Raw genomic sequence first — 71,892 nt, 5'->3', positions numbered from 1 at the left:
CTTGGCAACTGTTTCCGCATTACGAAGGAACGTTTTAGGAATATAGTCAAGCCGAGACGACATTCTAGTTTTCCAAGTTCAGGAGGATTGAAAACACAGCTTTGTACGTAATCAAATTCAGTTCAGAGGGGTAGGGAGGGAGAGCGCGCAACGTACATGACCCTGACACACAGATAATGATATTTTGGAAACAGGTTTCTTTGCGTCGCTTATAAATCGCCAAAACTTTCGGGGGTCATTTTTTATAAAGTTTGCCTGAAATATTTCGAAATAATGGTTTATTTATCGGCGTGCTGAGCTTGCAGGTGTCCCTCTTAGTTTGGAGATCAGGTCTCGTTGCTCGCGTTTCTTCAACAGCCGCTTTATTAATGCGAAATCATTATATGGCTCATGAGGAGAAAAATCAGGCATTGTCATAGCTGTCCACGCCAAACGGTCTGAAAAACCCATGTGGCCTTAAGAAGTCATCGACAGTGCCTATACATCATCAGGAAATCAAGAAAAAATTTCTCCCGAACTGGGTTTAGAACGCAGGCCGGCACAAACATATCAGCTTCTCTGGTCACTGCATTAGAGTAGTACGCCATCACCATAGCACAACAACCCGCGCGCTAAACTGCAAGTCTGATGGTGGTTATGATGATCTCCTCAGGCCGAATGGCACGCACCTACGGCGGGGGATTGACCAGGGTGCGCATTGCTGATGCAAACGCATGCACACATGGGTAACGAGTGGAGTAATTGGATAATTTTGTGAAGACTCGAATTTGTATTATAAAGGTGATAAAAAACGTAAATGAAAAAGCTGTGAATCACATTCTACCATAAAAATCTACCTGATGCAATATTATATCCGTGAATAAAATTGCACACTGGTTTCAAGGCATATCCCTCGGCGCTCGTCCCAAAGGAGAGGAGGATCGGAATAGACAGAGGTAGCCCCTGTCGTGCGAGGGGGATCTCCAAGTATGTTCTACGGAGAGAAGCGAACCGCCGGCAAAAGAGAAAAAAGTGATCTTTTGACTCAATTTCGGCACAAGACTCGCAGAGGTTGGTCAGCGTTAACCCAGATCGACATAAAGATTTAGTCGCGGTATTCTGCAGTGCAGGAGTGTCATGGACACCTCACATTTCGTTGAACTGCACATCCGCACACTCCAAAGAAGTACCAGTTGTTGAAAATTAACTACTGCAAGTCTATCTCACTGGGTTCGGCTATCATCGTCTTCATCGACTTCCGTTCGGGTGGCGCGAACAGTTCAGCTTTGCGGGCCACTGCATCGCCGCAGCCGTACACCCAGCGTGCATGATTTCGCATTCTCGGCACGTAAGTCGTCTTAAATGCCCTTCGGAATGTTTCGCGCTTACGGTGAATAGCGTTCCATCTTATCGAAGCCGTCGGTTTACGGCTCTTGTTTAGTTCGCACAAAATTAAGATCCAACACCGTCCATGGCACTCGTGACGCTTCTGATAGGAACTGTGTCGTTCTTTCAAAGCGTCGAAAATCTACGCCGGCAGAAAGCGTGCTGTTTTCCAGTTGAAACTCTTTCTTTTCAATTTTATCCTTCCGCTGCAAATTGAGTGGTTGAAATTTAACTGGCCTCTGACTTTATTCAGTGCTAGCTTTACCAAACGGTAAATCGCTCTATGTCAAATTTGCTGTATCCAAGCGTTTTTTTTAATTATCTTCTTAGTAATGGTGCGTGCTGGCTTTACCAAACGGTAAATCGCTCTATGTCAAATTTGCTGTATCCAAGCGTTTTTTTAATTATCTTCTTAGTAATGGTGCGTGCTGGCTTTACCAAACGGTAAATCGCTCTATGTCAAATTTGCTGTATCCAAGCGTTTTTTTAATTACCTTCTTATTAATGGTGCGGTCCAGGAATTTTCTAGTCTTTTCCTGCTCTTCTGGACGGCTACACACGATTAAGTTCGATCTCCTGTTCTTTTTAATCTAAGTTCTAAATACTATTATCTCAGGCCTGAACTAGGCGATTCATTGAAGCAAGCTTGTCAGGACAGGAGGCGACTTTACACTCTAGCGCTGATATGGCGTCTAATTTGTCGTCCATGTCAGGGAGTCTATTCTCTTTTATATATTTAATGTCTGTCTATGTATTTACATTTCTCAGCTGTTTTGTAAATTGTGACAGCTCGGGGCGCGGATTTAGTTCAATATCTCCGAACGGTAACAACAGCTTTTTGATGAACGGGACAACTTGTAACCACGGACAGGACACATGTGGGCATGGCATCATGAATCTAAAGGTCTAATTCGAACGAATATAGTTTCCGCAGTATTTTTGCACCTGCGGAATGAACACGAACGGGTTCTCAGGCTACATCCTTGTGATGTCACCTCGCCCAGTGGCCTTGCCACACATCATCATTAGCCTGACTACACCCACTGCAGGGCAAATGCCTCTCCTATGTGTCTCCAATTAACCCTGTCATTTGCCAGGTCCGCCCATCCTATGCCTGCCAACTTCTTAATTTCATTCGGCCTCCTAACCTTCTGCCCTAACCTCCCCCCCCCCCCCCTACCCGCCGCTATGCTTGCCTTCTCTTGGAATCCACTCCGTTACCCTCAAGGACTATTTATTCCTCTTGATTTCGACTAAGATGTCATTACCCCGCATTTTTCCTCACCCACTCTGCCCGCTTCTGGTCTCTTAATGTTACACCTATCATTTTTCTTTCCCTGGCTCGCTGCGTTGTCCTTAACTTAATCTGAACCCATTTCATTAGCCTCCACGTTTCTGCCCCGTTCTGCCTTCTATGAACAAACCAATTAACTTTGCCTCGCGTTGAACAATAAATGGATAGCGTGGAAGGTCGGAGGCATTGTCCACGGATGATGCGCATTTCCCATGGAGCTTGTGCCCGCTCAGTGGAAACCGCTGCGATCGGGAAGGGCAGGTGGGCAGCCGCAAGAAGCGCGCTGTCGGGTGCGATGAAAGCACACAACGTTTCGAACTACATCAGCGGAATGAACACGAACAGGGTCATATGCTACGTCCTCATGGTACCGACGTGCCCACTTTGTTGACGATGCAGTGCACTACTAGGGCGCTCTGGAACTGACATGGTTTCTTGCGGCAAGCTTCTATTATGCACGAGATGTTTTTCCTCTTTTAAGTGCTTTCTTGTGACAGTTCGGTGCCGTCCTTAAACTGAGTGTATCCTAAAACGATGGTCCATTTTAGGGCAATGACGATGCAGTGCAGGTACTGCTATTGCTACCATAGCACTCTCTTGTGTTTGTCAGCGCAAGTTCGCCTAATAAGCAGCTTCCCGCCGACGCCTTCTTCTAGTCGTCATTGCTCGTTAGAGAAGATTACTGCGGATGTAAAATAAGTGAAGTCTTCAGGCAATATTTCTTAGGCTGAAATTTTAGTTTCGTACGTAATGACATTCGTTATTCCAAACAAAACAGTGCTGACCTGAAAGCAGAGAGAGAACGAGCGAGGTTTATTTGCATAGGGAGTCAGAAAGTCCGCCCTAGGCGATGATTCTCTTGACCACTACACTGCACTGGTGCCGAGGAAAAGAAAAAGGGTTTCGATGCATTCCCATGTAAACAGAAGGAAGATGAGAATATATACAAATACATGCATAGATGCAAACACAGCAAACAAAAACGCAACCTCTTCTCCCGAGGATCTCGAAGGTCAGTATGCAAACCACGCGTTTGAAATCTGCATTTCCAATCATAGCTAGTATTTGCGTCTGTCAAGCACTGCCAATGGGGCAACGTTCCCAAAGGCAAAAGTGGCAAGGTGGAACTCGCTAAATTTATTTCTTTTTCTCACAGGGAACAGCAGTGGCCACATCGGCAGTCTTCGCGCTCGAACTCTGGCAGACCGTGGGTCGGACGCTGTCCGGGCTGGAACCAACAAGGATGGCCACAACGCTTCTTCGCTGCGCCCACAACGTCAGCGGAGTCACTGAGACCCTCGGTGTCATTAGTGTGTCGCAGATGACTCAAGGGATTACCAATCGCAGCTGCGTTGGCCGAGAAATATCTCCAAACAGGCAAGTTTTGCGCGAACGCCGAGATATTCTACGCTATGTTGCGGTGTACGAAATAAAAATCTTGTATATTAGAACATATTAAATGTTGCAAAGCGCTCATAGTATAGATGCATAACAAACCATCAATATCTCTCCTTATATTTTTCGCTCGGCAGCATGAGGTGTCCATCTGCCAGCTCACTGTACGTTCATTACTACGCCAGTAACATATATCACAAAGAACACACGTATATCATACCAAGATCCCCTGTAACGACAATGGGAAATTACAAAACTTCAATGGTTTGCTGCTTAGTGCTACTCAGTTACTGTCGGAAAAGCAGTACTGCTTGTGACATCACAAGAGCAGCTTGTGGTCAGCTGTTGGTGAAGTGTTGTTAAATTGTCGTCGACGGGGTCTGGATTGGGCACGATTAATACATAAGTTAAACTCTTCCTTTAGAGCTTCAAGAGAGAATTTTAGTTTTATTTTGCCACTCCCATGCAATTAAGAAGCCGATTTATCCTGTCATCTATTATAATCGCTTGTCCAGTTTGCAGTAGCGCAGCCAGTGAACAAAGTGTAGACGGAACAGCAAAAATATAAAACATTATTGACTCAATACGTTAGTTGATCGATGAACCTCTTTTTCTGGCAGTGCGGAGAGTGACGTATTCCCACTGTACCGGCTCTCCTCGTACTGGACTTCCTTCGTCGCCATGTTTGCCACTGTGGCTTTCAGCGTCGTGCTCAGCGTTCTACTCGGTGAGGATAATATTGCTTCTTTCAATTTCAGGGTGGGCACTTCACGCATTGTCCCCCTTGAACAGAACTTTCAGTTATTTCGTATTCTTTGCATGCAACGGTCAGAATAACCTGTCTACCAGAACTCAGGTTCTATCTTCATCCGCACAAAATCCATGTTGCAGTTTGTATGACAGTCGCCCAGATCGCATTAATTAGCCTTGACATGTTCTTCACACGGGCATTGAAAATCTAACTCTAAATTTGTCGAAACACGACAAGCGCTCTTAAAATCGAGTTTCACAAGTCTTCATTCCCGAAATTTCGGCACACCGACTAACGAACAAGTATTCTTTTTTTTTTTGAAGCGATATTTATTGCCTAAGGGCATAAAAACTATGAAGTGAGAGATGAGTAAGATGCTTAAATAAATGAAAAAAGTTGAGCTGATCTGATGGAATTAAGAAGTGAACGATGATATGGACCCTGTGTCCATGCAATATATTGCAACGGATAGAAGAAGAGATGAATGAAGACTCTTGGAGGCGCGCGTGCTCTGGGATTCGGTGCTCTGTGCCTGGTGCTCTGTGCGGGCCGCCTTGTGCTCTTGACCTGTGTGCTGTGCCCGGGCGTTCTCGCGTCGTTCCCGCCTGGACCACGTAACATCTTTGGTGGAGGTGCCGGGGTCGCGAGGTGGAGCCATGATGACGAAAGGAGGGGTAGTGGGGCTCCTGGACCGGCCGGGTGGAGCCATGGTGGTAGTCCCGGCCTGACGAGTACTACGAAGCTGCGTGTTGTGCGCAGCGTAAAATCCGCTACGTGGCCTACATTCAGGACATCTTGGCGCTTTGTCACAAGGTCGACGCCGCAATGAGTGAGACCGATAAAGTGGGCCACGTGCTCAAAGGCATTGCCGACGATGCGTTCCACTTGCTTGTTTGCAAAGACTGTACCTCAATTGACTCCATCATAAACGAGTGCCGTCGATTTGAGCAAGTCAAAGGCCGCCGCATTTCGCCGTCGTTTTCTCGCCTTCCCAACACGGCCGCGACATCTTCCTGTGAGGACCACCGATCACCATCCCGCACGCCCTCGGACGCCCCTGCCGTCACCGATTCAGTCACCCGGATCGTCCGACGTGAACTGGAGGCCCTCGCACCTGTGATATCCCCGCCCTCCGTCCTTGATACAACCCTGCCCGCTGTGTCGCTGATTCAGGCCGTCGTGCGGCAGGAACTCGCTCATCTGAACCTCGCTCCAGCAGTGTGCGCCATCAGAAGCCCGGACACCCCCCAGCCCCCTCCCTGTGCTTTTCGTCGCACCTATTATTCTCTGCCCCGTTCCCGCAATTCTAATGACTGGCGCACGGCGGACGACCGTCCCATTTGCTTCCGGTGCTCTCGCATTGGCCACATCGCCCGTCATTGCCGTAGTCCATGGTCTTCAACGCCCCGCAACGTCTTCCCCTCCTTCTACAGTCCCGCCTCATCCCACAACTTCTCGACCCGTGCCCCGTCCGAACCGCCTGCACCAGCTGTACCCCCTCCACGCCGATTCTCCCGCTCTCCGTCCCCGCAGGGCCGCCGCTCTCGTTCCCCCCAGTCGCCTTCTCGCAGCCGCTCCCAATTGGAAAACTAAGTGATGCAGCTCCCGGAGGTGACGCTGCATCAACGGCCCGGACTACAAATCCTCTCTCGACCACTCGACCTAATCTTCTGAACGTCACTATCGACCGTGTTCCTGTGCGCGCCCTGATTGACACCGGTGCTCATGTATCAGTGATGAGTGCTGCCCTCCGCCGTCGCCTCCGCAAAGTCCTAACGCCTGCAACGTCCCGTGTGTGTGTCGCGGATGGTGGCACGCCTGCTGTGGACGGTATATGTACCGCGCGCGTTACTATTGCCAGCCAGAGTATACCAGTTAAGTTCACCGTGCTGAACACCTGTGCCCATGACCTTATCCTCGGCTTAGATTTTTTGACTGACCATTCCGCCCTCATTGACTGCTCGGAGGGTGTTCTACACCTCGCCCTTCCAATGCTGGATTCAGACCCACTTGATGTATCACTGCGACTATTTAGTATCGCATATGCTCGCCTGTCATCCCGAACCGCCTCTTTTGTTCCATTGACCCCATCTCACCCAGTTCCCGATGGCGACTATCTCGTCACTCCCAATCTTGACCTCCTCCTGACCCGTAACGTTGCCCTACCTCATACCATTGCCACCGTCCAAGCCAACGTCCTCTCTCTGCCTTTCCTCAACTTCGGCCTCACTTCTCAAGTGCTACCGTCCGGCATATGCGTCGCTACGCTATCCTTTCTCGCTCCTTGCCACGTGGCTACGTTGCCCGCTACCCCAGTTCCAGAAACCGCCGCACCGCGCCGGCAGTCTCTTCTGTCGACCGACACCTTCACCACCATGATGGCTACCGACCTCCATCCCGATCAAACTGCCAAGCTTCGTGCCCTTCTCGAATCTTTTTCGGATATTTTTGACGTGAACAACGCCGCGCTGGGTCAAACTCTCGCCGTCAGGCACCGCATTGAAACAGGCGATGCCCCTCCCATCCGCCGCCGCCCTTACCGGGTCTCTCACGCCGAGCGTCAAGTAATCAATGCGGAAGTTACTAAAATGCTAGAAAAAAACATTATCGAACCCTCACACAGTCCCTGGGCCTCACCCGTCGTCCTTGTCAGGAAAAAGGATGGCTCATGGCGTTTTTGCATTGATTATCGCCACCTGAATAAGATCACTAAAAAGGACGTGTACCCCCTGCCGCGTATCGATGACGCGCTTGACTGCCTCCATGGTGCCAAATTCTTCTCGTCCATAGATCTTCGCTCCGGCTACTGGCAAATTGCTGTAGATGAACAGGACCGTGAGAAAACCGCTTTTGTGACTCCTGATGGCCTTTATCAATTCAAAGTTATGCCTTTCGGATTATGCAATGCACCAGCCACATTTGAACGCATGATGGATGCTCTTTTGCAAGGCTTTAAGTGGTCCACCTGCCTGTGCTATCTCGACGACGTCATTGTCTTTTCGCCCTCGTTTTCCTCTCACCTCACTGACCTTTCTCAGATCCTTTCCCTCTTTCGTCATGCTGGCCTGCAGCTCAACTCGTCTAAGTGCCGTTTCGCGCGCCGTCAACTCGCCATCTTGGGTCATGTCGTCGACGACACGGGGGTGCACCCTGACCCTGATAAGATCCGAGCCGTTAAAGACTTTCCTCAGCCACGTTCTTGTAACGACGTCCGCAGCTTCTTAGGGCTGTGCTCCTACTTTCGTCGATTTGTTGAAGGCTTCGCCGACATCGCCCGCCCCCTCACCGACCTCCTGAAAAAGGAAGCCACCTTCATCTGGGGACCCGACCAAGCACACGCGTTTTCCACCTTGATATTGAAGCTTACTACCACGCCAGTTCTGGCCCACTTCGATGTGAAAGCTCCCACTGAAGTCCGCACAGACGCCAGCGGCTATGGCATCGGCGCTATTCTCTCTCAGAGGCAATCCGAACAGCACCGTGTCATCGCCTACGCCAGCCGCCTCCTCTCCGCCCCGGAGCGCAATTACTCAATTACCGAACGTGAGTGCTTAGCCCTTGTCTGGGCGGTTGGGAAATTCCGCCCATATTTGTACGGCCGCCCGTTTACGGTTGTCACCGACCACCATGCGCTCTGCTGGCTCTCATCACTGAAAGATCCTACTGGCCGCCTAGGTCGCTGGGCTTTACACCTCCAAGACTACGACTATACCGTGGTATATAAGTCCGGCAGGCTACACACTGATGCTGACTGCCTCTCCCGATATCCCGTTGACTCGTCTGATCATTCTGGCAGTGACACCGCCGCTGACCTCTTCTCGCTCTCTGCTCTTACTCACCTTGGCGATGAGCAGCGACGAGATATCGAGCTCCGCTCTATAATTTCCCGCCTCAGAACCTCTCCATCTGACCCTGCCCTGCGCCGGTTGGTACTTCATCATGACACACTCTACCGCAGAAGCCTGAACCCGGCCGGCCCAGACCTACTGCTCGTTGTCCCGAAGCATCTGCGCAACGACGTCCTCCACGAGCTCCATGACCTCCCCACTGCTGGACATCTGGGTGTCTCGCGCACTTACGCCCGCGTGCGTCGTCGCTTCTTTTGGCCCCGTCTCTACCAGTCCGTCCGCCGCTATGTTCGTGCCTGCGACCAGTGCCAGCGCCGGAAACGTCCAGCCACGCTCTCCGCGGGTTTGCTCCAGCCTGTTGATGTGCCCCCTGAACCATTCTATCGTGTTGGCTTGGATTTTTTGGGCCCGTTTCCGGAGTCCACCTCTGGAAACAAATGGATTGCCGTTGCGACAGATTATGCTACTCGCTATGCCATCACGCGGGCCCTCCCCACCAGTACTGCTACCGACGTGGCCGATTTTCTCCTCTACGACCTCATCCTCCGTCATGGTGCCCCCCGCCAACTTCTCACCGACCGCGGCCGTTGCTTTCTCTCTAAAGTTGTCGACGACATTCTCCGTTCCTGCTCAACAAAACATAAGCTGACCACCGCCTATCATCCCCAAACCAACGGTCTTACAGAGCGCCTCAACCGCACTCTCACGGATATGCTCGCCATGTAGTTTCCCCGGACCATCGGGACTGGGACATAGCCCTTCCATACGTGACCTTCGCTTACAATTCTTCTCGCCATGACACTGCCGGTTACTCCCCGTTCTATCTGTTGTACGGTCGTGAACCCCAATTACCTTTGGACACGCTGCTTCCGACATCTCCTTCCCCGCCTTCTGAATATGCCCATGACGCTATTGCCCGCGCCGACCACGCCCGCCAGCTGGCTCGCTCCCGCCTACAAGCCTCGCAGGTTTCACAGCAGGACTACTACGACCGCCGCCACCACATGGTAACTTTTTCCCCTGGAGCCCTCGTCTTGCTTTGGTCGCCCACACGCCGTGTCGGGCTTTGCGAAATACTAATGTCCCGCTATGCTGGCCCATACCGTGTGCTCCGCCAGGTCACCGCCGTCACCTACGAGATTGCCCCGGCCTTTCCGGAGACCACCTCCGGTGCATCTCAGAGTGACGTTGTCCACGTCTCTCGCCTCAAGCCCTACGTGTCGCAATCCCTTGCCCCTCCCTAATTTCCACCGAGACGGTGTTTTTTTGCGACCGGGGGCCATGCAACGGATAGGAGAAGAGATGAATGAAGACTCTTGGAGGCGCGCGTGCTCTGGGATTCGGTGCTCTGTGCCTGGTGCTCTGTGCGGGCCGCCTTGTGCTCTTGACCTGTGTGCTGTGCCCGGGCGTTCTCGCGTCGTTCCCGCCTGGACCACGTAACAATGTGAATCCGGATTGTCCGGTGAGAGTCCCACTGACGCCAGGTGCCAAATTCTCGTCGGCTTCAACGCCGGGCAGTCCCACAACAGGTGGTTACTTGACAAGATCGTGCTTCGTTCGCCGCTATGGACGAGGGTGGCGCTGGTGAACACTCTCAAGGTTCGCTTACACGCAATAAACATAAATACCCACGAGAGCAGCAGACTGGACAGGCGTCACCGTAGCTCAGTTGGTAGAGCACCGGACGCGATACTCGGACGCCGTGGGTTCGGATCCCACCGACGGCATGGATGTTTTTCTGCTGGTTTATAAGTAATTTTCTTTAAGCGACAGATTAATCGAAGTAATAAAAAATACTTATGAAAAATACAGAATTATTTCACTGTGAGCCTTGGTTTCGGCGACTGTTGGCTTCCTTCGCGTGTGTGTGTGTGCGTGTGTGTGCGTGTGCGTGTGTGTGTGTGCGTGCGTGTGCGTGTGTGTGCGTGTGTGTGCGTGTGTGTGCGTGCGTGCGTGCGTGTGTGTGTGTGTGCGTGTGTGTGTGTGTCTGTGCGAAAATACCACTGAGGCTCATTATTTCACATATTTTCTTAAAAGGTTACGTTTTAGCTAGTCATACTGTTGCTGTCCGTTTTTTTTGTTATCTGTTCACCGGGTCATCGACTCTCTACACGAAGTGTATTGGAATTACTTGCATTAGAGGTTAATGCATTGATTGCTAACTGTGTCTTGTTTTTGTGCTGAAGCATTTTGAAATAATAAATTTCATTCGTATCTAACAATTAATATTTCAGGAAAAACGACCTTGTTCGCAGTCTTTATACCGAAAGCTCACATCCCTCAACTAAACATTTTTTTCTGCAAGGTAATTAATTTGTTGTAATTTGGATTAAAATCGAGTAATAAAGGGAACAATGCAGCCACTGGGAGCAAGTGCACAAACTTCAAACGGCCATTTATATGTCTTTCTAATGTCTGCTACGATACTGTTCACGCAAAAGTTCGAGGAGAAATGTTCTTCATGCTACATGCGAACTTTTTTTCCGTTTTGACTTCAGCTATTCTTTTATCTTTAAACCATATCTCCATGGCATATTCGTTAAGGATATTTACTGGCACGGACAGCATGTAGTTTTTTATGGTCAGTCGTAACTTGCTCACGTTAACAATTGTTAGCACGGCACGTGAAGCAAACAGTTATTGACATCGTGTCTGATTTCTCAGAGAGAACTGCTGAAGAAAAATGTGTGTGTCATCCGCATGCATAATTAACTTAAGGGTGCTTGGAACACAATATAAATCACTTATAAATGTTATTAACAGCAATGGTCCGAGAATGGTTCTTAGCGGAACTCCTTATTAGCGGGATGCTGCGGAGATACGTATTTATCCATAATAACAACATAATGATAGCGCTTAGATAGGTGACGTTAAATCTCTAAATAGTCCGCACATAGCAGACTTAATAATTACTATAAGAAGGACATCTTGACATGTAGAATCAAATACTTTCCGGAGATCTAGAAATATTTCAAGCGTCTATAGCCTTCGTTCTAAATTTCTTACCTAATTCTTTATGTTAAGCAAGGCTGATTATGTAGACTTAATGTCTTATTCTGTACTGTCAAGTACTGATTATATTATATTTATCAGAAGTTTCTGTATCCTAAGTTTCATAGGTTCGCCGCGGGGGCTCAGTGGTTATGGCGCTCCGCTGCTGACCCCAAAGACACGGGTTCGATGGAGGCAAAATTTTAGAGGCCTGTGTACTGTGCCATGTCAGTGCACGTTAAAGAATTCCAAGTGGTCGAAATTTCCAGAGCCCTTCACTACGGTGTCCCTCATAGCCTGAGTCGCTTTGGGAAGTTAAACCGCCTGAACTGAACTAAACTAAGGCTCATAACTTTTCGAACAGTTTCGACAGGACAGGCAAGAATTGAATTAGTGGGTAGTTGCTCAAGCATATTTGGATCACTGCAATGCATCATTGCATTATGCGCTTCATATGATACATTATCACCCAGGGAGCATGTTTTGCGAACATAAATGAACTTCCAACGCAGAAGTAATGTAATCGAAAATTATGTCGAAAGTGTAGGCTTATGCAGCCAGGGATGTTAGCTCGACAAACGCAAACCTCTTTCTAACATAGGTTCTAACAGATCGAGGAAATATGTGAAAAAAACACCGGACATTTCAAGGCTCCATCGAATATAAAAAGCGACAGCTACATTTCCTGCTTTGCAGATAACCTTATTGTGAGAAAATATGACAGGCTCGTATGTAGCAGATAAGGATAGGGGTAAACTGAACAACAATCTGGTATAGGATTTTCGATTCCTGGTTTCACCGTAATTTGAAAGCAGCTCTCGATGATGCGCACAGCCAGCGGCGCTCTTTTACTAAACAGCTATCTTCTTTTTCTATATACAACTATATCTTTTTCATTTTTAAATGATTTACTCGAGTGAAACCGATTTCGCAAATAAGCCTAACCAATCTTTCTTGGTTTACCTGTACAACAAGGATGCCTTGTCGGCCCCGAAACAGCATTTGTTTGCTTTCATTTTTTTTCATTTTGCGAGTGTTATTTTTCGTCACAAAGGAGTTTATGTTTAAAAAAAACCTTTTACACCCCCCCCCCCTCTCTCTCTATCTCGCTGGTCGCCTGCTGGTTGCCCGTGCTGCAGACCGGAAGCGCGAGTTGGACCGGAACCTGCGACTCTCCAGCCCCGCCTTCTTGCGGCTGTGGACATGGCTAGGCCTGCTGCCCGAGGACCTCAAGGCGAGTGGAGAGCGCTGGCCTCTAGTGTAGAGCGGCTTCTCGCCATGAGAGACGCCGGCATCTCGCGAACATCGCCTCTCAGCAGCCCCCGTAAAGCATGTTCACCGCGATGACGCGCTGTGGAAACTAGTCGCTGGACAGGCAGCACCAACTAACGTGCTTGTATGGCAATGGGTGGAGAGCTTCCTTGTGTGTATTGAAAGTGTTATTAAAAGTTTCCTTAACGTTTTTCAGCTATTTATCCACTGTGGAGATAACATAACTATAAACTTAAGCCTTGTGCGAATGAAGCATTCGTACGCGATGCAAAGTGGAACACAAAATTGAATTATTTTATCGGCATGCCCCGCCGCGGTGGCTCAGTGGTTAGGGCGCTCGACTACTGATCCGGAGTTCCTGGGTTCGAACCCGACCGCGGCGGCTGCGTTTTTATGGAGGAAAAACGCTAAGGCGCCCGTGTGCTGTGCGATGTCAGTGCACGTTAAAGACCCCAGGTGGTAGAAATTATTCAGGAGCCCTCCACTACGGCTTATCTTCCTTTATTCTTTCACTCCCTCCTTTATCTTTTCCCTTACGGGGCGGTTCAGGTGTCCAACAATATATGAGACAGATACTGCACCATTTCCTTTCCCCAAAAAACCAATTATTATTATTATCGGCATGCGGCTTCGGGAAAAGTAAGCGAATAATTAGCTATCTAAGAAAAGACTACGGAGGGAGGGGGGCTATAATTCTCATTAATTTTCTTATACTAAGCGCTATTAACCGTGCCGGCAAGAGAAGCGTCCCATAATTACGTTCACGCTACTCGTTACGAGCATGCAGTAGCCCCTGTTACACAGAAACGTGAATATAAATGCGCCCAACGCATGTACACGTCTCGTGCCAGCCCTAATCAAGTTCACCTCATTGCTTCGCAGGAACCGATAAATGACGGCTGTGGAGAATTCGAGGACGACTGCGATCGAGAGGAACTTTCCTCGATCTATACACCTCAGTGATCCGCCGCTCAGCCACGCTTCCTGCAGCACTGGCAAAGACTCGATCAACTGGCCTTCCGTGCCCCTACGAATTTTTCTGCCGTCGTCAATGCTGCTGACAGTCGCATGAACTATGTAGTTCTGGCAGCGGCGAAGTGAGGACCAAATGGCACTGCTGAGACCGGCCAGCACTCCTGAAAGTGTGACAGATGGATAGGCACCAAGCATCAAGTCTTGGCGTTCTTCCTCAAGTAGTGCAAAAACGTTACAACTCCGACTTAGCATCGAGACGTTATAACAATGTTACGTTTTTGCTTTGATCAAACGATAACGCTAGTTCTTAACCACCTCATTTAGAGCGTAAGCAATAATACGCATGGGTATCAACCCAAGCAAAAACGTCCGTTGTCTGTTCGTAGCTGGCTGGCCTAGCGCGAGCTCTCCGTCCCGCGACACTGCCCGCTCATTGTCGTCTTCTACGTGGCACTATTAGTTGTTGTTGTTGTTGTTGTTGTCGTCGTCGTCGTCGTCGTCGTCGTCGTCGTCGTCGTCGTCGTCGTCGTCGTTGTTGTTGTTGTTGTTGTTGTTGTTGTTGTTGTTGTTGTTGTTGTTGTTGTTGTTGTTGTTGTTGTTGTTGTTGTTGTTGTTGTTGTTGTTGTTGTTGTTGTTGTTGTTGTTGTTGTTGTTGTTCAGGCAACCACAGCAACAACAACTAATCGGCTGCGTGCTTCGTGTCCGTTCTCTAGTAGCCACGAAAGAGCCTCGCCGGGTCCCTCCAGCCTGTCTGCGGCAGAGCTGCGGCGTGCTTCCGTGGCAGCCACGTTGCTTGGAGGGCGTACTAACGGTGTAACAGAGACGGATCACAGGACCGTATTCGTAAATTGAGTCGCTGGTTAAAACCCTAAAATATAGACCGAGAATTAAATCAGCCATCATGTGTAGGCCTCAATTAAGTCTAAATGCATGCAAATTTCAGGCACTGCTTCAATTACAATAAATAGCAGTAAAAGGCATGCTTTGGCAGTGCATTCGGATGTTTTAATCATTCTCTGAACTTTTCTTCAGTTTTTGTTTAAACATTCCAAGTTAAACTGACTAGATGTCCACTATGCTGCGTAAGCCGACAACTCAGCAAGACCAAGCGTAAATGTCTGTGTGTGTTTTTTTTTTCAACACATCCCTCCTTTTCCCCCTTCCTTAATGTCCGTTGAACACAGCTACTTCAGTTACACACCTAGCGTGTATGTTGATGAGGCATGCAAGACATATGCACGACAGCTAGCTAGTCGTTCAGGGTAGCTATGAAACATCAAGAAGCAGTTTTGCGGGACGTCAAGTGAACATTCTTTCAATTCTTTTCAAGAGAAAAAGGGGTATGTAGTAACCACATCAGAACTAGCATAATGAATCGTCTGTTTTCTGTTAGAAAACATCTTGCAAGAAGTCCTGTATAATACATTATGACTGGCTAGTTGGCTGTGCATACGTACCTGGTCAAGAGATTGAACAAGTAAAACAAGCTTTCTTGCACACGCCAAAGACAAACTGAAGCAAGAGATTATCCGAGCTTTTCTTATTTCTAAACCGGGAGAGAGGTGTGTGAGCATACGCTTGGCTTCACTCCTTGATAAAGAGCTGCAGTGTCTGAACGAAAACGTGTAGGCTGTTTCTTTTTTTTTTGTGGAAAGTGATTCCTGATGTCTTTTTTGCCATTTTCATATGCCTTGGTTAATTGGTTTGTTCAAAGAAGGTTGTGGCGAAGTACTACATCAGGGTGGCCAAATCCTCTTCTGATGGAGTGCGTTGTTGGTTCTGGACACCGGTATCAGACCGCACCCCAGGCCTGGATATGCAGTTTCATCGACACGCGGAGTTTTTTTTTTCTAAACCTGTGGAGAATTGCGCAGCCCCGGGATTCGAACCTCCGTCCTCTTGCACGCGAGGCGGATGCTCAACCTCTACGCCATCGCTGCCGGAAACTATGCATAGGTAAAACCAGATGTACGCGTTAAGAGACAACGAGGCAATGTCATTAGCAATATGGTTAAGATAGTTAAAGCAGCCGAAGAGTTCTACACAAATCTATACTGTAGCCAATGTAACCGCAGCGGTGGCATAGTGGTTTGAGCATCCGCTTCGCATGCGGGAGGTGCGGGGTTTGATCACTAGTGCCGCCGGGCACTCACCGTTGATACAATGGGTACAAGCTTCCCCTGGCCTGGTGCTCGGCTTAATCAGGGTGAAATACACGGCAAACGGGCCTTTGGCCACACCTTGAGCAAACGAAAAACACCGTGTGAGATGGGGCGCCTTGGTCGCAGATGCCCTTGCGTCATTAAAAATTATTATCATCTATCAGAAAGTTAATGAGAGGGAGAAGAGGAGGATAAGGGCTTTAATGGAACAGGAGAGGTTAATGAGAGGGACAGTAGCCAACAACAATGCGTCATCCCGCCAGTAACGAAAGAGGAAGTAAAGAAAGCCTTGGGAGCAATGCAAAGGGTCGTGGCCTAGGGGCTTGGGCGTCCGCGTTGGCTGCGGAAGGTGGCTGGTTCGAAACCCACCGCAGCCGTCCCACCAATAAAAATGGGTACAAGCGTCCCCCAGCCACGCGCCCGGCTTCCTCAGGGGTGTGCTCTTGGAACAGACACTGCAAAACCCAGCTGCGTCCTTTCGGGGGCAAAACCAGTTTCGAACACGCAGCCTGTAAGGGTGGTTCATGATTCAGTCGATGGTTTCAGGCTTAGAGGGGTTTCAGCAGTTAGATGAAGTTTAAATGCGTTCGCTCTACGAGTGTTCAGCAGATCAGAATGAGTATCAGTCTTCGAAGAGAGTTGGGCATTGCACCATCAGAAAAAAAGACCGCAAGTGGGCTTCTGCCGCATGAGGCGGATTTATGGTTGCTTGACGGTGGAACGAATCACTGACCCGTCAACGCAACGGTTTGGTGGCAAGACTCTTTCCCAACCATGTCATCCCAGAAGAGCGAGAACCTGGCCGGCGAAATCTTGTACCCATTGCCTCGCGCATGCGAGGCCCCTAGGCCATCGGCACTGGTGATCGAACCCAGCACCTCCCGAATGCGAGGCGGATGCTCTACCACAGGGCCACCGCTTCGGTGGCCTAGTGGTCTGAGCATGTGCCTCGTATGCGGGAGGTGCGAGGTTCGATCCCCAATGCCGCCGGGTACCCACCGGTGACACAATGGGTACAAGCTTTCCCTTTGTCAGGTGCTCGACTCTTATTGGATGAATTACTTGGAAATTGGGTCTTTGGCCCCACCTTAAGTATAAAAAAGGGCCACAAATGAATTGCAATACCTGATCAATGAGTTAGACAGGCAGAGCAGAACGGTGGGTCTAAAAATTAACATGCAGAAAACCAAAGTTATGTTCAACAGTCTAGCAAGAGAACAGCAGTTCACAATTGTCTGCGAGGTGCTGGAAGTGGTAAAGGAATACTTAGGGCAGGTAGTGACCGCTGATCCGGACCATGAGAGGGAAATAACTAGAAAGATAAAGATGGGGTGGAGCGCATATGGCAGGTTCTCTCAGATCATGAATAGCAGTTTACCAACTTCCCTCAAGAGAAAAGTGTACAAGACCTGTATCTTAGCGGTACTCACCTACGGGGCAGAAACGTGGAGGCTAACGAAAATGGTTCAGCTTAAGTTAAGGACAACGCAGCGAGCCAGGGAAAGAAAAATGATAGGTGCAACGTTAAGAGACCGGAAGCGGGAAGAGCGGGTGAGGGAACAAACGCTTGTTAATGACATCCTATTTAAAAAGAAGAAGTAATGGGGGAATATAATGCGAAGGCAAGATAACCGCTTGTTTTTAATGGTAATGGAGTGGATTCCAAGAGAAGGCAAACGTAGCAGGTGTCGGCAGAAGGTTAAGTGGGCGGATGAGATTAAGAAGTTTGCAGGCATACGGTGGTCTCAGCTGGCAAAGGACAGGGTTGACTGGAGGGACATGGGAGAAGCCTTTGCCGTGCAGTGGGCGAAGTCAGGCTGATGATGATGACTATGATGATCTGCCTTGGTTACCCTTAGAATGGGATCGCTTTTTTAATTTTTGACACTGCTTTGCTACGAATGATTTTGACCATTTTAACCGCCTACACCGGTTATTTGTATTCGCTTTTTTCCTTTTGCGGCGGGAACATCCAGGCCATTGGCGCCCAGCTATCACGCGCCTTCTGGTCACGTGCCCAACGGCGGAAGAAAAAAGAAGTCTCCCATTTATCTCATGAGCAGTGACCTAGTTCTATGTAGAACGCGCCATGAAGTAACTGAAACTTGTGTTTCACAGAACCATTTCGAGAAAAAACGACAAGGTGGCTATTCCAGTAATATGAACGTGTTCCACATAAGCTCCGCTTATAAAGGACAGAAAGGAGCAGAAAAAGTGTGTGTCCAACTTAAAAAGCCGAAACGAGCCTCGTTCCGGATAAAATAAATGAAACAGACTTACACAGGAACTTATATGGAACCACAACAGTTTATGTGGAACCACAATTGTTTACGTGGAACCGCAATTAACAGCGTAAGTACTTCACTTTTTAGGCTTGTCGTCACTGGCACATTTACAATTTTGTCTCTCATCACTGCGCATATAGAGCTTGAATGACACAACAATTTTTCTGAGAGGACTGTGTAAGCATATTAATTGATTTCTTTTTTATTAAGTTAGAGGAAAATATATTTAACTACGCTGTTACTTTGCAGACATCCTGCTGAATCAAAAACACGCCTTTATCCTAATTTCGTCCCGCTAGGATGAATACGGTATCATCAGCATACTGATATTTACTTGAAATCAGATGCAACTGTGTTAAGTCTTCTATGTAGAGATTAAACAAAGAGCACTCCATGACGGATCCCTGCGGCACACCTTATTTCGTTGGAGGTAATGCACTGTTGACGCCATTTATTCCAACAATCTGTTGTCTATTCTTGAAATAGTCAGAAAAGGATTGGTTGTATGGCCCATGGAATCCAATAAGAGTTAATTTTAATTAATAAATTAGAGTCTAAAAATAGCGCTAGCACAATTTTATTATTTTCTATGGCTGCATTCACAAGGTCCGCAAGATGCTAAAGCAGTGTTGTGGCATTGTTTCTATACACAAAACCGTGCTGGGGCTTGGATAACAGGTGGTGCTTGTCACAGAATGACAACAAGCGCTTTTATAATACCTCTTATAGCAAGCATGCCAGAAACGAGAGAATGACTATAGGTCTATAATTTAGACACAGTTCTTTGTCACTACTTTGTAAACTATTCTTACCAATGAAACCTTCATTTGGTATGGGAATTTTGTCAGTGCGCAGGATTTCTGCTAAAATTTATAATATAGCTGCTTTGAGTTCATCACAACGATGATGAGGTCAAATTGCAAATTGCTAATTTGTTTTTCAGGCAGAGAAATGTCGCAATAACTGTTTCACATCTCGGCGGACACCTGAAGCGCGACCGGTAATTAATTTCGACCAACTGGGGATCTTTAACGTGCACTGACATCGCATAGCAAACGGGCGCCTTTTTGCGTTTCGTTTTTTTTTTTTTTGCACATAGAAGAGAAATGATGAATCTTGCTCTCACCGCCTCTTCCACTGTTTTTAGGAAAAGGCTTTAGGAAAAATCCTTGCTGTTTTTCGAGTGACGCCTTCAGTTGATCCACTTCGTCGTCATACGTATTTCGTACTTGTCATGATGACAGGACATGAAGTGGCATAGCGCCTTGTACTCCTTCGGCACAGACAAAGTTTGACGGCAGATTAAACACATCGCCTCGTCCCGCGACTCAGTGAAGAAATGCGACTGCTGCAACCTAAATTGAAAAACCGCTTTTAGCCTGCAGCTTTGCGTTTCGTTGAAGTCTTAGAAAGCGACATTTCAGCACTCAACTTTCACTGTAAAAAGCCAATGTTCTTACTGCCACAAGGGCTGTAGAAGGTATTAAAATAGATGTTCCCAAATAATGTAACAAAGGGTGAGAAAAATAATTAGGCACTTTAGCAATTTTTATTATATGTAAATGCGAGAGCATTTATAACTGTCGCTGAGTCATCGTCGGAGACTTGGGGGGGGGGGGGGGGTGAACGTTAATTGTTTCGCTGCTGCAGCTCGCTTCACTCGTTTCGCTGCATTGCGATGGTCAAGCATACTTCGTCTGCAGTGAACTGCCGCCCCCGGTCACGCTTAGCTGCCTCGCCTGATGTACACACGAGCGATCCAACTTTGGATGATGAAGATTCCATAAGCCGCGCTTACATGAATACGGTAGGGGGCCCCGTATTTCCTATATTCGGATACAACTCAATAACGAATCGGCTTTTCCCCCGTCAAAGGACCCACTTCCAGCCAATAGCGTCGGCCGATTCTCATTAGCCTGTTAACGTGGCAATGCATGGAGTTGCAGTTGGTAGAGCATTAGACGCGAATTTCGGAGGTCGTGGGCTCGGATCCCACCGGCGGATGTGCTGTTTTTCTTCTGCTTTTATTTATCTCCAATTGATAAAACTACAAATAAAAAAACACTGCCCCTATGCTCCTTGGTTTCGGTGACTGTCGGCTTCCATCACTGATACAGGCAATGGCAGATGAAAAGGGAATTGTCCCGTTCCTCCATGGTCGGGGATAGTCCCCTCCTTTCATTGTCACGCTATCAGGGTCATGAGAATCGGCCGTCGCCATTAGCTGGAAGGGGGCCCTTTGAAGGGAAATAGTCGCTTCGCTCTTGAGTTGTATCCGACTATGGCCTATCTGGCGAAGCCGACACACCACCATGACGTGCACCACATCAAGACTGTTGGGTCGAGAGAAGGGGTCCAGCCGCTCCCAAAGCATAGAGGTGGCATAAGGTTAGAAATGTAGGATTGAAAATGGATTTAAGGAAAGTGGTGGATTTCTAGACCAATTTATAACACCATTAAACAAATAAAAAGGAAAAAAAAGCCCAGCATGGTGCCAACTGCCACGACCCTGTCTCAAATAGGGAAGCTCCTATCTTCCATTTATTCATCCATCCTTGAACACAATCTTTCTTATCCAGCTGAGAGGGTATTGATCGGTCTACCTCTATACCTTGTGGTCTATTCCTCCAGGAGGGGTGACGAAGTCCTTCGCCCACCAAGTTACCCCCCCCCCCCCCCCCGCACAATCTTGAGGGCAGCCTGCTTTGTTATCCAGCAGAGAGGGTATTGTATACCACCGCAGGGAGGAGGAGGAGGAGGAGAGCCTCCAAACCTGTTTCTATTCACCGTGAAAGTCGACTTTCTTCCTTGACCAACCCCAGCTTTGTGATGGCCTACTGCTCCAGAATGGGTGATGATACCATTCGCGGGTCGCGTTTTTGCCCCGTGTGCCTGCCACGGCTTTCTGGCGACGGCGAGGTTTTCGCTCAGCGCGCCAAGTAATTCTTTCGCATTGAAAACAGGACAAAGTCTCCCCAAAAAGCAGTGTAGTATGCGGTAAGTGGATTTCCATAGGCACATTTAGAATAGAGTGGCCCTATCAGCGAGGGGCATAGGGGAATAGCGGGGCACCATTGCGCAGGACAATAATCGGGGGAGGGGGGTGGGGGGTTAGATAATTTTACAGTAATGTGAAGCTATCGGTTAGGGCCATAGGGGAATAGAGGGGGAGGGGAGGGCACCGCATAGGTGCACGACAATAACCGGAGGGAGGGGCGTTATTGTCGGGCGCCTGAGCAATGGCCGCCGGCTAATTCCCTATACCCCTAACTGGTAGGGCCACCCTATTCTAAATGTCCCTATTGACCTGCGCCTGCACACTGGCGCCCTGATATTCCTCTACGCCCTTAACCCATTGAGTCACTCTCTAATGTCTCCAATAGAGATTTTGAAACAGGGTGAAGCTATCGGTTAGGGGCATAGGAGAATAGCTAAAGCCGCTCAGACTTCACCAGTGCGCAGGACAATTACGACCCCTCAAACTTGAGGAGCTTCAAGGACAATAACGCCCCCCCCCCCTCCATTCCGGTAATTGTCTTGCGCCTGCGCACTGGCCCCCCGCCATTTTCCTATGCCCCTAACCGATAGCGTCACCCTGTTAGAAAGTCCCTAATGCCTCCAAGCGGCAATTGGACTTTGAGGCATGCAACGGGTACCTGTGGCTAAGACGCTTGTATGGCCCTGTGATTATCGATTCTCACTGACAGCGCTAAATGAAACAAGCAAAGGCGATGGTCAGATTACTTCTGTCTTCATTCTGCGTGTCTGAACACTGCCCTGGAATTCCTTGATCTCCAACGCCTAAAATTGGCAGATAATAATCTCCACCCGCAAAACCATCATTGCTCGCACGGGTCGTTTCGTTGCTTGGTCGTTCCTCTCACCGAGCGCGCGGCTTCGATGGTTGCTGCACCTCCATCAGCGGCAACCTCGCTCTGCGGCGACGACCTCCTCCCATAAGTGCCTCTAAAGATGGCGGCGCCCCAAAAAGGCTCTACCAAGGTTGTGAGGGGAGGCTACAGTGTGGCTCGGCGTTTCCTTATCGGCAGCCTATTGCCTTGTCTGCTCCCTAAGCATTCACTGCGATTGGAGGTCGTCCCTCCGTAGTGAAAGATCCATTGGTTGTTCCGGTATTTCGAGCCGCAATTTTGCTGTTAAACTATTTGAAACGGGAAAATATGCTCTAGGGTATGAATGGGCTTTCAGAATGAGGGAGGACAAAGCTTTCGTGGGGTTTCTGGAAGTCGGAAAGTCCGTGGCTTGATCGAGCGGGAAGAACTAAATGGTAGATGGGGATCCCTTGACCTCCTTTCAGTAAAAAGGGGAGAATTTAACAAGGTCGGCAAGCACAACTGCTCCATCTCCTCCCCCCCCCCCCCAAAAAAAAAAAGAAGAAGAAACGACGCAGCTGTTGCGGCCTACTCACATAGGCGCTTTGTGTGCATTCCCGAAGTGCGCCCTCAGCGTCTTCGTATCTTTCATTAGCTGCCTGTAGTAGGTGACCTCATATTCAGAAAGCTATTTCACCGAAAGAACAAGACAGCATTGTTGCTGGAGTGTCCAGGTAAACGGGTAATGTGTCAATTTACAGATTACCTTTGCTGTGGCTGCTGGCAAATGCGTCGTCCGTGCTATTTACTGCTACCTGAATACTTTTGCCTTGTACAAGACCAAAGTTAGTGACTCACTTTCAGGAATGAAGACTAAGGTACTAAGTTATTACCTTTCAGTTTCCACACTACAGATTTCCACTGTATTGTTAAAATTATCCCCTCCCGGACTACTTTTTGTGGTTCTACAGCGAAGGCTACGCAGGAAAGGGAAGGAGGCGGGCGTTTTTCTCCGTGCCTTGGGGAATGGGTTCATTGTTCGGTTTAGGGTTTCGCAGGGGCGAAAAAGAGAGAGAGGGTTGCCGGCGCCTCGTTCCTTGTGTGCTCTGGAAGGCAGCTGTCGTCCGTCTGAAGGTGACACAGATTAGGGGCCCCTGCTTCTTTTACTTTCTGCAAAGAATGTGTGTCGTCTCTTAACGTAACTTTTTGGAAGGTTTCAGTTGGAAAACAAGTCTGGGGGTGAAGCTGACTCGTTAAGCTGGCACGAGCTTTCGGAACCAAAGATGAAACATTGAGGGCCAGCGAGCGGCGTGTTTCAGACCCTTGCTATGGTCGGATACGACCCAAGAGCGAAGAGGCAGATGCGCCTCAAAGTAGGACCACCTGCCAATGGCGTTGACCGATATTCGTGACGCCACGGTTAACCCAATTGGGCCGTGTTCATTACCTTTTCATCTGCCACCCCCTGTGATTTCACGCTATAGCAAGCCCAAGGAGTTCGGTCATGGGGGAGAGTCGATCGATGCAACTGCCTGGAGGGACTCCTTAATAATAATAATAAAAATAATTATAATTGGTTTTGGGGGAAAGGAAATGGCACAGTATCTATCTCATATATCGTTGGACACCTGAACCACGCCGTAAGGGAAGGGATAAAGGAGGTAATGAAAGAATAAAAGAAGAAAGAGGTGCCGTAGTGGAGGGCTCAGGAATAATTTCGACCAGCTAGTGATCTTTAACGTGCATTGACATCGCACTGCACACGGGCGCCTTAGCGTTTTTCCTCCATAAAGACGCAGCCGCCGCGGTCGGGTTCGAACCCGGGAACTCCGGATCAGTAGCCGAGCGCCCTAACCACTGAGCCACCGCGGCGGGTGAGGGACTCCTTTGAGGAGCATTTTCCGCTTGGTTCTTGAGTTGTATCCGACTATACCTTTCTCTCTTCCTCACCCTATACCCCGAACAAGGAACTATCCTTTCCCCTAAGCTGACGTCAGGGCTACGTCACGGCCATGGCCGTGACAGTCGCGACCTCTGAACCTGCCCTGACTTCTCATAGCACGCTGCTGGCCTGGCGGAGAAGTTCCCTACACGTGCTTTGTTTTTCGCGGTGATTTGCTGACGCCTATATGTTCGGAGAGATGTTCTTTCTCGAGAATTTCTTACGCGGTGTGCTTCTGGTGATCACGCTGGTGCGCTACAAATGCTGGAAACCTCTGTGCGCACTCTCCATGGAACATGACATCAAGTGCCTGGATGTAGCGGCAAAAGTTGCGGCGGAATTTGCGCATATTTAAATTCCCGCAAGATCAATAGTTCAAGAGCACACGGCTGCCTGCCAGTCGCTCAGAAGACGACGTTGTTCCTTCGCCGCGTTCCAGAGTAAGCATGATCTTCTTTTGTTGTTGTTTCTAGCAGAATGCAAAGAAACCACGTGCGCGTGAATTGCTGGTGGAATTTCGCCGGCTATTTCTCGAATTTTGATCAAAGGTATTCATGAACCATTTTATTCTCACGCCAGAAAGATCAACTCAAAGGTCTGCGAGCTTCAGCTCAGAGAAAGTGATATTATTCGGGCGGATTGCCATGTGGACGGCACTACAAGTCCTACAAGCGCACCAGTGCTTCGCTTGCGCCTCCGACCGGACGCTGTTCTATAGAAAGTCCCGAACTTTCCAAGGTATTTCTCTCATGTCTGCCGCAGAAGGAAAAATCTGTTTCATACATACATAGCAGTCAACAGTGCCAAAGATAGCGCGCCTGTTTGCGCAGGCTAAATCAGCGTCCAATAAGTATTTCGCCATACAACCACAATGGACACAGGCATAATTAGTTGAGACAAATCTCAGGTACAATGAGTGGCAATCTCCTGCACTTCTTTTCACCTCTTGCCGCATTTTCGTCCTGCGGCTCACCGAGTTTTCTAGAAGCAAGAATGACAAATGATGGTATGATACGCGGCTGATAGGGCAAACCGCGCCGACTCAATCTGCGCCTAAAAAGTAGTTCACACTCACTAAAAATTATAGCCAGAGGTCCGGAGCCCTGAGCGCTTCCTATCTTCGACTGCGGTTTTCAATGCTACCACTCCGTTTTAGCCGCCGCGGCGGCTCAGTGGTTATGGCGCTCGGCTGCTGATCCGAAAGACGCGGGTTCGATCCCGGCCGTGGCGGTCGAATTTCGGTGGAGGCGACTCTCTAGAGGCTCGTGTACTCTGCTATGACAGTGCACGTTAAAGAACCCCAGGTGGTCGAAATTCTCAGAGCCCTTCACTACGGCGCGTCCCTCATAGCCTGAGTCGCTTTTGGGCGTTAATCCCCCATAAACGAAACCACTTCGTTTTATACTGCTCTCTGCTTTCATCCAAGCACTGACCGATGCTTCCAGAAGAAAGAATTGCACGTGGCGGAGTAATATTGTTTCGCGGACGCTTTATTTTCGCAGCGTTGCCTGCTATGTAAGAAACTGAGTACTATAAAAAAATTCGCCCGGGCGCTACTGCGATAGAAATTTAAGACGCCTTGCAGACTCCCTCCAGACGTTTCGGTCCGGTGAAGAAAGAGATACAATAGGAAGTGGCTCTGTTGAACACGCGCGAACCATTCAGTGTGCGTTCTGGTACTCAGTTATAAGCATTGGACGCCTCATACTATTGCACGTTGCTAAAGACTGCGCACTGTGATGTTTAAAAAGCGCTTAATTTGCAAAAGCTGAATTTGATATTTACATTGCACTAACGAAAGGCAGCGGTGACAAGGCTTGGATCCAACCTCTTCTTTCATCGACCCTGAGCTAAAAACAAGAGAGCTGTCACAGGATTTATTGATAACATCAAGATTTGGGACCGCAACATTAATTAGTTCTAGCTCACGGGACTCGAGTAAAGGTTGCTGACACCATGCATTTCCTCCATGGTCACGTACATATGCACAACACCATCAGAGGATAAGTATCATGCAGTGTTACGACTGGGCCTCCCAGCCTGTCACCACTGTTGGGCAGAGCTGAGCGAAGACACGATGAAGGCGACGGTGAGTCAACGAAACATTTATGTACAGTATAAACAAGGGCGTTACATAAACGGCACAGTGGTCAAGAGCACAGCGTGCTCAGACAAAGGGACACGCGATGCGCCGGGAGAGCGTCTCTCTCGTCTGATGTCTCCGTCTGCTCGTCGGCGCTCTACCTTGATGCTCCGAGGAGGCACATGACGTCACAAAGCGCGCCTCGCCGCGGATATTTCTCTCTCTCGCTCCCTAGTCACTACTGCGCATGCGTCACTAGCAGCACCGAGCCACAGGTGTTCCGCCGATGCGCAGCGCCGCGCCTTTCTTCAAAATCCAACTTTAAATTTTCAGTTTTCTCTTTCTTCTTTCCCTGCTTCCTTTATCCCTTTCTTTACGGCACGGTTCGGGTGTCCACCAAGATATGTGAGACGGTTAATATGCCATTTCCTTGCTTCAAAAACTAAACAAAACAAGTGAGCTGACGGCGTTCATAGAGTTCATTGGCGTTGACAACTTTGCAAAGGCCGCTCATTTTCACGAATGGAAAAGCGCACAACCGGCTCCGTGGGTCAGTGGAGACCCCAATCTCGCTTTCGCTTTGTATATCCTGGATTACCTGAGCTAATCCACATTCATTTTTATAGCGTCCGATGACCGTTGCAGCAGCCAGCCGTTGAAACCATCCAATCAGGTCACGGCACTGGTCACAGTTCGAATTTTACGAATGGACGAGAGGAGCTCGGCCGTTCCAAGTTTGCAGCCGGGAAAGGGCTGCCGGCGAAGCGTCGGTTGCGGTTCGAACCGGCGCTTGCGAGAGAGAGAGAGAAAAGGGGGGGGGGGGGGGTGTTGATTCCGCCGGGCGTGCCTGGTTGTGTCACGCCGCAAGGCACGACATGTCCGAGAGTCCGGGCTTGCGTTGCGCAATGGCGGGCGCATGGCGCTGGATTTCACGGAGGCCAGCGGATTGCGTGCTCGAGCATAGCAGCAGTCCAGTTCCTCTGCGAACAGCTGAAGGTTCTGTCTGCGAAAAAAAGGGTGAAGACGCTATTCTGCAGACTACGCTCTGTATATAGCATACTTCTAATGACGTCACCACACTCTTAACTGCACGTACATGAGAAGCTAAGGAGCCATCACCACGCCGCGATGCTGCATTCTGCTCAAAAACTTCTTTAGCCGGCTGAATGAATGGCAGCGCTGTTGATGACAGTAACTGATCTTTAAAACATTACTAAATCTAAGAGTACCGGCTGAGCGCATTAATCAATGAAAGCTGGTTGGCATTAGCGGCCTTAAGGTCGGTCTGGCGGAACACGTGCGCAACTAGGACGATAGCGCTGGCAGAAGCATATATATAGACACTTTATGCACGTGAAGAGCCAACACGACACACAAACTGCTGCTTGCCTTTGCCTTTCGGTTACGCTCGTTTAGCTGCTTGGCTATGGTCTGTTTGTTTCGAGCACGTTTTGGTACTTAGCTTAGCCTCTCTGTTTAGAGTACTTTCTGCCACTGGGTTTCGCCTCTTATTGAGGCAACATCGGTGCTATAGCGATGCTGTCTTGCACGCTCGGCTCGGATATCGACACGCCTTCGACTGTCCGGTCGGAATGAAGAGTATAAACGTTCGCCGGCATGCATGGTGAATAGATACTAGTAGAACGCTTGCCATAGGGCGGGTTAGCAAAGCAGAGCTATGAATGAATGAATGAATGAATGAATGAATGAATGAATGAATGAATGAATGAATGAATTTTATTCCCGTCATCACGGGGCCTCACGGTGGAGGCGCAGCAATTAGGAGGGGGTGCTTCCCAGCCGGCTCTTAGCACCGGAGACCGCGGACAGTCTTGTAGTAAGCTGTCTGTCTCCGCCTGACGGATGAGGAGTTTTTGCTGATCCGGGTCGTGGCTCCGGATCAGCTCTTCCCAGGTGGCAAGGTCTGGCATGCTTTGGGATTTAGCCCCAGGAGAATCCTGACACGCCTAAATTAAGTGATTTCGCGAAGTCATCCTGTGGCAGCTTCTGCAGAGCTCAGGCTCCCCAGTGTCTTCATCGTGTAGTATAGAGTACGGAAAGAATCTTTTGACTTGAAGCCTCCGCCAGGCCCTGCACTCCTTTGGAGTGTGACCTATCCGGAGGTGAGTGTTCTCCTATCCAGCTTTGGTGTTTGGGTTATTTCTTTATACGTTATCAGAGGGTCTTTATTCCCCCCTCAGGGCCACTTCCTGAGCTGCTCGTATGCATAATTCTCGAGCGGGGCTGTGAGCACCCTCATTCCCCGGAATGCCCTCATGAGCGGGAAACCATATCAAGGAGACCTCTCTGACTCGCCGCGGTGGCTCAGTGGTTAGGGCGGTCGACTACTGATCCGGAATTCCCAGGTTCGAACCCGACCTCGGCGGCTGCGTTTTTATGGAGGAAAAACGCTAAGGTGCCCCTGTCCTTTGCGATGTCAGTGCACGTTAAAGATCCCCAGGTGGCCGAAATTATTCCGGAGCCCTCCACTCCGGCAGCTCTTCCTTCCTTTCTTCTTTCACTCCCTCCTTTATCTCTTCCCTTACGGCGTGGTTCAGGTGTCCAACGATGTATGATACAGATACCGCGCCATTTCCTTCCCCAGAAACCAATTATTATTATTATTATTATTATTATTATTATTATTATTATTATTATTAATATTATTATTATTATTATTATTATTAAGACCTTTCTGCTTGAGGGATATCTTAGTAATTTGGCTGCTTTACTGGAGACCACACCCTTACAAAAGTTGTGAACAGCTGCCTTACTGTCAGACAAGATGATCTTGGCTTTGGAACTGACACACGATAGGGCAATAGCAGCCTCCTCTTCCACTAACGCATTCTTAGTATTAATCGATCCTAAAGTCACCTTCTCCCCACTCCCATCAACGGCGGCAATGACGGAGGTGCATCGGGCCCACAGACTGCGTCGCAGAAGGCTATGTTACCCGGCAAGTCCCGGGCAATATTGTTCATTATTGTTTCAGCTCTATGTCTTCTCCTTTCTTCATCATGCTCCGAGAGCACGTTCTTAGGTATATTGGCAATTTTGATATTCTTCCGTTTGTCTAAGGGGATTAGCTCCGCAGTAAACGGGGGTTTCCCCTCGCTCTCTCCTAGTCATTGAGGATGTGCCTGCTGCTATTGAGGAGCTAAGCCTCCAAATCTGCGCTTCTCTTACTGCCCTGGTGATCTGCGCACAGGTATTGTAGACTCCCATACTAAGCAGTTTCTCCGTTGAGGAATTCGGTGGGATGCCGAGAGCTCTTTAGTATGCATTTCATATTAATTTGTCGATTTTCTCCTCCTCTTGCTGACTAAGATTCAGAACTGGAGTCGCGTACGCAATCCTACTCAGTGTGAATGCTTGTACTAATCTCAGGAGACAGTGCTCTCGCAGGCCTTTGTTTCTGAGGGAGACCCGCCTAAAGATACCTATAACCTGGGCGACATAGGTACTAAGCTTCTTGGTAGTGGTTGTGTTATGTCCGTTCGTCTGGAGAAAGTATCCTAGGACTCTTATAGTGTCAACGACAACGTCTATCGGGCCGTATAGGTAATGGAAGCGAGTCTCTTTTTTTATCTGGTCTTTGGTATTAAGCGAGACGATCTCAGATATTTGAGGGGAGCAAGAAAGCCCTCTCTCCAGAGCATAATTTTAGGCACGGCAATTTTGGGGCTGGATATTACAAAATCCTGCGATAATGTTGAGCATAGAGCGGTCCTTGAAGGCCTCAGTGAGGCCGGAGTAGGCTTTAAGTGCTTCAAAAGATTTTAAGCAATCTAAAGGCCACTATAAGCTTTGTAGGGCTCTCCTCAAAGCAGATTGGGCTCGGCAATAAGGGGACAGCTCAAGGTTCAGTCCTCTCTCCAGTGCTCTTCAATTTTGCCATGAGAGGACTATACCACAGACTAAATAAAATTGAGGGGCTAAAGCACAGCATTTATGCCAATGATATAACCTTTTGGACAGCAGGGGGAACGAACGCTGACATATCATACCGGCTGCAAGCACAGCTATTGATTGATTGTAAAACATTTTATTCGCCGGGAAGAGCTTGGCAAGAGGTCGCGTTAAGTGGTCGGGAGTACATAGCCCTCGACGACTTTGTCAGCCCACTCCACCGCCAAAACTTGCGTTCTGGGGTCAGAGCTAGCCAGCACGGTCTCCCACCGCTCGAGAGAAGGAGCTGTAACTAGATCACCCGGAGGTGGCTCTATTTTGCAGTCCCACAGGATGTGATCGTAGGTAGCACGTTGGCCACAGTGTTTGCAGTTTGGGTTGTAAAGATCTGGATAAATGTGCGCGAGGAGTGATGGGGTGCGTATCATCTCGTCTGTAGACGACGCCACGTAACCTCTTGTTCTTTAGTAAGTCTTTTGTCTGGAGGGGGGAAAATTCTCCTCGCTAGTTTAAAATGATTGGTGAGATCATGATATGTGATCATTGAGTCCTTCGTGAAATTCAGGGAGCCAGACTCATCCACTTTTCAAAGCACAGCTATAGCAGAGCGCAAGAAGAGGTTTCAAAATTTGGCGGGTAAAGTTAGTTGCTCTAACACCCACAGGAGGCCGCTATTAAGGAAAAAAAACGATTCGATCATGACAATGTCAATTTTTTCACTACTAAATAAGTAAGTGCACTAAATAAAATAACAGTTTTTTGTGAGTAAACCTGCTATATTTAGCACGGTGCTGAACTTAGGATATAATGAAGATATTTTACCAGCAGCTACTCATATCTTGCAAGCGTCACTGTCACAAGTTTGTGTTTGATGTAGTGACTATATATACCGCAAGCGAAGTCTAAGCTACGTACTTCCAAAGTACATATACTAAAATTGGAACGATACAGAGAAGATTAGCATGGCCCCTGCGCAAGGATGACACGCAAAATCGTGAAGCGTTCCACATTTTTTTGTGTCCATAAACCCTCTTTTTGCGCATAAACCCTGCCGACTCCGGCAGTCAGGCTCTGATTGCACATGCACGCAAGCCAACATCAGATTACGCCTTTTATTGTGTGAGTGCTACTTCACTAGCAAAGATGAAAAACCCGAGGTGTGTGCGAAGCCTCAACATTTGACGGAGCGCCAGCGCGGAGGCCTAGCATAACGAGAACAAAAACGAGCACACCGCCCAGCGAGCATCAAATGGTCGGAGTTCGGAAAAACCGCGCGGTCAGGTCCGCCCGACGTGGTAGGGAGAGAGTGCGAAAAAATTTATTTGATCTTTGTTATTGTCGTAGCTTGAGGTCCTGCTTGAGCCCTTCTTCAAAAGCAGCGGTCGTGCCGTTAGTCCAGGGCGCCACTTGCTTCTGCTGCCCGCTTGGCACGTTGGCATGCTGATCATTTTCGTCGTTGCTGGTCAGCATCTGCTGGTCAGCAACTGCGCTGCACTTAGGTATTTAATGATTGGGTTTACCGGTGTTTGGTCGCATTCCCCCATCACATATGTGTGATACAATATGTGGGGATATGCCCTGGCTATCCCCACATTCATCCGTAAACGTACGTGAAGTGCCCGCGTGCTCTTGCGTTCGGAAACGGTCGCGTTTGTTTTTGTTAGTGGCTATTGATTAATCAAATAACAATGGAAGGAAAAGATGTTGCTAGCCGCGGCATCTGCCATCGAAACCTGAAGCAGATGAGCTGCCACTAGCGGACAGGGAGAGATCAGGGATAGGGAAAAAAAGGGTAAAGCGATAGTAAGAAATAATAGCGGTAGTAGTAAATACGGCCGGTAACGGCAGAAGCACATGCTCGCGGCTCACTGTAAAAAAAAAAAAAAAAGGCTGGAGTGGGAGCCCGGCCTTTCCGCTTTTGGATGCCTCCTTTCCAGGCTTGAATCTTCCGCCGAAGGTCACTTTTTGCGAACGCGGCGCAGTACTAATGGTAACACATTAAAACGTTTTCATGTAGGCGGTAATCCTGCGTTTCCTTGCTTCGAGCGATGATCGACGATCGCACCCTGAAGCCAGCGAAACGTCAGCGTGGTCCTGCAGTTTCGAAACCGGAATCCATTGTCAGGAGCTAATCTCCAGCTTTCGAAACCGAAACTCATTACCAGGAGCTAGCGTCGTGTAGCGGCGCGCTCACGAAATGCCACAGGCGACGCGCCAGATGCACGCGTGTATGCGAAGTAGCGTAGCGTTGGTAGTAGTGTTGCGTGCCCGGTTTAGCGGCCGCAAATTCAAGCTTTTCATCGTTTCTCGAAGCGTGTTTTGAGGCAGTCCGAATAGCGACCTCAAATGCTTCTTCAGCCTTTTGTCAGGTCTGTACTCACTTGTTACATTAGCACGCGAAATTTTAGCCAAGTGCGATTTCGTTTTCGATCTCTCGGCTAGCTTTGCTCGCCGTCGTCCGTTTTGGAACAAAAGAAACTAAGGGGGTGTTTTAAGGAACGCGGAGTTTATAATGCGTGGTATAGAGTTTAAAAATGTGGTTGCTGCAAGGCGTTTGGGACATCTTTTTTAACGAAGCAGAACCCCCGGACATGTTTTTTTTTTTTTTAGTGTCGGTACTTTGACGCCGAAACCAGCTCTCCACTCTGCTAACTTTAACTGCTTTGGCGTTTAAAGCAGTGACCTGCCTATTAAAATGGCTGTCCGCTAAACAACGTATTTGTTACCGACAGTCGTGTAACCTCCGAATTTTCATTGCTTTCCGCTGACCGGTTAGTTACCTAGCACAGTGAGGAATATACCGAAAAAATGCTTTCTTAAGCTTCGAATTCGATAGGAAATGCATATGAATGCCGAAAGGGGCCTTAATGCACGTTCTAATGGATCGCCTGTGAAATAGACTGCGTGAAGTTTGACCTCTGTACAACGTTGAGTCGTGAACGACGTCGTTAAGCTGGTTGCTTTTTCGCTGCTCTGTGGACGACGTCCGCAGCTGCCGCTGTGCTGACGTCACAGTCACGCCACCGCCGCCAGCACCTGCCATTTGCACCTGCGCGACCCCGTTCAGCGGCTTCGGTCGCCTCCGCGCGAATGTTCTCGGCGATTTTCTCACAACGGTGCGGTGCGGCCCTCAGTCGCAGAGACCAGATTGTCTCTGCAAATGTTGACTAGCTAAGAAGAGCTCGAAGCAGCAGCGGATACTTTGCGTTTCATGCGAAGGATAAGGAAGATCTCCCCGCCTTCCAGGAGTCAGGGGCGGATTTAAAGGGGGATGGGCGAGCACCCTCCGCCCCAGGCAAGAAATTTTGCCCAGGAAAACCATGTTGACACCCATTCTTTTGGGGAAAAAAATAAAGCTAAGAAATAAATGGTTTTAATAGGACTGCCTCCTATAAGAAGGACCCATAACTCCACCCCTGCCAGGAGTCCTCCTGGTTTCTTTTTTTTTTCCCCCACGTAATATATTCTAGTGCAACCAAGTATCCTAAGAATCCAGAAGACTTGGGGAACGTCATATGGCCAGAACCAAAGTTCCCATAAATATATTTGCCACACTGTTTGTGGTCGCGTGCTGAAACGAATATATTACAGCATATTTGTTTAACTGCCTTAAATTTTAATTTAATACAAGAAAAATGCTTCCTTCCATGCATTCCATGCAAAATGTTGTTTCACGGGCATCATCGCAGCTTCCATAACTAGTTCTGCCACTGTCGCCTTGTATTGCTGCCATGCCATTTTTCTTCAGTTATATCCTGTGTGTGCCCTGCTTCATCTGGTTCCAAGTCTAGCTAACGTTACATGGTCAACATGCAAGCAGACTTGGCATGTACGGCTCACAATGCTTGGTGCCAGACGTGATCAAACACTTGAGATTTTGGCTTTGTGGTGTTTCACGAAGTGTTTTATGTGAGAGTTGCCATTCAGCCCCTTCACGGGCAAATTTTTTGCAGGTGGTCTCTGGAACTACAAGACATGGTCACATGTGCTCACAATGAAAATTTGATTTTTGCAACCGAAATTCCAGGAAATAGAACGGTGGGAAGTAATCTTCCCAGTGCTCAATAGGTGCACAAGTTTTGCCGAAGTGTTTATTTTGTATCTAATAAGACGAAATGCTCAAGACTGCAGACTTGAAAGTAAATTAAACATTCATGGAACAGTCTTCCACTTGAAAAGGCACATTGTTGCCGGCTGCTTTCCAGAGTCCAGTCATAGAGAGTGGAAGCGAGTCATGTCTTTTCCCCACTCCTTGGGACCGGGCTCTTCATCCTGAGATGACAATCCAGATTCTGCTTTGGGTCCGTTTTCTCTGGTGTACATGACATTACTATGGTCCGGAGGCAAATCGTCCAGGCATAGTGATGCCATCTGCCATGCTGCACCACACTTGTCCGTTCTGAGTGCTTGAGACAGCTTCAGAAATGCTAAGGAGAGTCATAGCACTACATTTTAACCATACATTTATAATAAAATAATGTATTTTTATGTTGCTTACAAAATGGTTTTAAAGATCTTACGCAGCCTTTGATGCCCAAGTTTAAGAAAAGCAGTCTCTGGACATTGTTGATAATTGTTGATTTGAGCGCAAGAAAAAGTCGGGATCTGTCAATCATTTTTTCGCATGAAATGGTGCAGCTGTTTTTTTCGTTCGTTTAAGTTTAGCAGGGCCTACACGAGATCGCAAAACGCTAATGTGATGAAAAAAGTGCTTCCCACGGGCTTGCCCATGAAAGGGTTAATACATATACTGCATGCTGTGGACAAAACAATTGTATAATGATGTCATATGTCATGCAGTCATATGCAAGCTTAAACTGCACGTATAATACCCCTGCCACACAAGGGGTGCCACAAAGGCTTTTGAAAACCAGGAACACTGGTTCAGAAACACATCGTGCATAGCTGCACAACATAAGTGGCGTAATTTGTCCGAAAGGGGCTTTGAAGCAAAGGCATCCATCTGGAATCTTTGAACCCCAAAGGAGTGGTCCTCAAAAAGCTGTGGTCGCTGCTCCATCCAGCGTTAGAAACTGAAACTTAAAAAGAAAATCTAAGCATTTCTGTAGTTTTACTCTTTTGCAAGCTGCCTATATTTTGAGCTCAGATTTGAGACAAAGTAAAAATGTTGCACAGGCACCGAGAGGTCCTTGATCTTACCAGTTGCAAAACTTTGTTCAGGAAGGAAGGAACATGTGTTTATTGAGAGGGAAAAAGGCGGTTGAAGCAGACTTCTCTTCCAACAGAGCAGTGCCCCAGGGCTTCGTTCTCACCCCCACATTATATTATGTGGCTTTTATTCCTCTTGCTCGAGCCTTAGAGACCATCCCTTCTATCCGTGTGCTTGCATACGCCGATGATCTAACCTTGTGCTGCTGTCATCCAGATGCGTCTATCCATCAGTCGGTCCACCAGCACGCGCTCGATGTATTGACATCTCTCCTCCCACCTCTTGGTCTAACCCTCTCGCCTACTAAATCTTGTTTCATTCGCATTGGAAATAAGGCCGGCTTACGGAAAGGTCTCCCCTAAATTTTACGATAGATAGTCCTCTGATTCTTCAGGTAGAAACTGTTCATATTCTTGGCCTTCTCCTTCATACATCCAGGAGTGGCACCCTGTGACTGACAGCCACCTGTGAATAGGCTCACGCTACCCTAGGTCTGATTCGTCGCATAGCTGTGTGCTCTGGAGACGTGCATGCTCATACGGCCCACCAGCTTGTGCGCTCTATCCTTTAGCCACGGATAATATATCAGACTCTATTTTAACTTCTCACCCGCAGACAATGAGACTCCCTTGAAGCTATCAATCGTGAGGCTATGCGTGCCATAACATATCTGCCCTTTTAACACCCATACTCGTGCTTCGGGAGTTCACCCAACTTAATACACTCAGTGAACTCATCGACTTACGGGTGGTAAACAGAGCTCAAAAACAGTCTCTCCAACTTTATCGTTTAAAGACACTTCCTCCGTGGACATACTGTCAGCTCACAGGCAATTGCTCCACTGTTTCCCCGGCTATATCAGCCGCGTATCTGACTGAAGGTTCTTGTGCACGGATGCATCACATACTGCAGAGCGGGGAGTTACTGTTGTTGGTATAGTCCCTCCCATCCACATTTTAACTCTCGGACAACATATACCTCGCATACGTACACTTCCCTAGCATTGGAACTTCAGACCATTTACAGTGCAATTGCTTCCCTTCCGCTCATTCCCACAATCAATACAGTTCATCTCTACACAGACTCCCTCGCTACCCTTAAACAGCTAAAGGCTGTTCGACGCACATTCCAGATTACACAATCAATTCATGCGTTCTGCGCAAAGTATCCATGTCCTGTGTGCATGCACTGGATTTGCGGCCATGCTCAGGATCCACATAACATTCAAGCGTATGCTATGACTCACCTTGGCACATCAAATGGCTGCCATCGTCTTCTCTTCCCCATAGATCCGTTCCTGTCCCATGTTTCCGATTCCGAAGTTCTGTGCCAGCGAACACGTGCTCTAATTTCTCCGTGTTCACCCCTTTCGCCTTTGAGCTGCACCGAGTAGCTGGGCTGCTGCTCCTTTGAGGTCTTGCTCCTTTGGTGAAGTGAGGCGCCTTTGCTGGAAAGGTCTTCGAAGAGTGCCATACTGGTAGCACTCTCATCTCAGCATTAAATTAATGGAGAGTTAAAAATATATTTTGCTGCATTGTGAGCAGGAACTTATTAACATAAACTGTAATTTGATTTCTGTAAGCTAGATGGCTAATTTAATGAGTGAATGGGCTTTGCATTCAGGAAATCGGAAGGTTATGGGCATAGATTTGGATTCTGTCAAAGCGATCTTCAACGGGTTCGCTGTGCTGTTCTTGTCGTCGGAGCTGCCATAGAGGCTCATTACCAATCCTTTTACCCGTGCGGCCATGTGGGTAATGTGTGTCAGCAAAAACCGAGCAAGAAATTGCGGGTGCTGAGAACTATGAGTCTCGATTTTAAATGCATTTCTCCATTGAAAACCTCCTGTTTTGGGCAAAGGACATCTGACAGCCGAAGTGGAGAGCTGAGGTGCCACTGGTAGATGTGCATTCAGAAAGTGCGAAAGTATAGACATTCACTTGCAAATAAATGCAGCTATCTACTGAGATGTGCCAATCAAAGGTAACAAGTGTGCATACAAGACCACCATTGGTGCTCTCTTAAAAACGTTTCTCGTTTGTTGCAAAAGTTGGATAAGTAAAATTTTGTGGGTGAAATGCTCATAAAGATTGGGTGATAGGTTCTGCCCTTAAGGATGGCGCAACAGCATTAATGGTTACTTACTACTTTCTTTTGTTGCCTCTTCTAGTTGCACATACTAACTAGTATTCAGCAGTAGGCATACTAGACCATGTGGTACACCATGAGACACAAGGTTCTCCCTTAACCATGCTGAATGAACAGGACTCGGTGGCCTTGAGGTAACGTGTCCGACACTGAATCCAAGGGTGATGGGTGTGATTGCCAACCAGTTACCTCAGGTTTATTTTCAGCGAAATTAATTTACTTTCCATTCTTATATGTCATAATGACATTTCATTCATGCTACAATTTAGTAGTCGTAATGCAACTCGAGTTTTAATCATTTTCATTCCACAGCTCAAAGCGTGACATCACAACGCGCACGAATTTTTCTCCGAATGTTCGCTTTAATGCTGGTGTGTTAAAACAAGATGTTGGAAGTGCTTCTTTGCACATTTTTACTTGATTGGTTCGGTGCATGAATGCTCAGTAGTATGTTTACTATGGAATTTTGCAGTCAGAGCTGTTTATGGGACACTTTTTGTTGCGAGCCACCGTGGTGGCTCAGTAGTTATGGCGCTCAGCTGCTGATCCAAAAGACGTGGGCTCGATTCCCAGATCCCTTCATTATGGCGTTCCTCATAGCATGAGTCGCTTTGTGACATTAAACCCCATGAATCAAACCAAACCATTTGCTGGGGACCGTAAGTAGTCCTTCCCTCAAATCAAATGAGAAGCCCATGCATGTATCCCATGTCTTTTGCCTCGCGCAACCTTCAATGTCAATCTGGTGGGCTGCACGATTGTTAGATGCTGCCAAATGCTGTGAAATGCCTCTTGTGTGCTTTGTTATATCAGTGTACGGATTGTAAGTAGTTGTAACGAAGGGCGCTATAGCATTGTTACACTGTGTGGACAACTGATTGTACCGTGAATAAAGTGGTGAAAGGACAGAAATTTTAAGCAAAACCAGAGTTTTTATACTGCTTTTATTGACCTTTATCCGTGATGCAGCAGTATACTTGTGTAAGAATTTTTTTTTGCAAGCTTTACCTGTTTTTTTCTTAAAGCATTAACGTCAGATTGAAATTTCACAATTTTCTTAGAGGTATCAGGGATGGTTGACACAAGTCTAAGATATTTGTTATTGAATGACGTGCCTGTACAACGCAGCTAAAGTCCTTTCAATAATTCTCCAGTCGGTGTGCTTCCAACTTGGTGTCGCTGTTCATTACAATCTTTTTTAATACTAATCAGTGTTGTTGGCCATGTTAAAAGGCTTTCTGTAGTTTCATTCATTTCTTTTTTGTGGCATTAAAATTCAGTTCTGTAAGTGTGTGAGAGGTAGAGCTAAAAGACAAATTATGGTTGCTACACTCAAAAGGCAATTGTCCTCGCTGGTGTCATTAGGACAAACTCGGTGATAAGTCTCAATGCTGTGAACTGTGTGCTCTCCATAACAGTGGCGAAATTTTCCCCTCTGGTCTGGCTGCTGCATTAACAGACAAATTCTTTAGTGCTTCATGCGAATGGACTCACTCAGATTTAATCTATGCCCTTGTTCTGGAATGCAGGCGCTTCGTACGCGAGAGCAAGGCGGTGCCAGTGGAGGTGTGCCAGTGCTCCAGGGAGTGGAGCAACGCAACGCCAGGCTCTGTAAAAGGGTCAGAGGTGTCCTCCTTGGCCTTGCTACGCTTCCTGTCCAGTCTGGTGGTGACTGCGTGAGCTTCCTGGCGTGGTTAACTGGTGCCCTTGCTACCGTATCTGCTGCTACCTCCACTTGTGGTGTGGCAGTCATTCTTGCCATCAGCGATTCCCTGAACCGGACTTCAGCTGTGAGTTAACCACTGGGTTAGTGCCATCATTCTTCTGCCATTTAGTAATCATCTGTGTGCTCTTAACAGTAGTTTGTCCTTTGAACTTCTCCAACGTGCTTCATTGCTCTTGCTTTGATGTGAATGATTTTACTTGTTATAGGTTTGACAGTACTTATTAAGTGTGAAAGTTTAACAGCAGATTGAAGGAAGCCTTCAATGAAGTACTACTCTTCAAGATTTTTCTTTTTTGTGGGACATTGCTTATAGAGACTGAGTGACTCTTTGGAAAATCATAAAAGGAATGAGCATCATAGTGTGAGTGAGCTTTGTACCTTTAAAAATTTTAGGACTGGTACTGTATGATCGATTTTTAGCCGCCATGTTGATGATTACACGTGTAGCGATCGGCATAGACCCCAACCTGCTATTAATTATAGCCATTTCATATCAAATTCAAGTTTAGGCTATGGCCTTGTTTGGAGGCCTTAACGCGTATATGCAAAATGGAGGGGCCGCCACGGTGGCTCAGTTGTTATGGTGCTCTGCTGCTGACCCAAAAGACGCGGGTTCAATCGTGGCCGCGGCGGTCAAATTTTGATGGAGGCGGAATTCTAGAGGCCCGTGTGCGATGTCACTGTGCGATGTGAGTGCACGTTAAAGATCCCCAGGTGGTCGAAGTTTCCGGAGCCCTTCACTGCAGTGTCTCTGATAGCCTGAGTTGCTTTGGGACGTTAAACCCCATACAACTAACCACGAACTCAGTGTTGGATAAAAGAAACCAGAAACTGGCAGAAGTGAGATCTTAGCCACGTGTTGTGCGAGTAAATGGGAGTATAGTTCTTAGTAAACAACTCAAAAGAAGCTCAAAGCAATCATGATGGTCCCAAAATTATTTCTTATAATGCGCGGTAAAGTACGGCAGAATTCATGATAATTTCAGGTTGCCTCAATTTAAATATGCCCAGATGTCTTTCTGAGAATACTAGAATGTCCTAAAACCTATAAATGGAAAAGTTAATGGGTACAAACCTTAAGCATTTGTTTCTTTGAAGCAGATATAGTTCAATTCTGTATGCTGCGTGCTGCAGCGCAGAATATCTATGGAAGCGTGCCAAGAAACAAGTGCATGTAAAAAGATTGTGTGGCCGAAATTCAGTGCAGGCCTGCTTCCTTTGTAATCGTTTGGGTGGAATACAGCTTTGCTGCAGAAACGGCACAAGCTTTCTCACCCTGTGGTAATGGCATGCGGCCACTGGTTGCAGGATATGTGAAAGTAAGAAGTTTCGTGCTTAAACATTTCATCGAGCTGTCGGTAGTAATTGAGTTTTTGTCTGTTATGCAGCAAGATGCACAGCAGAGTAAGTTGCTCAGGGTTGCTGCTTGAAGCCACCGATGGAAATGGAATATTCATAAAGGACTAGCAATACACACATAAAAGGAGCCTGAATGAAATGACCACAGCCATGGCTTGTTGCCAGGTGCTATGTGGGCTTGAGGCTTTTTCTTGTTCGTTTCTTTCACTGGCGAAGCACGCGAGAAATCTGATCGGCCGCTGCAATTTCTTAACACGTAGTCCGCGCTAGCGCAAAGAAGTAGCCATGGCTTATCTTTGAGCGCCCGCAACAGCAAAACACGGGGGACCCCCGCTTCGGAGCTTCTTTCAAAGGTGACTCAGCATTTTGCATCGATGCAAGCGCCTTGCACAGGCGCCAGAAAAGACGTAATAACACAAACACTGCGCTTACTTTCGGGCAGCCAGCGCGACTCTGTCTCCCTCGCCTTCTTGAGAGCAAAGGAGCCTTTCACCCTCACCCTCTATACCTTTGCACCAAGCACGCTTGGGAGATGGGGATGCCACCACTGGGCCCTGCAGCAGCTCCTGCAGCAGCTCCACGGCTGTGCAGGGTGGGCTGCATATTTTTGACAGGGGCTGTACATTGAGTAGAAGTTGCTGACAGCAGCGAAAATCTTTACTATGTATGTGTCTTTACTGTATTATTTGCTTGGATAATTTGTGCACCTTTAAATTAAGGCTTCAAAATGGGATTTGAAAATTATGCGAATGTGTTGCAGACACGCCCTAAAATACTCAAAAAAGGTCATAATATGCAATATATATTGTATATTGCTGCCTTTACGTCAACCCTCCAACTCACACCCTTGCTAAACAAAAAAATAAGTTGGCTTCAAATATAAGATGCTTGCCCCTTCCCGCACTGCCCCACATTGTGTAGTTCCCTGCAGGATTTCATTACGATGTGTTAAGCTCAAAGAAATGAATTTGCAATGATACAAATCGTGAAGCCACCAGCCAGAGGCAAATGAAGATAAAAGGCGGTGAAACAGCGCCCTCAAGTGCATGCACCAGAAGTTACCACAAGTTTGCAACTGTTCATTTTGAAAACTGACCGCCAGCGCGAGCGAGCTGAGTAAATGGCACGCAATTTGCCCCCTCGCCACTTCCATCTTTCGCAGCCACGCTGGTCTTCTCAAGCCTACCTTGCATGCATTCGCATGCATGCTGTTGGTCTGGTGCAGCAGGGAGCATAAAATATGCGAGGAAAAGTTTATTTTTATAAATCTGGGTAATAAATTAGGGAGTGCAAATTACGCATCCTAGTGATCAAGCGCATCCAAATGCCCCACGCAATGGCACTACACCTTTGCTTCTTGCCGCCGCTGCTTCGTGCTTTGCGCTGTCCAGTGCAGGGACCGTTGACCCCCATTTTTTTTCTTCCCAATGACTCATTGCTCTTTCATTGCCGTCCCTTTCTCCTTCATTCCATCTTCATAGCCAGCTCTACCTTTGCCACGGCCTCAAGGCTTTCGAAAAGTTGGCTTCTCCTCGCAGCCCATGAGTCTGGTGGTTAAGCCATCTGAAAGTGCACTGCATTATAGTTATCGATATCATTTTGCCTCCAACAGTTGGCCTTGCGGTTACTCCGTTACTCATCCATTGCTCTGAGATGTCGTAGTCTGCATGTGTGCCGCAATGTCATCATGTCATCATTTTGCAGGAGGTACATCACCACAGACACTCTTTATTATAACCATCTTTTTATTAACATGTTTTTACTGTAAGTGAAAAAAAAAATGCCCAGTCATCTGTGGAAGGCGAATTTGGACGACTGCTTCACTTCAACAGTGTTTTTACAATATGCGAGTTCACTATAGAAGGATTGTAGTGTACTTGATGCTCAGCATAGGGAAAAATTGCTTTAATATCCGAAAATGCTGCAAAAAAAATCCAGGAGACATGTCCATACTTTCAAGTGGGATATACGATTAGCTGGCATATCCTCGTTCTCAGGTGTCAGGTCCCCATCATATCCTCAGGAAAGTCATGCACCTGTCAGCTCTGCCTGCTGGATGCAAGCTTGGGTATACAGTCGAACCCGCATATATCGAACTCTCAAAAAATATGCCTACGAGTTTGATATAACATGTAATACGATATAAAAGCTGTAGTAAATATAACAACATACAAACATGTAATGAAATGGGAAAAAAGTGTATTTCTTTGATAGCCGCTTACTGTGCTCAGATTACCGAGTGAAATAGTCGTGAATTTTTTGTTTCTTCATCTTCACTGCCTTGGAGAAAACAAAATTTTCAGTTTCATCAATAGGAACAGCTGAGCCCGCAGCCTTCTTTTGACGCACAATAGCGATGAACTATACTGAGCGCATTGAGCATTCAAAGCACGTGGGCAGAGGTTCTCTGAAGTGCTCGTCACAATTCACATCAGTGGTGTGACCTGGCTATCCGTGATATCGGCAATGATGTCTTCATCCACAAGCTCTCCCGCCATCTTAACAGTTTTGTCCACGGACACAAAGTAGCATACAGCTCTCCCATCACAAATTGCACCAGAAAATTCGGACAACTAGTTCCAGAAATCATGAAGACTCGTGACAGCTTTGTGGAGCTCACCCGACAGTGAATTTGCTTTGTCCTCTGCGGGAAAGCAGAGGCCAAAATGTTGGAAGCAAATCTGTATATTTTCGTTTTTAACATCATTCCATGGCCTCCTTAGCATAGACAGAGTGCCTAAGAGGTCAGTTTTTGGATCTCTTTCAGTCCTCGGTTTCTGCAGAAGCCATTCAATCAGACGTTTCCTAAATCTAACCTTCGCCGCCCGGATTATCCCCTGACCCAAGAGTTGAAGCACCAAAGTTTCGTTCTGCAGCAGGAAGCGAAGTGCAATGTCTCTGGAACTAGTACTGCAGCGGTGGCCACAAACGTAGTGACCTTGGCCTGTCGGGTCATCATTCCAAGCCTTCAGCCACTTGGCAAAAAGTTCAGGGGTCACCGATGCTCTTTGACTGGACCCGTAGGTCACCAGAACCGAAAGTGCGTTATGCAAGCGTTGCAGAGACCGGCTTTTGTCACTCATGAGAGGTCGAAGCATTGTTGATTCGTACATGTTGATAGCGAGACAACTCTTGATTTCTTACCGCAGCGGTGGCCTAGTGGTGTGAGCATCCGCCTCGTATGCGGGAGGTGCGGGGTTCGATCCTCAGTGCCACCGGGTACCCACTGGTGATACAATGGGTACCAGCTTTCCCCTGCCTGGTGCTCGGCCTCTTAGGGTGAATTGCTTGGGAAATGGGTCTTTGACCCCACCTTGTGAAATGAAAACTACCTTGTGCCATGGCGGTCTTTGGCCAAAGCTGCCCTTGCGCCATAAAAGTTCATCATCACACAACTCTGGATTTGTTCTCACCTCATTCAACTCGCTTGATAATTTCTAGTTTCGTGGAAAAGGGAATGTTCTGCTGTTTTATGGCTGTCATTGCGTGCACACATAGACAACGAAAACCCTGCGACATTGTCGATGGCAGCACGACCCTGTAGTGGCGCTGGTATCGCCTGCGGCGCTGATGAAGATGAAGCTCAGAGCGCGACCTGGCTCGCGCAGTCCAGAACACTTTCAGCAACCGACTAGGCCAACAACGCCAACATCCCGCTCCGCCGGCTCGGCCGCCGCGGCTGCCGGGATCTTCAATAAATGTGGTTCACCCTTCCACATCTGGTGACACCGGACGACTGCCCCAACACACGCAACGCCGCTCTCACCGGCTCACCGCTTCTGCCCGTCCTGTTCCTCCACTTGGCCTTGTCGCTGCACGGCCGCAGTTCGCACCCGGCTTTCGCCACCCTCTCGCCGCCATGTACGCACCTTTCATCACATCCGGTGAGCTCCTTCAGCCGTATCAACGCCCCTCCATTCCTCGGCTGCCCGGCCTGCCCGCGTTTTATGCCAGGGACCCCGTTTTGTGGCTGGCGCTGCTGGACTCGCACTTTCATGTCCACAGCGTGTCCAGCCAGCTGCTGCGCTATCAGCACACCAGCTGTGAACTACCACCCGGTCTCCTGGCACAGCTGCGGTTGCCGCCTCCTGGCGCCGATATATACGCCGACTTCAAGAAGGGCCTGACGGCATATTTTGGCTTGGAGCTCCCGCCGACTCTTTGCGCTCCTGTTCCGGACTCAGAAACTGCGGCGCCACTCGAACCACCGGCCCTGGCCGCATTCTCGACCCGAGCTGCTTCGGTTTTCTCTCCGCCAGTTTATGCGCCGGAGCCGCTCCCCACACCGGTGTGTCGACTATTGCCACCACCGAATGAGCTCCCACCCATGGTTCGGCAAGTGCCACACGAGCACGCGTTGATCTCTTGCCACCCTTCCCAATCAGCTGCCTCATCCTACACCGTGGTCTCTCCCAAGCTTGCTCCACCCGCTCCTTCAAGCGCCTCTACTACTGCCTCCAGGGATGCCCCGCGCGCCCCAGCGTCGACTCGGACTCTTCCGTTTCATTCCACGACTCCGAACCCCCGGGCGCCGATCATGCCGCTGGCGGGCACTGGCGCTCGGCCGATGCCAAGAGCGCTGTGTCGACCTCAGTTGTCCCACCGACCTGTGTTGTGCATTCCGGTGCACATGCTACTGCACAGTCCCCTTGTGAACTTGACACACAGCGCCCTTCTGCCCTCGGTACCACATGCGCTTTCCCTGCGCTTGGACACCTGAGCGGCCGCAGTGGCGCAGTTCAGCACTCTGGCCTTCTGCAAGCCCAAACGCTTCGACTTCATCCGTGCTCTGCTTTCCATCACCCGTGCTCTGTGCCTCAGTCCAGCTCAGCGCTGCCCCTTTCACCTGAAGCTTTCGCACACAACAGTGTTTCCTTCCTGTCTCCCAAAACCTCCTGCCACCGAGACATTTCGGCTTTCAACAGTAATTCTTTATGGGTCACCTCCCATCGCGCCATTCCTCACTTGAGCAGTGTGCTGTTTGCCTGTGCCTACTGGGACACCCATATTATGATTTCATCCTACTGCCCCGTGGCCCTTCCTCGGCCACAGCCCTTCAGCCTTGTCCGCCCTCCGGAGGCCTGAACCCAATGCCGGCGCCACCACCCGGAACTTCGACCTTCGTTTCTCCCTGGACGTTATGTGCTCACCCATCTCCAGGCCCTCCACGGGCCTTGTACATAACTCTCTTCGTTTTTTTTCCCCTTTATCGCGCATCGCGCTAGGAGGGGAGCATCTGTAGCGGCGCTGGTATCGCCTGCAGCGCTGATGAAGACAAAGCTCGGAGCGCGACCTGGCTCGCACAGTCCAGAAAACTTTCAGCAACCGACTAGGCCAGCAACATCAACATCCCGCTCCGCCGGCTCAGCCGCCCCTGCCCGTCCTGTTCCTCCACTAGGCCTTGTCGCTGCACGGCCGCAGTTCGCACCCGGCTTTTATGTGCTGAACTCTCGCAGAGCGTGCTCATTTAAACTTCACCTAACTCGCAACACTCGTTGTGACCTCTCAACTTACTGACGAACCACCTTTGCAGGCTGATTGTGTTCAAAACTGGTTTTGCCCCGGAGGGCGCAGCAGGGTTTGTGGAGCTTCTTCGAAGCGTACACCCCTGAGGAAGCTGGGCGCCGGGCCGGGGGAGGCTTGTACCCAGTTTTACTGGTGGGTTACCGGCGGTGGGTTTTGAACCAGCCACCTTCCGCAGCTGAGGCGGACGCCGAAGCCCCTCGGCCACAACTGCGGTGAAAATGCGGTATCGCCTGCGGTGCTGATGAAGACGAAGCTCGGAGCGTGACCTGGCTCGCGCAGTCCAGAACACTTTCAGCAACCGACTATACCAGCAACGTCAACATCCCGCTCCGCCGGCTCAGCCGCCGCGGCTACCGGGATCTTCAATAAATGTGGTTCACCCTTCCACAACCCACTGAACGTGTGAACTGCATGACAGCGCAGGCACAGCCGAGAAAATGGGCTAAAAACACATATTCTGGTTGGCTGGATACGCACCCGCTGCTTACATCATGGAATATCCACAGCATCATTGGTGTGCGCGTGCTACGTAGCACCAGTGGCACCTGCATGTCCATGCAGGAAAGCTAACGTTTGAGATGTCAGCTCAAGAAACTGGCTTTACCTCAGCACAAGTGTTATCTGCAGTTCGATGCAAAATTTTGTGCAAAATGTGATAATTGATGAAAATAGCAACATCTAAATGCCACGACTTATCAAGTAAACACCAGAGAAATCATGGAAGTAACTGCTGTTTCGAAGGTGCACATTACATTTGAAAATGAGAAAAAAAAGTTGCTACTGGTGGAGCAATACGTCCACACAATAATTTCAGATGACATGCTACCCCCCTTACTGTTTCGCGAAATAATATACACTACGTCCGCTGTCACTGCATTAAACAAACAGCTTATGTGCGAGATTAAGGATTGGAAATTCATCTGAAACAAAGAACTCGCTGCTAGGTGCAGCCCACTTTCAGAAAAAGCTGCAAGTTCACTTTGTACACAACTGTGTACATAGCGTACGTGTCAAAGGGTTAAGACGAATTTGTAAAGAACAGAAAATTTGTCTATCTTAACAGTAGTGCATCTAAACAAGGTGTGTGAGTATGCTAGCTGTGTCCAATATTTGATGCATGAAAACAATAAACATAACAGCCTGCTCAGAGAGAGGATAATTGCAAATCGAGCATTTATTACGCTACGTATTGCAATAGGCATGGAGTGAGCTGTCGTGCACACTTCACTATTTTGTGGACGTGCTGTATTTTCTATGGTGCCACATTAATGCAGACAGCATAGCAACACCTCTGGTGGAGGAAATGACCAGCAGTTGACAGGATCCACATTTCACTCCCAGCTTGGAGGCCGCTGTGACTCAAATGTCCACCTGTTCTCATGCAACTTCATGTTAGTGTTGATCTTGGTAACAGCAATGATAGGCAACATAAGATCAATAACACCTCCTGTCAGCCCATAACTACTTTTTCATTGTGTTGTTGTGTTATCACTGCATTGAAAAATGATTGAATCTGTGTGACATTATATAACCTTTAATGAATGCAGCTGTGAAGCGGAACAAACTGGAAAAGCGAGGTCTGCGGAATGTTTCATTGGAACCGAACTGAATTCGCACAAAGCAAGGGCAGAATTGAACTGTGTGCACACTGCCAACCCCGAGCTATACTAATCATGGGAGATTATGCCAATAACACTACTGGCGAGTCTGTCATCCAGCCTGATGTTGCACTGCTTCCACTGCCAAACATTAATTACGGTTGGCAATCGTGTTGGTTACAATTTTCAGCACTAGAGGGCAGTAGGTGTCAATTAAAGAAGTGTTTTACACCCTAGTGCATTTTAAGCCTGCCAACAGTCATTTTTGCCAAAAATCACCGAAAAATTTGGCCATTTTGGGTTGTTTTCTTGGGAATTAGTTTGGCGATAAAAGGGTTAGTGGACAGAGGCACCACTCCCTGACTGCACCAACCCCACATACAGGCATGGTGGGCTGTATATGTTACACAAAGACTGAGCAGGAAATATGCACAAGAAGAACAAATATACAGGGAACACATGCTGTTCCATTTGGACGATTGACTCTGTAATGAGAGACTCTGTACATTGATTTGAAAACCCTGGAAATAGAATTGCAGATGCCTGAACCTTGAGTGTGTGTTGGGAGGATGACAAGTTTTCTCTGTTTTTTGTTTTTGCAGGTTCTCATGAGCTGCCTCAGAAGAAGCTGGTTTCACATGCGCAGGTCGATCATGCAAGTCTTTTTTTTTTTCGTTTGCATACCTGTAAATGGATGCAGTGAAAATGGGTGAGAAGCACTGGCACGGTTTGTTCTTTTCTTGCTGTTTCCTCTAAACATTGTTTGTGCAGTGCTTTTGTTTCCAGGGCATGCTGCTGCAGAAGTCGGCTTGTCTGTGAGAACCAACGCATGGTCCATGGCTCTTTCGCATGGTCTGGTGACTTGGACTAGGGGTGCAGTGGCTGCTACTAGTTGCTACTGCAATCCTGGGGTAGGTACATTGGCCACACTTGTACCATGCATTTCGTGAACTTTTTTTTTAACCAGAAAATTGGGTTCAGCATTCTGTAATTCCTGTGATCCTGAGCGTTTCTAGTTTTTGTAAAACTTCGTGTTTGAGCATCAATAACGTTTGAGGAATGGATGCAGTGCTCATTGTGCCTTGGAAGATTGTCAAGGCTTATTTTGTAGTGAACCTGTGAAGTTTCAGTAGCTGCAGCCAGTGCTAAGCCAGCTTTTGATTGCATCAGGTTAAAAAAAGCAGTTCTTTGTTTTCTCGATTGCACGCTATCTCTGTGGTCGCTGAGACATGCACAGTGTTGACTTTTGGCCTAGCTGTGTGTTTAAAATGGGTCCGATTTTTTCTTTGCGAAGACGAGCAGTGCAAGAAAGCCGTTATTCCCGCAGGTTATGCAGCCACAAATTAAGAGGACGGTTCTCACTGTGAGTCTCATAATCGGCTAAAATCAACTGTAATAAACGTTTTTGTCATTGCAGTGAGCATTTATTAGAAACTTTCAGAGGTTGTCATGCAATTCTCTTGGCGTGATCCATGAATCCAGATGGAGACCCAGCAATGATTAGCACCAAACTGCTCCGTGGTATGGTGCACACAGCTGTTGCACCTGCTTCAGTGTTGCTCGGTGTTCTCCTGGTTGTGTAAACTACGCAGGAAAATAGTTTTCATGTGGTGCTCCTTGTTTGTGCCATCTTGAATGTGCATATACAGCCGCGGCCGGTCTCGAGGGGGCCGCGCGCGCTCTTTCATTCGGCCTTTGCATTTGCTGCGGAAGCAATGCAAGGTTTTCTCCAGGAGTTGCGCCGCCCGCCGCCGCTAGGGGCACGACTACCCCACTGCTGGAAATCGCTGGTACCGCTGGCTCCTCGCCTGCATCTGCGGCGGCGTGCTGTAGCCCGCTGGTTCATGGTGAGTGCAGCAACGAAATCAAAGAAAACAAAATGCAGATGCTTAAGCTGCGTATCTTCAAAACAGTCCACATGTGCACAGATTCTTTATCGCAAACTTGGCTTGATGAAAACATTTAAAATGAGGAATCACTCTCCCATTCCTCAGAACTATGTCGAGCATATATGGTTTTAAATCCAGAAGGAAGTAATCTGATGACTTCCTGTCGTATGTGTCATGGTCCGTGATTAAATGGCAAGCTAATGTGAAGGGGAAGAGAATGAAACTTAGCGAACGAAAGTTTTGCGCTCGTCCCAATAGAAATGTACTGTATCGTGAAGAAATAATTTCTCTACTATGCATGAGCCATAAATCCGATAGCGCTGTAGCTGATGGCTTGAGCCGATACTTCTAGAGTTGAAAGTCAGACTTATTTCCACTAACATTGAACTGTGAAATAAGTCGATTGCTGGGACATATATGTACTACTTAATTACACCGATATTGCTTTTTGCACGTCCTGAATGCACTTATTTTCACCCTCATATACGTCATGACTTTCTTAAATGAGAGGCCTGTATCGATAGCTCAAAAGAATACTAATTACTAATGTGCATGCAAGTCTCAAGAAGCATTGTAATGCATTGTTCTCTGCTCGAAGCCAATGGCACGCGGCTTTCGAAGCCACTGGCACGCGCAAGTCTCTCTTCATGTTCAAAACTGCCGTAAGCACATAAGGCATCGTAATATTTCAAGTTCCTGGTCACCTTTAAATTTTGCAAGGCTGAGAGCAACCGTCCTTCTGACCTTCGTTGACCGAGCACTTGTTTTATCGCTGTGCCTCCGAACTGCTTTCTGTTTGAGACACGGGTTCGCCCAATAAACAGTTTTTAAGTTGGACGCAAGCTTTGTTGTTGTCATTCTGTCCTGGCTAACGTTACCAGAAGCAACCAGTACAAGCTGCATATGCTGCCACAGATACTGACGCATACTGAGTATTGCAATTTCAGAAATTATGTATGTCTAGTGAGTGACTTCAACTACCATAAAGAGCGCCATTTTTTGTTGTCCACGTATATTCAATCTGCAGCGTGTCCTCAAGCTCCTTTAAATATTTGGTTTAAGTATCTTTGTAAAAGACCTCAGATTGTGCTGTTGAATGTCCAGTTCTCTCTATTCTCTTAAATTCAGGGACTTTTATTAACATGTTAGTTTTGCAAATGTTAATTTTTAGTTCCTTAAATTGTAAGCTAAGCCAGCTGGTATAACGTGCATTGCTGTGAGGCTTATTAGTGCAGCCGTGTTAGGTTGCGGAAAACTTGTTTTTGGGGCGCTACTTCGTTTTATGAATGACGTGAGGAAAGTTCATGCTCTCGAGAGGTCTATCGAAAGCAATCTTGAGGCTACAGAAATTCGGGAGAGTAATGCAAAGTTGGAAGTCATCGCCTCTCAGATGAGTCTGTTCGCTCGTGAAGGCCAATTTTATTGAGACACAGTGCACTTTTGAACAAATTTTGCTTTACTGGCCGTTAATTCGTGCTTGCAGTTACTGTCAACAACTCACTTAATTTTTGCGTTGTCATCTGGTGGGACGGATGGTCGTGAGACGCTGCCAAACTTCAACATGCCTTTCCAAAAGGAGATCTTGGATGTCGCATGCGTAAAACGTGCTCTGCTCCTGCAGCCAGGGTTGGGTTTTGTCTATACCCACTTCCTTCGCGAATGACATGATGCATTTTCCTGGGGAGCACCATGAATTCTTAAAGGGACAGTGAGGAGAACTCTATCAATTTTTTTTGTTACCAAAATTTGATAGTTCGACATTTAATGGCTTTGTTGCCGCTTGTCCGGGAGCGAATTATGCATTTATTTCAAAGAAATTTGGATTCCAAGTTGAAAAAGTTTTTCCCGTCGCCCCGATTCAAACTCAGCGCCCTCTTATGACGTCACGGTGCCCTCTTATGACATCATAGGACAGAGTGACGTGCAACGTGACGTAAACTCAGGCTCCGTGACTTCTGCGGCTAGTGGTGTGGTTTAGCAGCTGCTGAAATGAAACCTACTGCCGCTGCACGTTGAAGGCATCTACCGGGGGTCGCTACCGTAGCTTCGTTTACGTTTGGACCGGCATCTTGCCAGTGCTACAATGGATCCCGTTCCCGAACACGACGACGGGGTTCTTGCAAAAACTCCGGCCTGCATTTCAGCGACCTGAGCCCCACAGAGCGTGCGATGCTTTTGAGGGAGCACGGTTAGGTTAGGCTCCGGCGGGTCGTTTCCCCTTTCCTCAGTGAGCAGCCGTTGCAAACTAAATATCATAACCCCAGTGCAGGGAGTCGCGTGGGGCGAGGTCAAGGTCGAGGGACAACGTTTGCAAGGGCCAGGTTATTTATTTATTTTTTTTTTGTCACAAAAAACGGATGGGTGCTCAAGGGCTCTCACGTTTATAGTTGGCGGCTTGAAAGTAAAACCGACGCATGACGCTTCAATGGGTTCTGCGCGTTTCCGAAGGTACGGGGTCCACCTGATCGGGCTTTCTTGCCCACTTTCATTTACCTTCAGATGTGTACTGTGAATGGATTAAATTAGCCGAGAGCTCGAAGAAAACAGTTCCGCCCAACTGCCGAAGCTATTGAATGGAGCCGCAAACAAACGAGTTGGGGGAGAACGGAGTCAAGGTCTCTGCAGGTTCCAAATCTCTTTTTGTTAACTGCCTTATATCTTGCCCTTAATAAATGATTTCCGTTAAGTAGTTTGAAGTTGACTGGCACAGCCGGGAACGTTTCGCCGGGCGAGCGTACGAACACACAAGTGCTATTTATACTGCTAACTTCCTTGTACAATCACCGACCATCGTCTCGTCATACTTTTTCAACGACTGTGGCGATCATCTGACCAGCGTTAACAGGCTCCTTCGAAGGTTAACTAGCACTTGAAGCGGCACTTGGAGTTCCTCTGCTGTTCGGTGCTTGTAAATCGAGGCGCGTCAAAAAAAAACCATGGGGCACGCAATGCTCATACACGGGAAACGCCATAACAAACTGAAACTCTCCTGGCCGCCTGTGGCGCCACCAAGCATCGGTTTTCTTTGCTTCCATCATTCAGGTTGTCTTTTGCTTGTCTTCCTTGTGTGATAAAAGTCCACTATCAGTTTTAACACAAAACTTACTTCAATATTGAACCACGCAACCTTCCTCTGTCAGCCTCAGAGATTCATGGGTTTTATGGAGGAAGGAAAATTTCTTCAAGGTGGCATCCCTTTTCCTATGATGTCATCACGCTTGTACTTGCGAGATTGGCCTGTGGCGGTGATACCTGTATTTTGGTTCTTGCAATTTTCTACCCTACAAGAGCTTTGTTTTCAGTGAGAGCGGCGTTTTTGTGATCAGGAGCTATTCTATCGATACAAGCCAACTTCAATTTCTCCTCAGTGTCCCTTTAATGCCGCTGTTGTGCAAAATTAAATCAGCTGTGCTTGAAATTTCAGGAGGTATATTTACGCTGCATGATCCTTTACTCTTCGAAACTTGCCATCCAAATTTTACACGCCGTATATCACAAACTTTCAGGCCCTTACACACGCAACTTACACACTCATTCAGGCCAGCCGGAAGACGAACTACAGGCTAATAGCCTTGCTTTTTTAGCCAAATATAAGCGCAGAATGTGTTGACATCTGTGCTCGAAGCATACGTTCGACCATACAGAGTCGGGCTAAAGGAGAGAGCGCGCAAAGTGATTTCATACTTCTCCCATGGCAAAGGGGCTGACTACGTGGTCCTTGCCTAAAGCGTAAGGGGCAAAATATAAAGGCGTGACGGTTACCACTGACGCAGGCCGAACTCGGGGCGAGCGCGCGTTCTCCTCTTGCGTGAACAGCCGTCGCAGCGGCGGAGCGGTGGGGCAGTGGTGACCCCACCGATGTGCAGCGGGAGGCGGAAGCGGACCCTATTGGAAAGCCGTAAGAAGAAAAGCGCGCGCTGCCCTCGAGACCAGCTGTGGTATAGCCTTGCTTGCAGAAATGAAGACTCCTTATTCATTTTGTTATTTTTGACTTGTTAGCTTAGAGCCAAAGCAGTTTTAAATAGCCAGACTTGCATTCCTTATTGACCAGAATGTCTAAACCTGTGAACTGGGGCAACAAGTTCTCTGTAAGCTTGGTGCACCATGCCATCAAGGCTGATGTAACACACAACGCAGCGTTGTGCCACTTTTAATTGACCACGAACTTGAAGTTGTGTATCGTATCTTCTCCTGAAGGCTGCAGAATGCCTGCGCAGACGGACTTTCATTGCTGTGTTGGAGAAGTCAGCGCTGGTGTTGACAGCAATGATAGTTTTGTTGCTGTTTAGTTACAAAACGAATATTTTTAATTTGAAGCTCTCTCTTGCGCTTTTGAATAGCGGTTCTTGTTCTCGAATTCAGCAAGCATGCCAAACTTTGTGCCAGGCTTTAAAACCTTGCCGCATGTCCACACAGTGGGAGCATCATACTGCTTATATGCTTAGAATTACTGACCATTAAAAAGGGGAAAAAAGAGTGGTTGAGCATTTACCATGACCACCATTTTACTCGGTGACTAAGACACCTGGGAAATGGCTTGGCCATCACGCCATGTATTTAATATGACTTGTAGTGGACTGTGCAAAATCATGCATAGGACATTCTTCTTATTAAAAATTGTTTCAAAATTTGCCACCCTTATTCACTGTTCTTTATGCCAGATGACAAGTAGCCGTGATTAGAAGGCTGCTGCGCTGTGCTTGCAAACAGCTTTACACCATGGAAGTCGTGAACAGTTTGGTTGCTGAGGTCGTAGGAATCTGTCGTGTGCATTTGAAAGAGGTCACAAACCAGTTTCCAGTCACTGCCAAGTCGTAGTGGCATTGTGGCACTGAACATTGTGGCACTGAGTGGCTTAACATTGTGATGACCCCCATAATGCGCAGGTCCACACGGGACGGAGAGGCAAAGAGACACCGTATGGCTCAGTTTAAACAAACAGGTATATTCAATAATTACACATGATTAAGATTATACATCAGAGGCTGGGGCGTCCGAGCTTACGTGCCGACGACTTCATGGGGACGATGGAGTGGCTCCGGAGTTGGGCTCGAGCGGTTGCTGGCAGAAGCTGCACGCCGTCGGGTTTCGGCGCTGAAGGCCCTCTTGGCGAACGATGTCGTCCTGAGCGTGTATGCAGTAGAATTTCAATAGTCGTCCGTTTCTTCGAGGATGGTTCACAAACCCTTCCTCTAGTGTCGTTCGGCTTGGAAGATGAACAGGAGGCGAGCTTGTAGATGATGACAGCAGAGCATAATTTTACAACATACATATACAGAGAGTTAAACTGGAAAAAGCAGAACTGAATTTACAAAAGAACAAACTTTGCACTACTTTACTCATCGACCGGGCAGGTTAGTGCCCAAGTAGCATCACATTACATGCTAAGCATGGAGCCCCAGCTCAGACTGGACTGCATCCGTTTACATGCGCTTTTAAGCACTTGATTAACAAAGGACTAAGGGCGGTCATTTTCAGTGGCCCGCCCAAAGCATCAATTCTCCAATGAAAAATAACATGCGAGATGGGGACAACCCCTTGGGTTGGGCTTAGCCTCGAACCCAGATTCTTGTTAACAATACAAACTAAATAAACAACAAAAACGTCACCACTCTCTCTCAAGTGAGAGTATCCACAGGCTCTCCCTTCGGAGCTAATCCTTGCCTCAGGCATGCATACCGCCACCCACCATCGGTCCGCGTCGTTCGTCAGCAACGGAGGAGGGGGCGAAAGCGCCCTCGATGCTGCCGCGCTACCGACGGCGGGACACAGCTAATAATCATGAAGGGGTTCGTCTGTCGCTCCGGGAAACCAGATTAAGGGTCGCCCCTGTTTTCCCACATTCTTGGCGAGTCTTGCCTGTCCGCCATGACAGGTGTCCGTCACGGCCATCCTGGGAATGCGCTTTTGTTCACTTGCGCCTGTCTTTCCACATTCTTGGCGAGTACTGCCTGTCTGTCTGACAGGTGTCCGTCACTGCCCTTCTGGGAATGCGCTTTTGTTCACGAGGCACCGCGGGAAGCTGTGGGTGCCTTCCCGGCGATAGCCCACGTCGTAAGGGGGTGGGGGGTCCGTGCGTCAAGCGACAATTTTCGTTCCCGGTATGTACTCGGGGCTCTCGCTTATACTGGGGAGCGGTTTCCGCGTGTGCCGGCGTCCTGCTTTCTGCAAAGGTATGCAGCTGGAAAAGAGGGGCGGCCTTAAGCCCCAACTCGATGCACACACAAGGAATGTACCTCGTAGCACACAAGGAATGTCACAACATTCGGCGGGGGAAAATTGCAAACAATGTAAAAAGTGTGAACCACGGCTTGATGAGGTAAAGATTCTGGGCAGGAGCGGTGATAGTAAGGCACGAGAGGTTTTAGAGGTGTACCACATCAGAAAAAGAGGAAAAGAGTGTGTCAGCGATACATCTGTGAACCTTGTTAAAGCTGAGATTGTATATCTTCAACGGTTTTGTTGATCGCACGTGAGATATCTCTGTCTGCACATGCCTAGATTTTTCTGTATATTTGCTTGCTTTTCAAGGAATAAAGTCAGATAAAGTTAGCGCTCATCCTACGTCGTTTTTCTACTGTGTCTGTGTGTTTCTTGGCGCTACTGTTTTCCTTTCTGGATCGAAATGAACCATCTAGCCCAAATAGAAGTTCTTTTAAAGCATTGTGGCATTGTGTAACGACCTTGCTGAACCCAGTGGCTTTGATGGGCTTATGGGAGCAACTGACATGTGCATTCTATCGCCAAGAGGTTTCACTGCTAGGGAACTTTCGTGCTTGCCCTTGATACATCAATTGCATTGAACACTCTGGGAAACTCTGGACATGCAGCTCCTCATTTGCAACCCATTAACGATAATTAACAAATGCTTATTCCCACCCAAATTGGTAAGGCTCACTCTTCAGCATGCAACCATAGCAGGTGCTAGGAAACAGTGGAGGACCTAGTACTTTGCCATTGTCCCTGCAATGCAGCCATTTCATCAGAAAGGCCAAGGTTGTACGACAATGACCTCAGCCTTGATCAGTACAGAGGCTCACTAATTTACTATTTGTAAATCTGAAAGCCTTGTATTTCATGAGCCACCTGCGAACAAACTACGGGTATCTTTTTCTGTGACAGATCCACACAGTCCAAACTTTTCTTCTTTCTCACTTCTGTTACACCCCTCCCCATGTGCAGGTTATCCTCCTGGGTATGGTGCCTGATCTCTACTACATTCTTTCTGCTGTTATTCACTTAAACACTGCCTGATCATCACCATCATCAGCCTGGTTATGCCCACTGCAAAGCAAAGGCCTCTCTTCTATTTCTCCAATTTACTATGTCCACTACCAGCCGCAGCCACCTTATGCCGACAAACTTTTTAATGCTTGCCGTTTTTGGAATTCAGTCCGTTACCCTCAACGACTGTCTGTTATCTTGCCTTTGCTTTACATTCCTTGCCTGAGCGCATTTCTTCTTGATTTCAGCCAAGAATTTCCTGATACCACACTGCAGTGAGCACCTTTGATCCTGATTGATCCTGTCCCGATTGAAGTTTTGAGGGCACTCGAAATGCATTACTGCTGCACATTCCCACTTGGCCTTGATTGGATTGAAGTTTTGAGGGCACTCGAAATGCTTTGCTGCTGCACATTCCCACTTGGCCTTGATTGGCAAGTTAGCCTGCTACATTGTACCTAATGGTGAATGCACCTGTAGTTGTGTAAATCATGGGAAACAAATGAGTTTTCTGGTACACTTGTGCCAAATCTTGTAGCAGGGTAGTATTTTGTTGCAATGCAAAATATTTAAACTGTCACATTTTGTTTTGTCGCTGAATGCACGACGATACATATGCACTGTGCGTTCACTGAAGCACAAATTGTTGAGCTTGTTTTTGGCAATTTTCAGACTCATAATCTCTCAAGTTGTCTCATGTGCATTTACAGTTGCGATTTTAGCCAGTAGGTTTTGTGACAGTATGTGTGATGCCATAGACTGGACTGTTGTGACTTCATTGCTCAAATCCTGGTTTCGGTTTCCTGGTTCTGCTCTTTTAAAATACTGCTCGTTTTATTTTTTTTGAAAAATGGCTTTTGTACCAGTGAGAGGCGACCCTAAGGAATGTGATACGATAATCAACCTCCGGAATTGCAATTTAAGTAACACCCTCTAATGTAATGCCTTTGCACCATGATGTTGTGAAATAAATTACACAAATTTGTTGTAGCTGTGTATTTCACCGAGTGCAATTTTCCAAGAGTAATCACTTTGCTCATTTATGCAATTGGTGTATAGACATGCACGGAAGCTTTATATTAGATTGTGTTAGCATAATGGTGCCTGGTATTTTCTTTAAACACTGGATGCATATATGCTTGAATAAGCTTTGTACTGGGAGTATGTTTTGTTTCTAGTTGATGAGCTTCTAGCATTTAAATGCCTGGTAGCAAATGGTAATTTCCTAATGCAGCATTTTTCAATTCATTTTCTGACATGCTGCTGATTGCACTTTTTATTGCCTTTGATAAATGTTATAGTGCTTTCACTCCGTGGATGGTGCAGGGTTGTTTTGTTCATGGTTGTGGCCCTTTCAGTGCTTATAGTTTCTGTGTGCAATGTTGCAAGAGAAAGATAACGCTCTTAGTTCTGTGAGCCAGAAGTAAATTGTTCATTAATTCATAAAATTCTAACAAGGTGAAAAGTAAAGCTGGTTGATGTGTGATCAGAAGTGAAAACAGCGGTTCACCGAGGCCCTTTGGAAGAGGGAGAACGAGGCGCTAACCACTACTTACTGCATGGATGTGTCTCAAAATGCAGCACTGCGGAAAAAGCTAGTGTAATTGAAAGGTGCTAATGTCGGTGCCTAACGAGTTGAGCTGCGTGTGTGACTATGTGAATCACAAAGGCAAGAGAAAAACGTGAAGAGGAGCGGGTAATGTGGTGCTTTATTCGAGAAAAAAATTGGGTATGTCAAGTACTGTTAGCGTATGGCCCTTGCTGCGTCGGGTAAAGCTGGCTGAAGCACGATTGGCTTTGTGAGCACGCAAAGACACTGAAGGGTGTGTTGAGCACTCGCCTAGCCGCTCTCTGTCGCAATTGCGGACGTGCACCTAGAAGCACCGTGTTCAGTTCATACATTCATCAGAAGGGTGAAAAGTTGGGCAAGTTGGTGTAGTTGCTTGTAAAAAAAAAAAATCGTGCTTATGTCATCCTTGCCATGCCAAAGAATTTGCTTACTTCTTTAGTGGTCGGTAGTCACTCTTGAGTTTGCTGGGGTGAAGGTTTGGGCCACGCTCGTAGTGTCCACTTCTCTGCCTAAGAAGTTGCGGTTCCTTTTCTTCTTCAACTAACGAGTCTTTTGTGCATTTAATTATTTTTTGTTTTGCATGGCAGTGGCGTGTGTAAAATGATTAGTGCCATGTTAATTCTGTCCCCTCCCCCCCGCTCTGGCCTCCTGAAGCATTGTTTGCAGCTTGCACCTGTAAATTCTTGCACATTTTTTTTTATGTATACTTCTGCAGTGTGCAAAAATATAGTGTTGTTTCGTCTTTCAGGGCACCATGCTGGATCACAGACTTGGAAGCCTGACCAACCTTGTGGGGACACACCCTTGTTTGACGGCAGCGTTTCAATTACTGTGGAATCTCATGATTTTAAACTAGCCCAACTCAAACATTTTGGCTCAAGCATAGTGATGCTTCTTTCCCATCATGGTCTCATGCATTTCAGTAGAAGTAAATTTTTTCAGTTACTGCAGTAATTGCTTGAAAAATAGCCACAGCACTGCTCGGATATTGAGAGACTATTTGTTGTCTTCCTTGGCCCTAAATGGACGAGAGAGCTCTACCTTTCACTGTAGTGCAAACACTTTGTGAGATGAAGTATAGTGCCACGTGTGCGCACACGGCTTGCCATCAGTGCTCGACACCATCTCAGGGTGGACAGCTCAACTGTGCCACTTGGGAAGGGATGGAAGAGTCGGTGAAAGAAGAGAGAGAGAAAGAAGCCCTGTAGTGCAGAGCTTTGGACTGGCTTTCGCGACCTAGGGTTCTCTAACATGCATTGACATCAAACAGCACATGGTGAAGTTTTGAATTTTTCCTCTTAAAACACAGCAACCGTGGCCCAAATTAGATACCACGTCCTCCGGCTCGGCAGCCAAACACCACAACCGCTGAGCCACCACCTGCCTTCTATGTGCCCTGTAATGTACTTGTTGCTCCGGTCATTTTCCCCACGAACATGCAGTAATTGGGGCTGAGGGGGCGGATTACTAGGTGACATGACCTTGGAAAACAACGCCCAAATATAGTACAGACGTGCTGGCATTTGTAGCAGCCCATTATAGATCCATTACAATTGCCCTTAGATCTGAGCAGCTGCAAATGCCTGAAAAGGTTTGAAGCGAGCTGGTGTGGTTACGTACACAACATGGGGCATCAACCGCTATACTCTGTTTCATACATAGCAGGCAACGCTGCCAAAGCTGGCAAACCTGTTCACGCAGACCAAGTCTGTATCCAAAAAAAGTTTGCTGTGCAGCCAAAGTGAACAAAAGGATATCTCGTTGCGGAAAATCTCGAATGCCGTAACTGGCAACCTCCTGTACTTCAGTTGACCTTCTTAGCACATTTTTATCTGGCGACTTGTCGTAAATTCAAGATGAAGAATGACATGCGGCGGTATTATACGCGGCTAGTAGGGCGAATCGCTCCGAATTCATCCGTTCCTAAAAAGTCGTTCACTCGGTGAAAAATATAGCCAAAGGCCCCGAACCCTGAGCGCCTCACAGCTACGACCGTGATTTTCAATGCTACCTTTTTGTTTTACGTCGAACGTCGTACGAATGATACATGGCGGAGCAATATGGTTTTGCCGACGCACTACTACCGCAGTGTTGCAGCTGCTATATATGAAATGGAGTATAGTTCAGTGCAGGTTCCCTTTAGTTCGAACTCCATTAAATTGATGCAAATTATCAGCCTCCTTCTGTTTCAAATGATAAAGATCCAACAGTGCTTTGTTTTTGTATGCTGTAGACATGTTTGAAGTAGAGGAGCCATATTTTCATTAAAATATGCTCCTAATGTTCAGCTTTGCATCGGGGCTCAATATAATGATGCTATGTCCAAAACTAAGCATAGCATTAGCTGTATGTAGCATTTAGTGAAAATTATTTTGAATTCAAGCAGCCAAGCTTATATTTACTCAGCTGAAATGCATGCGCATTATGATGTGTGTTTTAATGTATCTGGCCATGTTTTATCACTGCACATAAGACTGTACTCGCAAGTGAATGAATACTCCTACTGTGTGCATTGCTTACATTCTATGCATTATCCATTTCCAAGGGAAATCGGCAACCTTTACAAAAAAGCATACATGCTCCAGTGTTTAGCCTTTGGCCTCTTGTGTAATAGTGCAACTATTTATTGGAAATGATTTGCCAAAAATACGAAAGCTTGTATGCCTCTCTCTGTGCCAAAACCGCTTGGCGTATGTGCGTGTTGAACCATGAGCTCATGGGTCGGTCTTTGTTGTCTTTGAGGAATAAGGCAGCATGTTTTCATTTGTTTTTCAAATCTTAAGATTTGTTTGGAATTTGCTTATTTATTTACCCTATTCCTGTAAGTTAAGCCTGAATTTTTACTTCTGTTTTCCAGTTTTTAACATTTGAACACACTATGTTGAATCTCTTTTTAAATATTGTTCACTGGTTCCATATAGTGCGCAAAATTCAGGTACTCTTACGTCCTGCACTGTTCATGATTTTTATTTACATTTTGATTTTGAGATTTTCACCTTCCTCAAATGTGTTGTATTTTCTGATCTGTTTCTGGTCTTCCACAGTTTTGCTTGTTTTGATAGCTGCATTACATGCGTGCACTTTCTACTTGTTTTGGTTCAGTAGACACGGCCATTCAAGTGTGTTCATTTTTTCCTGTGCATAAATGTTCTAACCTTCGATGACTTCAGGATGTCTTCTGCGTAGCAAGGAATATTATTGCATGCACAAATTGATTGTTCTTGAAACAACATTACCAATGAACCATTCATTTACATCCGAAGCAGGGAGATCTTTTTGGGAGGCTAAACTAATTGCAGCCATTGTGTTACATTATGGGCGAGAGATGCCCCTTCTCGTCGCCATTGCAACTCTGCAGACTTTTTGCCGCAAACACTGATGACAAAGGTGTCGAAGTAGGGACAGCATTCTAGTTTGAAAAGTATATTTTTCACTTCACCTATGCCTCTTGTTTCATTGCAGGTGCAGAAGCAGCGTGTTGGCCTGAAGACCATTCGAGAGGTTCGCTTTGGGTATCGGGTGTGGGTGGTGGCAACTATGAAACAGTGATTGGCATAGCTATTGAAAGCGTCCATTCCCTGTCTGCTGAAAGTGAGGACGCTGCTTACGAGCAGTCTGGTGCATCTGGAGAAGAGCCGTTACTGAGCTGCCGCTTCTGCCCGTTCACCGGAAGTAGCTCGATGGACATTAAAAGGCACTTCTCGCAAGCACACCCGTGGGAGAAGCCGTTCACCTGCACTCAGTGCTCGGCAGAGTTTGCAACAGCAGGGGAACATCAGGTGCACTTGCGCCTCCACACTGACGATAAGCCCTTCAAGTGCAACCAGTGTTCATTTGCCTGCACGAGAAAGTTTGTTCTAATGCGTCATGTGCAAGAGCACTCGGGAGTGAAGCGTTTCGCTTGCAGCGAGTGCCCGTTCATGTGCTCACGGAGGGACAACCTCAAAGCACACATGGCCTGCCACAGGCGCGACAAGCCTTATAAATGTAGCGCTTGCTCTTATGGTACTGCCGTCAAAAGGAATTTGGTAAGGCACAGGAAGCATGCGCATAAATATTGATGGGCTGTGTTTGCAGCATTTTCCTATCAGATGGCTACTGGAGAGGATGAAAGGGATATTAACCAAAAAGAGGTTTTGGTTGTCCACTTTACTCTGAGAAAAGGATAAGGGGAAAGGGATGAATCAAAGGCACCATGAAATATTTACTGAGGTTGGGAAAAGTGCACAGGTGGTCAGTATTCCGTTTCTCGTAAATGCACTGCAAAAATATTTAGGCTAGCTTCATTAACAATGGAGATATTGGCAAATAAAACACATGCTCTACCCCTTTCAGAGAAAGAAAGAAAAGGACTGCAAACCACCATACCCTGTCCCCCCTAACATCACATGGGCATAGTCAATGAGAATGCTCTCCTATATTCCCCACTACATCGGACGTGGAAGGGCAGCTAAGAACGCGTGGTTAGGTGTCGCCCAGTTGGCTGTGAGCAGCAGTTTTGAAAATTATTTGTAAATTATTGGACCTGCAGAGCTCTTAAATTTGACTCAGATACTCGCATAGCGCACCTATACAGATTTGTTAGGTTAGAATCGGTCCGTTAAAGTCATTTTACGGTCCCTCTGAAGTATAAGGACAGCAGTTAAAGACCTGCATGGGGCAAATTTATAACCTATAATGATGCCTTTGGGAAGAAATAGGTTTGTTGATTGCTTAGCCACTGCCATGGCAGGTTTGCTTTAGATGTGCATATGGAGCCTAGTGAAGAGCAGATAATTTGCTATCGAAACAGGAAAATTGTTTCTCTTCAAATAGTACCATCTGTTCATGAATGCTTGCATTGAAATATGGTATTCCACATTTATTTCACTTTTTTGCTAATGAAAATCACTGAAGGTTTAGAGTAACTAATTTGTGGAAAGACCCAATCCCTTCAAAGAGTGTCCAGTTTCTGGGTCCGGATTTCAGAATAAAAAGGTATGTATTCTCGTACACACGCAGTTCAATGAAACTTGATGTTGATCTTCTATTTCATGCCCTTTTTTTTCTTATAGTTTTTGCCCTGGTGTTATATTTATTACGATCGTTACCATTGTTAGCGTTATTTTTTTTCTGCTCATAACGCTGGGCAAGTGATTTTGCTCAGGTTCGCTGGGTGCGTCTGTATACTCGTCAAAGGATCGTGATCACGCATGCCCATTATGCGTCATTCGGGACTGCATTCAACAATTTAATCGTACTTGAAGTGCTGAGAGTTCAGTTTTAAGAGTGGGGCCAGGAACTAAGCTGTCTGATACTGAAGACTGTCAGATGTGGGTGTCAGTTTAGTCACCATCCTTCTTTGGTACAATAAACAGTTTGTTGCCTAATTTTTTGTCGGCTTTTTCATCCACGTTTTTACTTATGCCTGCCTACATCTCCACTACATAACACTAAAGAAGAGGCAAGGTATGCCAAGGACTACTCCTGCAAGCTGTTATAACAAGACCAGATAAGAAGAAAGCCTTGAAACTAAAAGGTTTATACCGAAAGAAAAGGATGGATGTATAAGACCTCTTTTCATTTGCAAACGAGGTGACGGGAGGTGCATGGTGGTCAAAAATGTTCAGCCTCGTCTAATATCTTCATGTTTCCCCGTTGTTCCTCACAGGATAACTGTTGTATCTGCATTTGTTACACCACATTGTCGGCAGCCAAATGTTTTGCTCAATAAGGCAGCCATACTTGCAGCTGTAACGTAGGTCATGAGAGGTCTACTGCGGTTAGACCTCTTAAGACGTTTGAAAGCACATTGACTGCGGTTAGACCTCTTAAGACGTTAGAAAGCACATAATTTTTTTGAGGGTAGGGTTGGGTGTTCAAGCATAAAATGTTTCCTAGCAATAATTCAGCATTTGCCGTTGATACAGGGAAACCATTAAGCACATGTTCTTGTGCATTGTGTGGGTGTCTAGCCACCACTACCCTAATAGCCAAAAACGTAGTATTACTACGTTTTTACGAAGAATTACTACATTTACAGGTGCCCTCGGGATTGCGCTTGCGCCAGATATTTAACTGATTTGCCAATGGCATAAATTTCCTAGTTTCAGCTGCCTATTGCAAAAGCTCGCAGGTGCTGTAATAGCTAGGTAAGGTTGCATTCACTACAGGAGTCCCTATAGCCCTTCCAGTATGTATATCGCATGCCTTTGGCCAATGCGAGTGACTGGCCGGAAGGTGTGAGGGGCTCGACGGGATATAAACTGAGGGTGTTTGCTGAACAACGCGATAGGGTCCCTAGTATTAGTTCAGCAGTTTTGTGGATTGGCCGTGGCTGGAGGAGGGCACCCAAAGCCAAACCCAGGATTTGGGAAGGCAAGACAGCGGCAGACTGGTAGAAGTGGCGCGGGTGCTTTTCTGACTGCTAGTCGTGAGAAGTAAAAGAACGGCCAAGTTGACGGCATTCTTCTCCATGTGCAGCGGCTTTAAAGACCTTTGCACTTAAATTCAGCGGAACCTGGGCGGTACGGGAATATGGTGTCCATAGTGGAAGATGTCTCCCGGCCGTAGAGAAGAGAATACGAAGAAAAACCAGTAGTTGCTTGCGTTGCAGAATTGTAAATGTAGGTAGCGAAAGGTAGAATGCGGTCCCACTTAGTGGGACTTGGTTGCTAGCATTTCGAGCCTTCAGCGTGGCCACCGTGGCGGCACCGTGGTTGGTCACGTGGTGCGGAGCAGCTGCCAGCAAAACCAAGTGGGGGGTGGCACGTGAATCCACGTCCAGGGATGAAGATGAGGGACGCCTAGCGAAATGGAGCGGAGAAAGACTGACTGCAATTCGGCTGAGCGAGTTCCACTCGGCCAGCTGTAGCTATTGCGTCACTCCAGGTTTAACCAGAGCGAAAGAACAGCCATTTCTTCATCACTGCCAGTAGCGTCGTGTCGGTCTACGTCATTTTGCCATTCACACACCATGACCACGCTTCGGCCAACGCCCGCAAGAAATAGACGACTACATGCGTGGAGAGCAGCATGTGCCGAACCAACTTTCCAGCTCACCATCACCGTCTGCCTCGTGCTTCGCGTCGCCACTTCGCAGGAAGGTCCCACCATTCCGCATAGTGGAAACTAAAGACAACAGCCTTAGGAGGTGAGGTTCATCACAAGCGAAGCCGAGGCCGCATACAAACACGAACTTCACCACGAGGCTATATCCGACCTCCGAGTTACCGGACACCACAATAGCACTGACGACCTGCCGTACCCATGAATCACATATCCGAAGCCGTAACCTGACGCCGATCGTGAGGACGACATGCAACGCAAGAACCAGGACATCCGGCTTGAAAGTGGCTATCGACGGCCATGAAGTTAGCGCTGCAGCTGACACAAGAGCCGATTATTCTGTAATGAAGGGAACGTTGCACAAAGAAAGTCACGAGTGCTTGGAATGGCCCACAAGTCCACACTACAAGAGGCCACCTTATTACGCCATCGGGACAATGCACAGCGCGAATGACCATCGATGGACATACGCATACCCTGCGACCTTCGTAGTCCTGCGGCAATGTACCCGTGACATCATATTGAACATGAACAAATGAACATTACAAAGCTTTGTGGCACTTCACTACACTTTAGCAGTCAGCAGAACACGCGAGAAGCGGGCTGCGCAAAAAAAAAACGAAGTCTGCAAATTTTTGCTTGTTTCCGAAGAGAATGCTTCCTCGCAAGTGCAATCGCATAGAGCTTACAAGTGCTTTCTATTAAGCTCAACAGTTGAAGTATAATTTTCCTTTATCCTCAGTCCAGCGCTCGAGCGTTCAACAATGGTGACGGGGGCTCATCAGTATGCGTCACTCTTGCGTAAAGCGAGCCAGTGCGGTGCTCCGGAGCGAATCAGCGAACCAAAACGGCCCGTGATGGGTTCTTCTGAAGTTCCTTGAGAGCATGCTGGTCCACACCTACAGAATAACGTTGCTACTTCATCGCCCGCGAAAACCAACGATTACGGATCGTCTACATCTTGCTCTTGCTATACTTCACGTCGCCATGTTTTCACCCATTGGTTGGGAGTCGTGACGGTGACAGTTTCAGCGCGAGCCCAGAGCAACAGTCTTTATCTCGACTTAGCTTCAGATGTAATGCGTTACCACAGTGAAGAATTCGGCAATTATTAGGCGCTTAATCATGCGCACTGCAGCAGCCTTGTCAAGAATACGAGCCGAATGTTGCACGTCGACAACATATCCCAGTCCGAAATATACCTGGCCTGATGAACGCAACTGAAACTAGCCTCGCGAGGAAACTGTAAGAATAGAAACCTAAAGGTTGCAAAACAACGAGGCATGGAAAAGGCTCAGATGTCCGCACTAAGAGACTAGGAGGGAAATGTAATCAGCATCATAGAAGTAAGACAACAGCAAATAATTGCTCATATGTATCCAGCCGAGCGCAGCCAAAGGGCTACAAAATTAAACCTCTGCAGTTTTCGCGGAAGCTTCGCATTTTAAGAAAAATTCGTCCTGGCCAGGGAATTGAACCAGGGACCAGCACCTCACCGCGTCATTCCCTCTACAAACTAAGTAAAACAGGCCGACTAGTAAGCGAATGGTAGGGCGAGACGGAATTTATCAGTTCGAAATGGGAATAGTACGTGTAAGTGCAATATTTTGAGGAATACCGAAAGCTTTTGTGAAAACTGTATACAGCCTTCCTTTGTAGCCGTACGGTTGCACTCCAGTAGATGCTAATGATTAACTACTTTCTTATTGTGAGTGGACATCAGCTTTGAGAATTCTCGTAAACATTGCACTAACAGCAAAAGTAAAACGAAGAAATCCTTCCTGGGTTCGTGCAGTGGCCAAAATAAGGCGCTAATGACAGAGGTTATGATGTCGACGAAATGGCCATCCCGTGGTTAGCAAAATAACCAAAGAAAGCGCACAACAAATGCCAAGTGGAAGAGCGCAAGGCCAGGATCAAGTAACGGCAGAGAATCCGGTGGCTGAATAACATCAAGATCGCGCTGATAAGGCTGCCATAGTTTGCGTAGAGCTGGGTTAATTGGAGATTGATGAGAGGCACATTCGTCCGGGTGGGGTCGTGGTTGGGCTGATGCTGCTTATGAGGATAAGTTAGCGGTTATCTTTGAGCCACCCCAGTGCTTGGCCGCGTGCTGCTTGGCTGGACAGGCAACCGAAATCACACGAGTAGCAAGTGGCAGCAACGCTTGGCCATGGGTTTGAGCTGACGTGCTTTAAAATATTGACTCGAGGAGCTATCGTTAGAAGTGTCTGATAACTTGATGTGCACCATTCGCGCGTTATATACAAAACTGCCGCACGCTGTAGAGCGCCGTGAGGAGCTTAAAAAGCGTGGATGTATGCCACGGTCACCCGTCTCAACTAATGGGCTACAAGAGGGGTCGTGAGCTCACCAAATCCAATAATTTTGAGTTAATAGCTGAGGGTTTTCCAAACCTACTTTACAAATTGAAACTAAAGTTATCAACGCAAGCGATATGCGTACCGGCATTAGCTCGACACTCTAGGCATGCTGATTGTTTCCATAGAATTTTTTCCTTGCAAGATTATTTGAAAAGTACTTTGAATGGCTGTGGATTCAAGGTGACGGTAGCCAAGGATCAATTGCTTCACACATTATAATTTATTTGACAAGAAATAACCCTATTTAACGCGAATAAAATATTTCTGATGCAGCATGAGAATCTTTTATTTTTCGATACCATGGCTTTAAGGCAACTTGCAGCGCACTTATCCTAGCTTGTGCTCCATCCCTCCCTGAGAACGATCCGCCTATGCTAGCTGCGAATTTTGCAACTATTGGAGTCACTCGATCTCTCCGTAACTCATTTGTTTAAAAATTTCCCAAAATGCTTACCTTAGCCGGGCTTTAAGCTTCCACTCAAGAAGCCACACAGCGCACGGATATAGTAGGGCAATGTGGCTGGCTCACCACGTTAACCAGTTAACAAAGCTATCTATTATGAAATCACCGTTTTACACTATACCGCAGCGTTGCTTGCTTCGCTAACTGGCGGTATTTTCTGTGTGCAATGTTTTTCAGGAATTCTTTGGCACTCGGAATAATCGCAGATTTCTGTACAGCAAGTGACCAACAAGAAAGCAAGAATTATTCAAAGAGGCTTGATTCAACAAAGGGTAATACTAAAGAAATACGCGTTCACTGCATGCGAGCTGCGGCAGCTTCTATAATATGAGGAAGCACGACGGTTTGAGCAAGAACGGAGCAACAGCAGAACCATCACGTGGTAGACAGTAAAATAGGGCTTTTTTTTTTTAATTCTACGATGCAAGCAGCAACGGTTTGTCGTTACTGTTCGATACATTGCTTTCAGAGCAAAAGCACTACTTCACGGAGCCAAAACCACCCAAGAATATTGTGTGAAGCCTCGGAGTAACTCGGGTAAGGTCGGGCGAGTTCGGAGGAGCGTCTCACAGGCTGCAGCCAATGGGAGGAAGCTCGGGAGTGTTCGGAGGAGTGTCGCGCCAGCTGTAGCCAACGGGAGAAGGGCGTCGCACCAGCTGCCACCGAGTGGAGAGAGGTTGTGGAGAGGTAGTGGAGCGGAGGGAAGCGCGGTTGCGTGTACATGCGGATGGCAGAAAGAGGAGCCGATTAATAAACACATGCTTTCACACGTGTACTCGGCTTAACTACGTTAAAATCCGGACACTTTTTTCTATTAAACGCACTCTGTTTTGAAGAAAAACTGGGCGTGGCCACTGCCATTACAATCAGTGCAAAATCAAAGTACTGAGCGAATCAGGCGCATTCTTGGCAGTTTCAGGCTTTATGGCTTCGAATTCTTTATTGTGAAGGGGATACGATATCGGCAACCTTTAACCTGTACTGCTTGCTGCTGAGGAATTATTGATGTTCGCTGATCGAGTATGGTGAAGCAGAAATTGCTTATCAACGCGTTGGCAAATTATCAACCACGCATACAATTCTCTAATACAGAAATAATCGTCGGACACTTATCAGACAATGAAAATGACGTTCTGCCGATGAAGTCGGGAATTTATGGCATCTAGATGCCTTGGCCAACCCGCTACAGGCTAGGCAACCTTGATACTACTTTTTATTACATGCTAGAAACTGCTAGTTTCTAAAGCTCTACGTAAAGCCTGGCGCTTCGAATATGGCATTTCTAACTAGAGCAGGCTTTGGCACTCTGCATAATTTTTGTCAAATTAAGGCTGTAGCGTGAAAAGCCCCTGGTCCAGAAAGTCCGGCGTTGGCGTTGTCAGCGTCGGTGTTGGCATCGGCGAAAAATTAGGGCATGGCTCCGGCAGGTGGTCCCCAGAGAACAACCGAAGAGGTAGGACGCCTAGCCCACTTGACCTTGCGGCGTCATCACAACCTGCCCATTGGATAGTAAGCAAATTGCCCACCGTTGCTGTTAAATTAATGATTGGTCGCTCGAAAACAGCAACCTGGGCCGCACAACGCCCATTCTGGGATAACTTGTCATTGCAGGGCAGTGTTGCATCGCTTAACCACTGCATCACTGTGCCAAGGTGGGTATGGGGACTCCCAGGGATCTTTGAATGTAAAGTAGACAGTGTCCTTCTGCATGTATAGGGATTAACTCATTATGCTATTGCGTTATTCTCTTAATGCTGAGCTTAATTTTTAAATTTTTCCACCGCTATGTTGACCTCGACACGCCTCACCTCTTGGAGCTCCGTGTCCTGCTCAACCAGTTTCGCTCTTCAATCATTTTACCTTCAGACAACTACTTTAGACCGTGCGACCACTGCCGTGCACCACATCCACACCGGTACCGATGCTCATCTGTACCAGCGCTCCTGCCTTGTGTAGACTCCATAGCACCGCGTCATCACTGAGCAAGTTGATGACATGGTGAAACGTGGCATTATTCAGCCATCTGCTAGTTCTTGAGCCTGCGCGTCCTGATAGCAAAAAAGAGCGGTGACTTGATTCGATTTTGCGGGGGCTATCGTCGGCTTAACAAAATTACACGCAAGGACGTCTACCCAATAGCCCAAACTGACGACGCCCTCGACTGCTTGCAAAGCGCCGAGTTCTTTTCCTCCATGGATATGCCTTCCGGCTACTGGCAAGTCCCGATGGCCGAGTCCGACCTCCCTAAAGCTGCTTTCGTCACCCCTGATGGCTTCTATGAATTCACAGTGATTCCATTCGGCCTCTGCACTGCTCCCGCCCACATTGAGCGAATGGTGGACATCTTGCGCGGTCTCATGTGAAGCGTTTGTGCATGCTATTAGATGAGGTCGTCGGATATTGATATTGACAGACATTGCGCTGCCTCACAAGTGCTGGCCTTCTCAAGAAATGTGATCCTGGCGCCCCGGAAGTTGACAATACTCTGCCATATCGTCTCCAAAGGCAGCGTCCTGCCTGGTCCTGACAAACTCTGTGCTTTGGCTGACTTCTGTAGATTAACTTCTACAAATGAGATCCGCCGCTTTGTGGGTCTATTATGCTCAAGTTTTCGCCGCTTCGTCCGCAATTTCGCCTTTATCGTCGTGCCACTCACGAAAGTTCTCACGAAACTCATCCTTCGTCACTGGGACCCCAGTGCCCCTACTGACGTGCACACCGACGCAAACGGATTCGGCCTGGGCGCTGTCCTTGCACAGCGCAAGCCCGGGTTTTCTGCATAATTAGTTGCACACATCAGTCGTGCTATCACCGAAGCTGTGTGTAACTACACCGTGACTGAAAGGAATTGTCTGGCCGTAGTTTGGACTTTACTGATATTGCGCCCATACTTATACGGGCGCTACCTCACAGTAGTTATTGATCACCGGCCCGTAAAGCCATTACCGTGCCCGGCTTGCCCTTTAGATCGTGTGGGCATCGACCTATATGGGCCGCTTTCTTTCACACCCTCCAGGAGTCGATGGATCTTTTTTTTATTTGGAAACTGAAATAAGTACAAGGAAACTATGTACAATGGTACTGAACTCATAGCCAAGGCTAGAGTCGGGTTCATCACAAAGACGCCTTGCAGATACAGCAGGTGGAGAGAACACTTCTCACATAAACAAATTCAAAATAATAATATCGCAACACACTCTTTGCGCATCAATTTCATTAAAAAATATGTCCGTATATACAATTGTCGTTCATGCGGACGTTCTTTGCACATAACCTTAACCAAATCATTTCGGCGAAAATTTTACACATCCAACCGCGCTCAAAATTACAGACTCGGCAAGAACATTTTGAGGTATTGTTAAAAATTACTTTTAATTTTAACATCAATAGGAATGCCATTCCATATTAGTGCGCCGTTTAACTCAATCAGCATTTTCTCGTATGTATTGCGGCATATTGGTAAGTTAAAATGGTTTGAACTTGCAGCTCTAGTGTTCCTTTCAGGAGTTAAAAAGATACTTCGGTGAAACGGCTCATTGGATTGCAGTACTTTATGTACTGTCTGTGCTGTTTTCAACGTATAAATTCAGTATAAAAGTAAAATGTGGGCTGTGTGAAAAAGTGGCTTGCTTGTGCAAGTGTATTTGGGACATGTGATGATTCTTAAGGCTTTCTTTTATAGT

General features: G+C 47.4%; 1 protein-coding gene, 1 long non-coding RNA gene and 1 other non-coding gene across 11 annotated transcripts in view; all 3 read left to right on the top strand.

Annotated features, from left to right (window-relative positions):
- Positions 1–14,330, top strand: part of LOC144106453 (putative sodium-dependent multivitamin transporter) — a 101,351-nt gene extending 87,021 nt beyond the window's left edge. For 4 of the 5 annotated variants that reach the window (XM_077639267.1, XM_077639268.1, XM_077639272.1 and 1 more), the window contains 4 exons: positions 3,816–4,036; positions 4,675–4,781; positions 12,784–12,878; positions 13,799–14,330. In XM_077639267.1, the coding sequence (XP_077495393.1) occupies positions 3,816–4,036; positions 4,675–4,781; positions 12,784–12,878; positions 13,799–13,879 (504 nt within the window). In that variant the 3' untranslated portion in view covers positions 13,880–14,330. The remainder of the gene's footprint in view (positions 1–3,815; positions 4,037–4,674; positions 4,782–12,783; positions 12,879–13,798) is intronic. The other variant, XM_077639270.1, reaches the window with a different exon arrangement.
- Positions 14,331–31,016: 16,686 nt separating this feature from the next.
- LOC144108907 (U6 spliceosomal RNA) lies at positions 31,017–31,119 on the top strand. The gene has a single exon (XR_013309547.1). It is a non-coding gene; the product is annotated as a U6 spliceosomal RNA (small nuclear RNA).
- Positions 31,120–32,318: 1,199 nt separating this feature from the next.
- LOC144107808 (uncharacterized) lies at positions 32,319–63,684 on the top strand. 5 transcript variants are annotated; one of them, XR_013309392.1, is made up of 4 exons: positions 32,319–32,474; positions 38,953–39,213; positions 48,235–49,479; positions 56,704–63,684. It is a non-coding gene; the product is annotated as an uncharacterized LOC144107808 (long non-coding RNA). The 5 variants fall into 5 exon arrangements; XR_013309390.1 differs by having other exon boundaries at positions 38,953–39,229; positions 61,778–63,684; XR_013309393.1 differs by having other exon boundaries at positions 38,953–39,229; positions 56,994–63,684.
- Positions 63,685–71,892: the final 8,208 nt, after the last annotated feature.

The sequence above is a fragment of the Amblyomma americanum genome, chromosome 10 (genome assembly GCF_052857255.1).
Source record: "Amblyomma americanum isolate KBUSLIRL-KWMA chromosome 10, ASM5285725v1, whole genome shotgun sequence".
In the NCBI taxonomy this organism is placed as follows: domain Eukaryota; kingdom Metazoa; phylum Arthropoda; class Arachnida; order Ixodida; family Ixodidae; genus Amblyomma; species Amblyomma americanum.
The sequence above is the reverse complement of the archived record's forward strand: the minus strand, read 5'-3'. Positions and strand labels throughout refer to the sequence as shown.